Consider the following 70,158-nt stretch of genomic DNA (forward strand, 5'->3'; position numbering starts at 1 on the left):
CCTAATTTAATTTTTCAAACTCCTGAAGCATAAGTGAACAAAATCTAAGCTACGTGACTTTTTATTATAGAGGTGTGATAATCATTTCTATATAATTTTTATGATTTTATTTGTTTGATTTAAATGTTAGAGGATATGTTGCAATCACATTTTATATGAATTTACTTGAGTTTTTTTTTAAATCAAACAAATAATATCATAAAAAGTATATAAAGATGATTATTACTCCTCTAAAATAAAAAATTCACGTACCTTAGACTTTTTTCATTTATGCTTCAGTAGTTTGACGAATTAAATCAGGATAATTTTTTATTATTAAAATATATTTTCAGGAGTTTTGTTAGTTTGCACTATTTGCTAATGTAATTAAATACATGTATTAAGCATCTCATTAGAGAAAAAATATAATATAATATTAAAATTGTTAAATGATAAATTTTATATGATAATGTGTCAAATTTGCTGAGTCGTAAACAACTTTTCTTATATATTAATAGTAATAGATGTCAAAACAAACAATATATATACAAGTGTAGAGTATACGAATTATGAGGTCAATGGTGAGTTAAATCTGATTTATTACATACTGAAATATTTAGCAAATATACAATTTCAAAAAAGTATTTTACCAAAAAAAAATAGATATTTATCCAAAGATAAGGATAGGTGACGGCTCATTTATTAGGAATATGTTTTTCTAAACCATGTGTTAAAAATCCAATTCCATCTTTCTCTTTCATCCTACCAATCTTTTTGACCTTTTTGGTAAAATAGTTTCAAAATGAATTTTTACTGATTGCTCATTTTTATGGTAAAAACTTTGACCAATTTGTTTTTGTTTTCCATAAGAATTTATAAAACTTCTTACTTGGAAAAAGATTAAAAAATAGGAATATATTGACCAAGAAAGTTTTGCAATGGCATGCTGAGGCATTGTTATTATCTAAGAGACGTTTCTTCAGTCTCTTTATCATTGTCTTTCTCTTCTTCTCGTATAGCCAAAATATGTGGGAAACTGAGGGAAATGAAATTAGAAATCTCTATCGTGAGATTCTGAATGTTGGATGTTAGGAATCTTTTTTTTTTCGTACCCAATTGGTACATCACATTTGGCTAGTCAGAAGATTAATCCGTAAACCATTTTCGACCAATTCGGTATGACTGATTTGGGAAAATATTACACCTCGTGCGCGAGCTCCTTTTGCAAGGCTATCAGCCCGGATATTTAAACATATGGGGATATGGGATAGTGTGAAATCTGGAAAGTTCTCTCGGAGGATGCAAAAGGATTCCAATTCTAACATAAAGGCCGGCCAATCCGTTAGAGACTCGGTCTACTCAGTAGGTCCAAACAATCGGTTTGAAAATGTATCGATGTCTTATTTCTCTCTCTCAAGCGTGACATAGTCTAAAAAAGGCAATCCAGCTCGGCATGAAGAGCTGATAGACTTCTACCGTATCCCTGCATACCAAAAAAATCCATTTCCCTGCCCTCCTCAAAACTCCAACCGAGACCACTAACCGGTCCATGATTGATCCAAGAGGCATCAATCCGGCATATCAGGAGTTGCTGGTCCTCAGTAAAAGATCCTGAGGTTGCATAAGATTGCTGCGTCCCAGTGTCTACATCGTCGATTTCTTCGGGTTGGTTTGCGATCCTCCAACTCTCTACTTCCACTCTGGCTAAGAACAAAGTATCTTCCGGAGAAATTTCTTTCCCGTTAAAGATCTTGTCGTTCCTGGCTTTCTAAATATAACATAGGATCCAAGGATATACATCCTTTTGGGGATCTGTCATTCCTAACTCTTTTGTTTTCCAAAAGAAAAAACTCATATTTTGGTAAATAGAGGTACTCGGGAAGAGGCCCAGAAGGAACGGAAAGTCCGATAACGCCCAGACTTGTAAAACCGGGGGACATAAGAACAAGAGATGGTTTATGGACTCTTCAGGGTCCCCACACCTGGGACATCTCTCATCAGTACCCAAATGTCAGTATGTAAGATTATGGTTCGTTGCCACACATCCTGATAGGGCTTGCCACATAAAGTGTTTCATCTTTCCAGGTGTGCGTACTTTCCACATCTGGCTCTGAAGCGCCGTAATACTCGGTTCTCTCATCACTCCAGCTTGTCTAACTAACTTCGTCCTTCTAATTAAGTCATAACCTGATTATACAGATTATAAGCCCGATTTTGTATGGTTCCATGCATAGCCATCCAAAGTACGGTTCTGGCTAGGTCTCAACCTAAGAATAAGAAGAACATCCTCAGATTGGAACAATTCTCGTAAAAGAGGAACATCTCATCGTTTTGTATCCTGGCATATAAAAGAGTATACTAACAGTTTTGGGTTGCAACTCCCGACCTGTGGAGCAACTCTCGCCGGGCGAGCCCTATGGTTTGGGATCTAAGGTTCGCTCCAGACTCTAGTATTAAGACCAGACCCAATTTTCTTCCTTAACCCCACCTTCAGGAGCGGTTTTGCGGCCATAATGCTCCGCCACCCATAAGATGGTGAGTAGACCCTTCGATCCTCTAAAGGTCAGATTGTCTGTAATATCTGCCTCTTAAAACCTGAGCCAAGAGAGATGAAGGGTACTGGATAAGTCGCCATAGCTGTTTTACAAGAAAAGCAAAATTAAAATCTTGTAAATCTCAAAATCTTAGACCTCCCATGTCTTCAGGAATGCAAATCTTTTCCCATGCAATCTGTATCCCACAGCTATTTTGCTTAGAGCTCCACCAAAAATTGGCAATGGCACTCCGCATTTTGTCAGTAACTCCTTTGGGAAGTAAGAAGCATGACATGACATAGGTAGGTAGGCTTGTGCAACCGATTTTGTTTGAATTTCTTTTCCACCTTTGGAAAGAAGTCTTGCGGACCAATTAGTGACACGATTACTCAGACGGTCATGAACATAAGAAAAAACTTTCTTTTTTGATCCACAGATTTGTTCAGGGAGCCCCAGATACATACCCATGCCGCCTTCTGATGTTATTCCGATAGCGTTTTTTATACCTTGCTTTATGTTCGGGTGCAATTTATTCCCAAACAGGATGGATGATTTCCCTAGGTTGAGTTGTTGTCCCGAGGCTTCTCCATATAAATTTATGATCTTGAAGATTTCGGCTCCCTGCTGGATGTCCATTCTACATAAATAGAGGCTATCATCGGCAAACAGAAGGTGAGAGACCGACGGGCTCGCTTGAGCTATTTTCAGTCCAGTGATACGTTTTTCTTCCTCTGCTCCATTGAGTTGGGAGATAAGTGCTTCTGTACACAGAATAAAGAGAAACGGAGAGATAAGATCTCCTTGCCACAATCCTCTCAATGGTTTAATTTTTCCTTGCGTTTCTCCATTGGTAAGGACTTTGTATGAGACTGAAGAAATGCAGAACATTAATAGTCTGACCCATCTCGCTGAGTATCCTAACTTGATCATGAGTGCTTCTATGAAACTCCATTTCACCCGATCATAGGCTTTACTCATGTCCGTCTTTATAACCATGAAATTTTCTCTACAATTGGTGTTGGTACGGAGAGCATGGAAATTTTCTTATGCCAACAGAATGTTGTCTGTAATAAGATGCCCAACCATGAATGATGATTGTGTTTCTGATATCACATTAGGTAATGTTTTTTTTAGTCTTTTACACATGAGCTTTGAGATAATTTTATAGCTCACGTTAAAATTACTAATCGGACGAAATTCCGCCATCGCTCTTGGTGTTTCTTTTTTTAGGATAAGGCATATATTAGTCTGATTTAGTCTAGGATCAAAATATCCCGATACGAAAAAATCTTTCACCAGTTTAATTATGTCGTGGCATAGGTATAGCAAGAATTTTTGATAGAATTTTCTCGTCATTCCATCTGGTCCAGGAGTTTTATCCGGATTAATATCAAACAAAGCTTTTCTAATCTCTTTTTTCCATCGGTTCCATCAAAAAGAGGTGGTTCGAGCTGTCTGAGACTTTTTCAGTAATAAACCGGAGTGAAATTCTGTGTCTGTAGGCTGTAATGAGGTAAACAAATCTTGAAAATATTGGGAAGCCACCCGTTCAATATCTTTTGCGTTTTCCACCAAATTTTCATTACTATCTTTTAAGGAGACAATACGGTTCCGAGCTCTCCTTTGTTTAGTAAGGGCGTGAAAAAATTTAGTATTTTTATCGCCATTTCTCTCGACTCTTCTGTTTCAAAAAAAATTCTTCTTCACGATAGGCTGAACAGAGATTTCTTCTGATTTCTTCTATCTCTTCTGTCCTAGTTTTTTCGTCATCTTGGGCTATATCAAGTTGATTCTTTAATTCTGCTATCATTTTTTCCAAATTTTTCGGGAGAGACTTCTTTCAAAAGAAGATATTTCTACGACAGTCAGCCATTTTTTTGATGAAAATCTTGACGTGAGATTTCATGAAAAGAGCTCCAGCCAGTGATTACAGCCTCTTTGAAACCCGGTTTTTCCAACCATCTTTTATCAAACCTAAAGGTTTTTTTCTTCCTTTGGTTATCAACTCGTATCATAGCCAAAACTGGTAGGTGATCTGATCCCATAATTTCAACTCCACAGTAGTGTGGGAAAATTTAGATTGCCATTCTTTGTTACCAAGGGCTCTGTCAAGACGGCATTTAACTTTACCGGACCGTCTTCTTCCAACCCATGAGAATGAATTTTCTTTATACAGAAATTCTAACATTCCACAATTATCCAACATAGTCCGAAAAGGGATAAATGAGAATTCCGATCTCCTTCGACCTCCTCGTTTCTCATGGTTTCCTGTTATTTCGTTGAAATCTCCTATCATAAACCAAGCATCTTTCTGGATAGGCTCATCCTGGTAAGACGTTCCCAGACATGTTCTCGGTTTTTCACAACCGGATCACCATAGACGAAGGTCATAAATATTTTATGTCCGTCTAGAACAGTTTCTACATCAATCAAATGTTCATCTGAATAAGAAATAGAAACCGTAGGTTCATCCATATAAAAAAGGGCTAGACCGCCGCTTCAACCTCTCGGTTCAACGGCATAGACATGGTCATAGCCAAAATATACTTGCATATCTTGCAGAAAAAACGTTTGTTCTTAGTTTCCGATAAAAAATAAAAAACAGGGGGAAAAACTTTGATGAAGTTCTTTTAAGTGTTCTTTCGTCTGGTCGGCTCCCGCACCCTGACAATTCCATCTGAGGATGTTCATTTCGGACGGTTTACTGGATTTTTGGCTTTATCCAAACCAGATGTTGAAAAGGCTTTTGGCTTTTGGGCATTCTCCTTTTTGAGCTATGGATTCCTTGTTTTACTTGTTCCCGGCCCAGGCCCAGCAAACGAATTCAATCTCCTTCCTTTCCCTTTGACTTTTGGCGAGGTCTAACCCTTAGCGATTTTTTTCCAGGAAAACCGAAGGGCCGCCAGAGGTCGTGGAATCGGTATCTTCTTCACAGCATTCTTGCCGCATTTTTCGGTATCAGCTGATATTCCGGTCACAACATTCTCATTGATTGGCTCTCTCTCTTTAGGTTGAGATCTTCAAAATAGTTCATATAAATATAATCTTAGCAAAAGCTAGAAATTTTTTCAGCTGTGAGAGAAAGCCAAAACAAGATCTAAGCAGAAGAAGAGATACTTGGAGTAGCACAACTAGAACTTGAATATTATTTTTTTTATTATTTGATGGGAGAAATCCAACACTCTTCTTCTTTCTCAGCCAAATCTTTCACAAATTTAAAGAAAAAAAAAACTCAAAATCTTAGCACAAAGCTAGAATGTGATGAAATCTAGTTACAGAGCATATGATTAAACTTCCCAAAATGGGAGAAAGTTCCAGTTTTGATTATAAGAGAGGTTGCTTCGTGAAAAACGTGATGAAGGCTTCCGGAGCTTCAAACTGGTAGATGGAGATGGTTGTTCAACGGTGGTCAAAGTATAAGGAGATGCCGGAGGCGGTAAGCAGAGGCACTGACTTGTTTTCCTTGCTTCGTATCAGGAAGAGAGATGTGAAATCATACAAGATTTCTAAACCAGCAGAGAATTTGAACAGATCATAAACTCTTCGCGGCGGTGATTAGAGGTTGTTGGCTCGCCTTCAACAAGTCGGAACATCGGAGCAGTCGTCAGGAAACGCCACAGAGAAGAGAGAGATTCAAAATTCAAATCCATGGTGAAAAAAGAGATCTGAAATCCAGTGAAGGCTATCTCGGGAGAAGGGCTAGAGAGCTTTTCTTCTCTGAGAATAGTTTTTTCTATTATGTTAGATACAGAGTTGTAAGGAATCTGAGTATGTGAATTTTTTTGTTTGTGATGGAAATTCCTGAATTTTATGGTTAAACTGCTTGAATATGTCTGCAATCTAATACAATTCCAAGTCACGAAAGATTCGTCGTTTGTGACTTTTATCCAACCAATACAGAGGCTTCTTAATATCATTGTGGTTGCGATGTTGAGAAGTCTTTCTACCGGGTGGATCAAACTCATATAAGTGAAATTTTTGATGACTCAACATTATTAGAGCGTAAAAATATTCAGTCAGTTAAATGACAAATTGCTAGAATCTTAATCACAGACTGAAGAATTCAAGAACTCAGATTCTTTGAAACTACCATTTTGGGTCTGACATTAGAGATTCTTTCGAACGAACACTGGTCTTAACACATTTCTTGAAGGACATGAGACAATAAAACCAGAAATATATTTGATAGATTCATTAAATTTTATTTTGTAATTTTATAAATTATTATTTGTCTTTTCATGAAAAATAATTGTGTCAAAGAAAGTTTGAAAGGCACATGATAATTAAGTTAAAATTTATTAATTAGTAGTAATGATATTAGTTAGTGCTAAAAATATGGATACATGTTAATTTTTAATTTTTAATATGGAATCCCCTTCAACTATTATATATTAGACTAGAAGAGAATCTGCGCTACGCTGCGGAATTATAAACTAACAACTTTTAATTTCTTATATAATTTTATAATTTTTTTGATAATCTTAATAATCTCATCCATCCATTTTTTTCTCGAGTTTTTTCATTCAAATCATGATTTAGTGATAATTTATTAACTTTCTCAAATTACGAATTTTAGGTTTTTTTCACACATACACACACACATATATATATATATATATCACTAATTCCATCTTTTTTACTTATATTTTTAATTTTTGTATGTTTATTTGTTGTTGTATTATTTTTCTTTTCTCTCTATCATTTTTTCTATATTTTTATAATTTGTTATTTTTTCAATTGTTTATTGAATGTTACTTTTGGTACCGTAGTTTTCTTCTTGTTTTTTTTATTCTTTAGATATTTAAAACTTGCTTAGACTATTTTTTATATTTTGTCTCATATTGTTTTCTTTTGCATTGAGATTAAATTATCTTTATTAGTTCAAAAATAAAGATTAAATCACACTTAAAATCTGAAATTTTTTTTATTCATATGTTTATGATGTTTTAATCGAAATTTAAATTTGATTTAACTTATGCTTATGATGTTTTAAATTAGATTTCAATTTGATTTAAATTATGCTTATGATTTAATATTTGTAACACAGTTGAATTTAAATTAAATAGTTTATATAGGAACTAATAGTTGGGACAGATTTGAAGTTATGTTTTTAATCTTTTAGTTCAACTTCTGATTTCTTTTGTGATTTAATTTATATTTTTTTTCCTTGATGATCCTAGCTGGTAATCTTTTCAATCCATTGTTTTTTACATTTTTCCATTGAAATCTTCATCTAGCGATTATTTTTACTTTTTTCAATTTACTATTTTCATGTTTTGTTTTCATTTTTTAGTTGGTTCTATCTATGTTTGCCATGCCTCTATAATTTTATATTTATTTATTACCATATTCTTTTTGTCATTTTTTCTTTATCTTTTGATTATTTAATAAATATTCTTTTGTGTGTTTTGACTTTCTAGCTCTTATATTTTTTAAAAAAAATTTATTCTTCAGTTTTTGGAAATTTTTAATTTTATTACTTGTTATTAAATTTTTATTTCGCTGCGAGAAAATTATCTTTGTTATTTCAAAAATGATGAGTATAACACACAGTGAAAAAAAGACCAAATTAAAATCTAATATCAGTTTTTTTATTTATACATATAGGATATTTAAATTAAATTTGAGTTGAATTTTTATTACTTTATGATTTAATATTTTTAACATAATAAAAATCAGATTAAAATGGTTGATTCATTTATATTCAAAAAAAAATTTGTATATGTATTATTAAGAAGAATAAATATTAATTTCTTATTGGCTCTCAAATGTTGAGTTGTCAATCCGTGGAGGATGCCCTTCATCTTTTATATATTAGATGCTTAGATAATAAAAAAAATATAAGATAATATCTTCTATTATTATTTTACAAAGACACATTAAAAAAAAACTTTTGTGTCATGTGTAATTTACAATTGTGCCATGCTGAAGTGTCAAATTCAGAGAGATTCTCAGAATTATATTAAAAATGGTCTCTAATTGCTAGAATAATTACAATTGTGTCATTTTAGGGTTGTTTTGAAAATAATGACGTTTTTATTAAGGGAAAAACTCAGATCTTATTATTTCCATAAGCAGTGTATATATACATTACATAACTAATGCATCAGAAACCCTAATGGGCCATGAGACATTAACCTGATGGTTAATGGGCCGGTTACTAGAAGTCCATTTGTTTCTAACACTCCCCCTTGGACAAGGTAACCGTGCCTGTCACAAAACCGGGATCTCTATAATGCGCTGGGGAACGTTGCCTCATTAAAACCTTACCAGAAAAACCCAGTGGGAAAAACCATGGTGAAGGAAAAAGAGTACAACACGCATTACTCCCACTGGTTTAGGCATCACTGTAGATCTCTAAGTCTACGCATTCCTATCTGATGAATGAGCTTCCGGAGTGTAGAAGTCGGTAATGATTTAGTGAATAGATCGGCTGAATTTTCGCTTGATCGGACTTGCTAAACCTTGACCTGACCATCCTTCTGTAGCTCATGAGTGAAGAAGAATTTGGGCAGAATATGCTTCGTCCGGTCACCTTTGATGTAGCCGTCCTTGAGTTGAGCGATACAAGCTGCATTGTCTTCATACATCACCGTAGGCTCCTTATCTTCGTCCATACCACAATCTGATCGGATATGCTGAGTCATGGACCGCAACCAAACACACTCTCTACTAGCTTCGTGAATGACCAAGATTTCCGCATGGTTGGATGAGGTAGCGGCAATAGTCTGCTTCATGGATCTCCAAGATATGGCTGTTCCTCCATGCGTGAAAACATAACCGGTTTGAGACCGGGCACAGTGCGGATCTGACAAATATCCTGCATCAGCAAAACCAACTAGACCATCCTTGTTATGGTTAGAATAAAATAATCCCAAGTCCTTAGTACCTTGAAGGTATCTAAGGATGTGCTTAATACCGTTCCAGTGCCTTTGAGTTGGACACGAACTAAAGCGAGCTAAGAGGCTCACGGCAAAGCAGATGTCTGGTCTAGTGTGACTAGCCAAGTACATTAATGCTCCTATAGCACTGAGGTATGGCATTTCAGGACCGAGGATTTCTTCATCGTCCTTCTTTGGACCGAATGGATCACTATCCAATCCAAGGCTCCTCACAACCATTGGGCTGGTTAATGGGTGGGCTTGGTCCATATTGAATCTCTTGAGTACCTTTTCAGTGTATGCCAATTGATGCACAAGGATTCCGTCATTGACGTACTCAAGTTGTAATCCCAAACAGAATTTAGTTTTGCCTAGGTCTTTCATTTCAAACTCTGCTTTTAAGCATTCAACTGTTTGGGCGATTTCACCAGATGTTCCGAGGATGTTCAAGTCATCCACGTATACTGCTATGATTACAAATCCTTTGTTTTGATATTTTCTGATGAAGATGCATGGACTGATCGGATCGTTTTCGTAGCCTTCTCTGATGAGATATTCGCTTAACCGGTTATACCACATACGTCCGCTTTGTTTCAGTCCATATAAGGATTTGTTCAGCCTAATGCAGTGTTTATCACGAGATGCATGCTTATCTTTGAGCTCAATACCATCTGGTAATCTCATATAGATTTCACTGTCCAGTGGTCCATAAAGATATGCGGTTACAACATCCATTAACCGCAAATCTAAGTTTTCTCTTATGGCCAGACTTATGAGGAATCGAAATGTAGTTGCATCCACCACTGGATAATAAGTCTCCTCATAATCGATTCCGGGTCTCTGTGAGAATCCTTGTGCTACAAGGCGTGCCTTGTATCTAACGACTTCGCCGAGTTCGTTTCTTTTACGCACAAAGACCCATTTGTTTCCCACTGGTTTAACATCGAATGGTGTCCTTAAGATCGGACCAAACACATTCCGTTTCTTTAAACTATTCAACTCCACGTTTATGGCTTCTTTCCATTTCAGCCAATCTGATCTACGAGTGCACTCAATTATAGACGTGAGTTCTAGATCCTCTTGCGTGTGCGCAATCTCAAGTGCTACCTTGTATGCAAAAGTTTCATTGATGTCAACATCTTTTCTGTTCCATAGAGAACCGAATATGATATAATTGATTGAGATCTCATTATTATCAATCCCTTCAGAACCTTGAGTTTTGGCGTCCCAAACCTCTTGAGATGGTTCGATAGGGTAAGTATCAGCTGAGGCTGTATCCGTGTTCTCTTGAATCCCGGTTTCAATCATTGCACCTTTCTTTGATTTCCGGGGATTCTTATCTTTGGAACCTGGTGGTCTGCCACGTTTCTTACGTGCGTCAGACTCTGTAGCAACTTGACTTTTCCCTGAGGGGACATCTATTCGTACTGGTGCATTACAAGCTGGTATGTACAATTTGGTAACTTTGTTCGGGTCAGCAAAGGAATCTGGCAATTGATTAGCTAGCTTTTGTAAATGTATAATTCTTTGGACCTCTGAATCACATTCTAGAGTCCGAGGATCTTGCCATTGTGTGGATGTTTGATTCCATGAAAGTTCTTTTACCAGCTTGTCTGTCTCACCACCTAATCTAGGATATACCGATTCATCAAATCGGCAATCTGCATATCTGGCTTTAAACAGATCTCCTGTAGTTGGCTCGAGATATTTTATGATGGTGGGAGAATCAAAACCAACATATATTCCCATCCTCCTTTGAGATCCCATTTTAGTCCTCTGTGGTGGTGCAATGGGTACATAGACTGAACACCCAAATGTTTTAATATGGGAGACGTCTGGCTCATGACCCGTTAGCAATTGGGATGGTGAATATTTGTGCTCACTAGATGGTCGTATGCGTATTAGTTCAGCGGCATGTAAGACTGCGTGTCCCCAAGCTGAGACCGGGAGTTGTGACTTCATGAGTAATGGTCTAGCAACCCATTGAATTCGTTTAATGAAGGATTCAGCTAATCCATTTTGTGTATGGACATGTGGAACGGGATGTTCAACACTTACCCCCATGGACATACAATATTCATTAAACGCTTGGGAAGTGAATTCACCAGCATTATCAAGACGTATAGTCTTTAATGGGAAGTCTGGAAAATGGGCTCGTAATCTGATGATTTGGGCCAATAACCTAGCAAAAGCCTGGTTCCTAGAAGAGAGCAGACAGACATGCGACCAGCGGGTCGATGCGTCAATGAAGACCATGAAATATCTGAATGTCCCACAAGGTGGGTGAATTGGTCCACATATGTCTCCTTGGATTCTTTCCAGAAAGTTCAAGGTCTCTTTAGACACTTTGACTGGTGAAGGTCGGGTAATCAGTTTCCCTTGTGAGCAAGTTGTGCACTTGAGGTGCTGAGGGAAAATACCATTTGGTTTAAGGCTGTGCCCTTTAGAATTCTGGACTAATTTATGCATCATGTTCGCACCGGGATGACCCAGGCGATCATGCCAAATAGTGTAATCTAAAAACCGTGTTTTGATAGCAGCATTAGCCTCAATCATACTGACTTTAGCATGGTAAATGCCAGTAGATACGGCGGGTATAGTTTCAAAAACTTGTTTATGGCCATTTATCATTTTAGTGATAATTAAAAACTCTTTGTTCCCTTCATCCTGAGTTTCGATATGGAAACCATTCAATCTTATGTCTTTGAAACTCAATAGGTTTCTCTTAGAACTGGGTGAGTATAAGGCATCAGAGATGTCTAGATATGTGCCATTTGATAACAACACATTAGCTTGGCCATGGCCCTCTATTAGGCTCGAACTACCCGCTATAGTGCTAATGTTTGCGGTTTTGATTACTAAATTTATGAAGTAATTCTTGTCTTTTAGAATGGTGTGGCTCGATCCACTATCCACAATGATATCCATATTGTCTTGCATATCTTCAAGAATTATAATTCAATAACATGCAAAAATGAGATGTAAATAAAACATTACTCCATAAATTAAAATGTAAAAGCAAAAGGTCTTAAAAATCCAAAGTAAAGACAATAAATCCCAAAAACAAAAGATAAAGGTTTAAGGAGTAATGAAAAACAAATTCAGATTTTTGAGATCAATCAAGGAGGTCGGAGAGCTCATAATCCATGCCATCAATCTTATCATCCTTTGAGTCATCTTCATTGACTTGATGAACCAGGTTAGCCTCATGATTATCTTTCCCATACTTCTGGTAGAGCTCAGCAAGATATTTGGGAGTACGGCAGTTCTTGATCCAATGATTAGTCTAGATGAACTGCCTCTTTGGGTCGGTTTGTTGATACCACGACCCTTACCCCGACCAAAACTGAGGTTAGGTCAGTTATCTTGGTTCGGTCTACCGCGTCCTCTGCCACGCAGTCCATGTCCATTTCCACGTCCACATCCACGATCTGAGGATCTGTTACGTTGGACGAAGTTGGACTCTTTTCTGGTTCCTTCTGGCAATGGGGCTGATCCTGGAGGCCGCATGGCACTGTTCCTCAACAGAAGCTGATTGTTCTTCTCAGCAAGCAGTAAGCAAGATATCAAATTCTCATAGGTGCTATGATTCATGGCACGGTATTGTTGTTGGAGAACAACATTGGGAGTGCCAAAAGTAGAGAATGTTTTCTCTAGCATATCCTTATCAGTGACCTCCTCGCCACATAGTTTTATGAGTGCAACTATCCGAAAGAGTTCAGAATTGAATTCTTCGACGGATTTGAAATCTTCGAACCGTAGGTTCTTCCAGTCGAACTTGGCTTGGGGCAGTATGACCGTTTTCTGATGGTCATATCGCTTTTTCAGTGCCACCCAAAGTTCGAGTGGATCCTCAAGAGTGAGGTATTGTTGCTTGAGAGACTCAGCGAGGTGATGGCGGATAATAAATATCGCTGAGTACCGTTCTGTTTGAGTCGCAGTGTTGGGATCTTTGATGCATTCACCCAGACTTTTTGAGTTGAGGTAGATCTTGGTGTCAAGGGCCCATTTGAGGTAGTTATCTCCGAAGACAGTGAGTGCCTCATATTCGACCTTCTGAATGTTTGACATCTGAAACATATAATAATTTATGTTAAATAATCAATAGTATGAGACTATGATCATTGGAATAGGGGATTTAAGGTATTCTTGGGAAAACTTTCCATTTCAGGAAACTTGCTATTTTAGGAAACTTGCTATATAAGGGAACTCTAAAATCGAACCTTAGGGTTTATAACCTAGCCGGTTTACTAGGGTTTCCAAATTTAGCTCTAAAAGATAAACATTGGTTTTTTTTTTTTTTTTTTTTTTTTTTTTTAAGGGTTTAGGGTTTAGGGTTTAGGCAATCTAGAGATTGATTTTGGAAACTAATTTGAAATTAACCGATTAAGCTTAAACCGATCGGATTGATCGATTAAACAACAAAACCGGTTAAATTAGATTTAATTTTTGAAACCGGTTATTAGGGTTATTAATCGGTTAAGGGATTGAACTAAACGGATTTGCTAGGGTTTAATTTTTATTAGGAAAAACTGATCGGTTTAAACTTAAACCCTATCGATTTAGGATTAGAGTTTATCGGTTTATAAACGGTTTAGGTGGATCGATTGGTTTAGATTTTAAGGGGTCGATCGGTTTTAGGATTTAGGAGCTTTTTAGGGTTTTCAAGGATCGGATCTAAGATAAATAACCGATCGGTTTAGGATATAAACCGATCGATCTCGGTTTAACGATAGACAAACCAAAACGATTTTAGATCTAGGGTTTTGCAAAGATTTAGGTTTCGGTTTGCAAGGAATTTTAGTGTTTGGTTTAGATGATGCTAGGACCGATCGGTATAGGGTTTGAACAAAGCATTAAGGTTTAGGTTTTATATGATAAAGCCGATTAGGAAAAATAAAACCAATTAGAGTTTTGACAAGAAGAAAGAGGATCGGTTTGGTTATAGTTTTAAAACGAAAAAGACGATGAAGAATCATGAAAAGAACCGATCCATATTAGGGTTTTCAAAAAAAAAAAACCAAAACTTTGATTAGGATCTATAGTTTTAGATAATACCTTTTCGCCAAATGGATTTCTGACCGGCTTATGATCTGGGAGCTAAAGACCACAGATATCTACTGGAAACTCCTGAGAAGGATGGCCAGAAGGGAGGACGAACAGCTGCTACAATGGAGGAACCACCGCTTGGAAAGAATCACCCGCTAAGGTGGGATAGCGCCGATTGTTTTGAGTCTTCAGGGCGCGTCTGGTGTCGGATTGAGGAGCGGTTTTCACCACTAGATTCCTCTCTTCCAGGGCTTCAAAATGATATGTAGATCGCCTTCTAACTCCTTGTATTTTGAGAGATATGATCGTTTGAAGTTGAGCTTCGTGCTGATAATGTATTAAGGGAAAAACTCAGATCTTATTATTTCCATAAGCAGTGTATATATACATTACATAACTAATGCATCAGAAACCCTAATGGGCCATGAGACATTAACCTGATGGTTAATGGGCCGGTTACTAGAAGTCCATTTGTTTATAACAGTTTTTAAGTTTTTATTTGAGAAAAGGGTAGTTTTAAGTTTTAATTAATCAGGGTAGGGACATACTTTCATAATGCCAAACTTACCCTTCTCTCTGAGAGAGAGAGAGGCAGAGTAGTCTGTTCCTTAGAGAGAGACAAACGCAGAAAATACTGTGGGTCCCAGGCGTAGTCTACATTCGCGCGCGTACAGCCGGGAAGAGAGCACTTACGCGCATGATTGGGTCGTTTTTTGGGCCTGATTTCGAATTTTGGAATGAAATTCCCAAAAACCACCTTACTGGGCCTCGGTTATGGGCCGGAAACTACCCAACTCATTACACGCAAAACTACCCTTCCCATTCTCTTTTTAATTTTGGCGGAAAAAATTGTGGTTAATTAGAGATAATGGAGATAAATTGGTTAAAATAAGAAACAAAGTACCTTAACCAAATTAGAAACCCTAGTTTCCTTTTCCAGAAGATGTTGAAATTGAAGGGGAAATTATGCGATGATCAAGAGGACAACAACCACGGTTAGTTACTTAATCCTATTATTGTATACCCATAGATTTGTCATTGTTATTTTCGAATTTTTTTCGGTCTGGTGTTCGCTATTTTCCAGTAGTTTTTTAGATATGGTGTTCGCAAATTGCAGTGGATGCATTCATTCTTGTAATGGCGGGAACGTGGATAAGGTACTATACAGGAGAATGAGATTTCAAAATGGACATATCTCGTCGTGGAAGGTGCATAAATTGCAAAGATGTGTCCGGACCAGATGATTTGAGAAATCTGATTGCGCATGAGTTCGGATTAGACCCGAGAGTTGTTTCGGTGGAGATTTCCTACTGGTTTGATGATGTTCTAGCTGAGCTTAATGGTGATGGGAGTTGTCCATGTGTAATAGTTACTCCTCGAGAGTACAAATTCTTCCTTTCGCTGCATAAGTCTGACAAGTCTGTGAATTTATTTGTCACATTCAAGGAGTCAGTAAATGGTAAAATGGTGAGATTGAAACAGAAAGAAAGTCTTGAAGTTCAAATAGCGAGGGAACGGCAAAAGTCCTTAGGGCCAACAAACTTCATAGCCTCTTCTTCGGCAGAGTCTAGTCAACCCGATGATGAAGCAGATGATGAAGATATCGATGATTGTTTGCTGATAGCACATGCCGAGAAAGTAGAGGCAGAGGCCGCAATGAACACCTCCAAAGGTGTACAACTTGAAGCTGTCTCTGTTATACATCCTCCATTGGGATTAAAAATATCCCAGGAATCAGAGAAAGCAGCACTAACACCTCCGTTAATGTAAAACCTGATGTTCCAAGTCACGCTGTCTCTGTTGACCACCCTGAGTTGGAATTAAAAATGTCCCAGGAATCAGACGAGGTGAGAGATTCGGAAAAGAAGGAAGCTGATGATGTTGACGATGACGCATACGGCTCTGATGATGATTATGATCCGGATTATGATTTTGACTGGTGGAATGATTACGTACTAGCAGATGGTAAGGGTTTCCATTCTAAACCTGGATTTGATGAGGATAAGGATGACTCTGGTAGTTCAAGGGGTTGTGGAAATACTCGCGGAAGTGAGCCGAGTGATTCAAACCATATGGACAACTCCATTGTCTTAACGGAGAGTCCTATTCATTTTCCTGGAAGAAAGAGGACTGTATGTGAGAATGTTCTGGCTCCCCATGGAGATGATGATGATTTTGTGCAGACTCCGACAGGTGATGTCAGTTGGGGGCGTCAGAATGGCGGTGCAGAGCTGAAAAAAGCGATTAAACGTACAGAACTATATGGATTTCCGGATGTGGCACCAGTCTCTGATGAAATGGGAGGGGATTTCGATGAACTTGATTTGTCAAATGAAGATGGAGAGATATGGGTTGGGAAAAAGTTCAGGAACAAGGAACACTTTAAAATCACGTTGGCCATCAATGCGCTTAAGAATGTAGTGGCGTTCGAATTCAAAAATCATGCGAAGAAGTACACAGTCGCCGAATGTCCATCAAAGATATGTGATTGGAGAGTGTTGGGGTGTCAAGTTGGCGAGTCTGCATTGTATGTGGTGAGGAAGGCATGTTTGAAGCATACATGCTACCCGGATACAAGAAAGAAATTTTCTAAACATGCTACTTCTAAAGTCATGGCGGCCCTGCTGAAGTCTAAGTATGAGAATGCAATAGTTAGGCCACGTGCGAGTCAGCTACCTGCGATTTTTCTCTCCGAATATAATATTACAGCCTCGTACTGGAAATGCTGGAAAGCTAAGGAGCTGGCTATATACTCTGCTCATGGAACAGAGGAGACTTCTTTCAAATTATTACCGATTTACCTCCATGTGCTCAAGTATGCTAACCCCGGCACCATAACGCATTTGTCAACCGAGAGCGAGAGAGTGAAAAAGATGGAAAATGTATTACCAGGTTTAAGTCCGTATTTATGGCATTGGCTGCGTGTATATCTGGATGGAAACATTTGAAACAAGTAGTTGTTGTTGATGGGACTCACCTGACTGGTAAGTATAAGGGTTGTCTATTAACGGCCAGTGGACAAGATTCTAATTACCAGGTTTTTCCAATAGCGTTCGCCATTGTCGATGCAGAGTCTGACAAGACATGGAGGTGGTTCTTTGAGAAGTTGGTAGAAATTATTCCAGATTCCTCTGATCTTACTATTATCTCGGATAGGCACGGTGGAATTGCCAAAGCTAAAAAGAAATGGTATCTACAGTCACACCACGGTGCATGTCTTGTCCATATCCAGAGAAATGTTCACGGTAAATACAAAGGTTCCGGTCAGAAAGGGTTGGTCGGAAAGGCTGGAGAAGCGTTCACAGTTTCTAATTTCAAGAAACTATACGCAAGGCTGAAGGATGTTGATTATCGTTGTTGGGAGTACATGGAAAAAATCCCTCTTGCGATGTGGACTAGATCACACTTTTCTGGTCAGAGGTATAATATGACCTCCAGTAACATTGCAGAGTCTCTGAACAATGCACTATTCGCTGCAAGAGACAGTCCAATCGTTGTAATGCTAGAATTTATCAGGCGAATGTTAAGTAGGTGGCTTGAATGCAGAAGAGAGAAAATTCAAAAGATGGATGGTGACATTACATAAGAAGTTGACAAGTTAATGAACCTGCAGCAGCAAAAATCTGCTGCACTATCGGTTCAAGGCATTTCTTTGTGGGAGGTTGAAGTGAGTTCTGAGTTCGGTGTACAGAGGCTTGTTGATCTCCTAAACAAAACATGCTCATGTCTAGAGTTTCAGACATTGAAATAGCCTTGCCGACATGCAATGGCCGCGGCTAGGCTTCGGCAAGTGGAGTACAGCAGTTTGGTTGATCCAATTCTTAAGAATTCAATTTGGAGTGCAACAGTTTGTGGCAAAATCCTACCAGTGCCCGACCCTGACGACATTCGTATCCCAGCAGAGGTGCGTGACCTTAATATTATGCCACCTAAGTCAAAACGTCCATCAGGAAGGCCTACGACGAAGAGAAAACTATCAGCAGGAGAGTATCCTCAGGTTAGTGTACACTAAACAATTATTTTTTTTCCCAGTCATACTGATTACTGATTACTGATTACTGATATATGCTGTTGCAGGTTGCAAAAAAAAAGAAGCCAAACAAATGCTCGAGATGTGGAAATGCCGGCCATAACCGGGCAAAATGCAAGGAACCATTGGGTTGACCGGGTGTGGCTTTTGTGTGTCTTTTGTTGTGTGTAGGAAAGAGCGAGCCACATTGTTTTTTGTGTGTCTCTTGTTGTTTTTTTGTGCGGATCTCGCTTTGTTTTTTGGGTTTGTTTCTAGCGTACACTATGTTTCCCTATATTTAAACTTGGAAAGGGAAACTTATATTTGTTATGAAATTTATTATGAAATTTATATTTGTTATATTTGTTATGTTATATTTGTTATGAAATATGTTATATTTGTTATGAAATTTATGATGTTTACTGGACAGGGTATACACAGTTTGTGTACACCCTTGACGGTGGACACAGTTTGTGTACACTGTGATCTTGCTTTGTTTTTCGGGTTTGTTTCTAGCGTACACTATGTTTCCCTATATTTAAACTTGGAAATGCATGAACTATGTTATATTTGTTATGAAATTTATGATGTTTAATGGACAGGGTGTACACAGTTTGTGTACACCTGTGACGGTAGACACAGTTTTTGTACACTGTGATGGTGGACAACATCAATCAGTTTACATTATATGGTGTATTCGCATTATGGCTTATGTATAAGTTTACATTTATATGGTGACACATAAATTTAGGTGTATGCACGTTATGGGTTTAGTGGACAGGGTGTACACAGTTTGTGTACACCTGTGACGGTGGACACAGTTTGTGTACACTGTGATGGTGGACAACATCAATCAGTTTACATCATATGGTGTATTCGCATTATGGCTTATGTATAAGTTTACATTTATATGGTGACGCATATAAATTTAGGTGTATGCACGTTATGGGTTATGTTTAGGGTTTAGGGTTTAGGGCTTAGGGTTTACGATGTAGGGTTTAGGGTTTATCTTATTAAGGAAATCAAAATAATTATGAAAGACATGGTTCTGGATCAAAATAATTATCAAAGACATGGTTCTATAGCAGAGAAAGAAAACATTATCTAGAAAACGGACAATGATCGTGTCTTTGAATTGAAATTGTAGGACAGGACAGCACGAATAAACGGTTTTTTCAAAAATCAAGTCATGACGTTTTTGAAAATCGCAATAATGAAAACAGTGTATGAGGAATAAACACGACACAAAAAAAAATAAAATTGGAAACGACAAAGACTAATTAAGTACCTTTTTTGAAACCCGTTGCACCGTTTGACCGACTCGTTTCCCTTCTTTACTTTATAATGTTTTTCCTGTCGTCCTCTATAAAAACTGTCCCCTGCCTTCTTCAGTGAAACAAGTTTCCGGAGACAGAAAAAGTTAATTACAGCAAAAGTTAATTACACAGAAAATTAATAGCTTCTAAAAATGTACTCTGCCAAAGTGATCACATTGCAATTGAAGGAAGTGGAGAGGAAAAACAGTTCATGTTTCAGTACAGGTATTTGATGGTTCATTTGAAAAATAGGGGTTTAGTTTAGTTTTAGTATTTGAGGATCGGTCTTTTACATCGTCTACCTAATTAGTGTTTTGCCGATTTCATTAGGACCTGTGAGTGAGGACTTGTATCACTGGGAAGCTATCATAACGGGCCCTAAAGGTTCACCCTATGAGAATGGTGTTTTCAAACTAGACATTCACTTTCCGCTTGACTACCCTTTCGCGCCACCTAGGGTAAGGAATGAAGCATATCATTGCTTTTTCAAATTGCTGTATTTTTAGAGTTTTGGATTTAGTCAATAAAGATTTCAATTACTAATAACACTGATTTTTTTCAGGTGATGTTCAAAACAAAAGTGTATCACCCAAACGTTAATACTTATGGGAACATTTTTCTGAAGATGTTGAACCCAACTCACTTCAGGACCAACAACAGCATCAATGATGTATTTTTACTCATGAAAGAAATAAATCGTTATTGTGTTTTGCTTAATAATCTTAATTCCATTTAAATTAGGGCTTAACTGTGTTTACATGTATATGTAAACAGGTACTGACGGAAATACACCAAATGTTAACTGCCCCCCAAATAGGGGAAGGACACTTTTTTGTTGAAGAAATTGCTAGGATTTACGTGGAAGACAGGGCTGCTTTTGAAACCACTGCACTTGCGTGGAAGGTGGAGCACGCCGGAGGAGCATAAACTCCTAAATTGTACTATTAATTTTGTTTGTTGAATTGTGTTTTTTCTTTTGCAAAAAAATAAGACCACTATTTTGTTTGCGTGTTTTTCTTGAGAAGTTTATGACTTAATTTTAACTTTTTTACATCAATTTATGCTTTTTATGTTTAGGATTTGATAAATTGTCCAAGGATTTCATGAAACAGAAGTCATCGAATATTTATTCAAAGATTGTTCATTACATACTAAAAAGGAAATATATGTGTACACTTCATATAGTCTACACATACTCGTGTACACTTCAGAAGGTGTACACCATAAACTTATTTTTAAAGCATTTCGCAGATACGTCTAGCACACCAATATATGAAGCAACCATTGCAAAGTACTCGGATCTCAGGTTCGAAATGATCAAATGCACAATCAGGCAGCTTGATGACGTCGTCGTTTGGATATGAAAATGAGTTTGAGTACGTATCCATGTATGCAGTTCCGTAATATGAAATCTCAAGAATTAACTCCTCACCTAATTGTCGCACGCACTCTGACTGTAGACTTCCGTGATGCGTTGCCAACAGTTGCAATGTTTGGCTTGCGGAACAAGGGTCACCCAAAAAAACGCTGAACATGGCCGACGCCAGGGTCGAGAGAGCGTCGGTGGGAGCATTTGGTTCCAGCATGGTCCTACTTGCAATGAGATCTGCGCCTATGGTTGCAAGTCTCAGGGCTTCCCAGTATATTGCCTCAGAGTTTCCACTGGCCAAACATTTCAGAAAGAATGGGCGTCTTTCCTTTCCAGGGCATATGTCGCTAGGGACACAGCAAAGGGCATAAATGTTGGAAGATTTGAGGACATCGTCGGTGAAAACAAGCCGGAGGGTGCGCTTTCCAGCGCGCACAAATGGTCCAAGTCGCCAAAATGCTTCACTGCCGAGCCTCTTGAGGATTTCGATAAGAATTTCATCAGGCAAGTCTGGGAGCGACATGTTGGGTTTAGGGTTTGTTATGTTTGGTTTAGGGTTTGTTTTCGCTGGAAAGGAGGCAAGTTTTGTTAAGACAAAGCAAAATCATCATATATGGACTTCACTGGTGTGTGGTTGGGGGGTGGAGAATTTATTATACGGTTGAAAATAATATAATAGTGTTCTCTCTTTTAGTAAATATTTCACCTAACCGTTTTGTACCCCCCCATTTTTTAGAATAATGGTCAGTTCGCTTTTATTAAAATGCCTGAAACTAGTTATATTTATAATGTAGTGCGACGTGTTGGGGTCAATTTAGCAGTTATTGAAGTGGCTCTTATCTTTATACCAACCACGAATTAGGACATTTATATATCTATCCACCTTGTCTACAAATATAGCGAATCAAATTTATTTTTCACCAAAGTTAAACAACAATGCACTACTTAGACGATGATGTTTTAGGGTTAATAGTAAAGAAACTAGCTGAGGATGATTCCTATCATCTTGGCCCCTTTATTCGCGCAGGAAAACGTGGAAGAGCCATCGCGTTCACCGAAGACGTGTTACGGTCTGCAGACATCTCTCGATTGGTTGACTCACCGACTGACGTATCCCCTAACACCCCTTACCGCCCATTCTTTGAGCGTTGTCTTGGAGCCTGTAATCCACGAGCTATTTATTTTGAAGCCATTAGAGTTGCCGTGAGTGAGCAAAGATTGTATTCAGCGATTACAATGCTTAACCGACTTGTCCCATGTGATAAACATGCTACTTTCGCATGTGCCATGTTTGAAGTTTGCGTCGGTCATCCACGAAGGGCTAAAAAACTCCTCACATATGTATTCACTCTACACGTCCCTTATGTGGCTAATGAAATGAAGCTGTTAGCGCATGACGTTATACGTCACGTATGGGAGCTCGCTCGGGGGCCGTTTCAAGATCCGTGGGGTAGCCTTTGGTCCTTCCCCATCACTCTACAAGAAGAACCTATATCGGAGTGTGTAGATGACCATTACGATGGCACAAATACACCAGACTGCGAGTATTGCATTCTACAATGCACGGCTCTGCGCATAAGATATTTACTTTAGTTTAGTTATTTTAATTGCAAGTAATTGTTTAATTTTTGTAATAAATTTAAGGTAGAAAGTAAGTGAACATCACTTCACATACTTATTGTAACAAGTAGCTACTAAGAACTTAACTAGTTGTAACAATGTAATTACTAGTTTAATTCTTGTAGTTGGTAAACATCACTTCACAAACTTACTGTAATATTACTGCTGTTCAACTACACACTAAACCCTGCAACTACTAATTGTCTTACCATTAACTATTTCTCAACAACAATTATCCATCGAATTCAATATATAGTTTCATAAAATTGCGAAGAAAGTTCACCCTACACAAACCTTATAACCTTCCCAAAAAATGCCAGATTTACCAGATCATATTTTCGAAATCATTGTCAAGAAAGTTGCTGAGTCTGACTGCATCTACCTTGGACTGATTATTCTGGCAGAGACCCGTGGTAGAGACATTGTGTTTAGCGCAGAAGTACTCAGATCGGCATACCTATGGACATTGCATGACACACCATCTCGGATATACCTTGGTGGAGTATATCGGCCTTTATTCCTGCGCTGCTTAGCGTCGAGAAATCCACAGGACATATTGGTCGAAGCGATAAGGTTCGTGTCAACAGAGAAGAAGATCTATACCGCCATCAGGATGCTAAATAAGCTCGTTCCATCAGACGTCTATGGCACTTACAGCTGTGCCATTTTGCAAATGTGCGTGGGTCGCCCTAACAGAGGGAAAAAACTTCTAAAGATGGTTTTCAGGTACCACTATCCTCATGATTCTCGTGAAATTCGTGAAGTCGCCGAAGATATAGTATCCTTATTCTGGTCATTTTGCCCACGTAATAAACATACATACAAAAAAAAACCCTAGTCTCATTCATGAAGACACCTCTGCGTCGTGCGAAGTGTATCACGAGAATTTGCATTATATTGTTAAATGTGAAAAATGTTACCTTAGATGTTCGGCAGAACGCATAGCAAAAATGCTTTAGTATCGATGTGCTATGGTCGCATGTCGCTTGTTTTTAAAATTCTAATACTTCAATATATTTTCCCATTGTTGTGGTTATTTCAAAAATAAATATGAAGTTTAAATACAGCCTTATGTCTAACAGCCTTATGTCCAAAAAGGGTTTACAATCCCGTATACCAATGTTGGTGTACGTTTACGATCCTGTATACCAATGTTGGTGTACGTTTACGATCCCGTATTCATCATTCTTTAAAAATGTGTAATGTTATTTTATTTTCAACCAGTTTTATGTTTCCAATCTATATCTGATCCCGTTTACGTAAGTAGGTGTACGTCTATAGGTATACGGTATTAGGTATATGTAAGTCGGTGTACGACTACAGGTATACGTAAGTAGGTGTACGTCTACATGTCTATAGGTATACAGTAATAGGTGTACATAAATAATTACAGTGAATAGGTGTACATAATTAATTGCTGTCCTAGATGAAATGATATCCTGGCAACTTTCATTTTGATTTTGGGAAAGGCTAAATTCTCCATATATAAAAAAATTTTAAACAGCTTTATGATTAATTACTACATTTACGAACATAAGTACTATAAATATCATAAAATCAACTACTAATTCTCCGTCGATTATGTTTATACAAAAGTAAGAGTTGCAACTAAAAAACGAAAGTAAACATGCAATTTCAAAAACATCAGTTGTAGTTCGGAACACTAAGACAACATAAATAATTAAAGAGACACGAATGCAACAAAATACAAAGATTACGGCTTTTACCAATCGAGCATGAACGGCCAGCTTGGAACGACGTTCCTAATGAAGCGGAAGAACCTTTGGGTCTCTTGGGCCCAGAAACAGGTTGTGCACTTTGGCTGCTTAAAATCTTCTGCAAACCACTGGAGCCAGTAATTGATAACCCCGCACTGACAGGTGTACAGCGCAAGGAATCTCGGATGAAAGGCAGCCGCTTTCTCAGTGAAATCCACTGGAAAATCGAAATTCCATCCGTGTGGAACGTCGGCCAGCAACAACCGGCTCATCCTCCTCCGATTTTGCACCGTGAGCCTGCCCAAATACTCCTCTGCACGGACGAAGTCTTCCGGCACAGCTCTGAGCCACATCCCGTACACAAAAAGGGCTCGGTCGTAGCCTCCCTCCGCAGCAGCCCTTATCAATTCCACGCCTTCACCATCGTGGAAGAAAAAGTAGGCTTGCATCCCACTTTGGGAAATAACCCCTGGATTACCCGCGTCATAGAATCTCCTCATCATCGTTGGATAATGTGGAACCGCCGCTTGTTCATGCATAATTTCGGCGGGATCAATCGCTCGATAGAAACCCCTGCTTGTGCCGATACGGTTGAAACGAGAACAAACAGCACGGAGGCGGGCTATTTCCCTTATAGTTGGGTTTGTAGCGGCCAAAATTTGTTCCAGCAATTCATCAGGGAGTGAGAGAAGATAGGAAAAATCACCATCACCACCTCTGTTTCTCCTTGGAACCATCGTTTATTTCGATGAAAAGAGAAAAGATAAGAAAATGGATTGAGGAAGAGGAGAAAGGATTGAAAATGGAATGAAAGAGAAAGTTATGATGGTTCTAAGTAGGCATTTACGGTGAAGGGATTGAATTTAAAGAGGTAGTGCGGTTTTAATAGAGCCGAATAGCTGTCTTTGAAGAGAGACGTTGAAAAGAGACGAAAATGTGTCTTTTCGTTTACCGGCAAAATTAAATTACCACAGTAAATACAGAGAATTACCAAATCAAAACAAATTTCACCATTAAACTTTTTTGATGAATGATTTAATTTAATTTTTAATATACCACAATACATTTATGATTTCTGCGACAATACTATTACTATTTATGATATTATCAAAATTTCATTAACAACCCAGCCCTTTTTTTAATTGTTGGAAACTATATTTCTTGTCATCATTACAGAAGTTTTCTCAACATCACGTTAACCGAGATATAGAGTACAGATTGAGTCCACATAGACGAAATCATGATTTTTTAAAAAAATATGCGTTCAGAAATAGGTAAGGTGAGACTTTAAATAAATAATGTCGTTTGTATATCCATCTTCTCCGAAAATTCCCACAAAAGAGATAATGTCGTTTGTATACTCAAAATATATAATATGTGATAAATGTAACATTCAGGTGTACAAATTTAGGTGTACATATTGAGTCCAGATTGAGGTGTTCATTTTTTTTTCTTGTTATTAGGCGTACACAGAGAGGTAAACTGAGACTTTAAAGATATAAGAGAATGCTTCTCGAAAAACTGCCACTAACACCCACCGAAATTAATTAAAGTCAACACAATTAAAGTATACATAGATAGAAAGCAAAAAAAAGTACACCTACATACATACATACATAGTAGGCCTAAATAAAAGATTAAATCATAAAGTACGAAATATGGAATCTAATCGATTACATAAACTAAAAAAAAATATTCGCGGATGCTAATCAATTCGATGAATTCTGAAATAACAGCAACGCCGAGGTGTACACAACGCAGGTGTACACACCGAGGTGTACACACCGAGGTGTACACACCGAGGTGTACACACCGAAACTGGTTGACTTTCACCAATTAGTCACCATTTTTCCATTGACGGCCTAGACCACACTGCATACCAAACAAATACGAAGAACTTTTGCGTTTCCTGTGCCCAGAAACACGACGTGCACATGCTTGGCCCCTTTAACAATTCGTCATGCCAATCAAGTTGAGCGTTGGCAACACCACAGCGACAAGACCAAAGTGTGGCAAACTGAGCATTAGTCTCAAATCTCCTCTTCGAGAACTCTTCAGGCAAATTATTCACATAACCACGCTCACCTCCACCAATAATTTTCCGAATTATTCTCCTCATTGCCCCGCTGCCTAGTTTTGAAAGATACTCTAAACCCACGGGGTCTTCGACCACTACTTTCATGTACATGCCATACATGTAAATACATGTTTCGTATCCCATATCTGCAGATTCCTTGATGAGTTTTAAGCCACATTTGTCTCCACGGCAGAAGTAGTCTTGCATCCCCTTCATGAACAGCAAACCTGGATTGCGTGCGTTATACATCCTCCTCAACAAGTTGGGAAATTCCCAAAATGCGATAAAAGGCATATCGAAATCTTCGGGAATAGGTATCTCCAATTCCACGGGATCAACCGATGCTAGAAAATTTTTGGTTAAAGTGCAGGCCTGGAACCGTTTGCAAACTTGCTACAGTGTGAAAATTTGTTGGACGGAGTTATAACTGTATGCGAGAACCTTCTCCAATAGTTCGTCGGGAAGCACCATCAGAGGGGATTGACAATCACGGATATCCGCATCACATCGCCCTCTCTTTGGTGCCATAGTTAATTTGTGAGGTTGAATTGTGATGAAAACGGTTGTTTATGAAGATGGAATAACTGCGGTTTAGGATTTGTGAGGATAACAGTTGTTTATGTTGCATATATATAATAATAAAAAAATCCCACTAAATGAGCGTATACGTTAAATGCGGTTACCGTTAAGATTGTAAATGAGTTTGTAAAATTAGTGGATAAAACAAAAATTTCCTTGTTGTACACCCATTTGAAAATGGATATTGGTGTACAGATACATATTAAGCCGGGAACAAAGTATTCACACACCAATTAATAAATACTAAAATAAAGTAAATTATAAAAAAAAAATTTCTTGATGTACTCCCATTTGATGCATATTGGTGTACAACTCAACGCATATTGGTGTACGGATACGAAATTATTCCAGGAACTACGAATTGACACACCAATTAATAGATAGTAAAATAAACAAAATTATAAGCATATAAATTATGAAATAAACCCACATCCTAAACATTATCAAACTTATAATCCAACAAATAAAACTTTCATAAATTGTCAAGTTCAACATTAAACTTCACCATTCGTCCTAAGCGTTGGCAACAGCCGGATTCCCGACAAACTCTTCGTATGAGTCCATGGCGTATTTCTCCCTTAACCTGTCAACGTCATCGTCCGTTATCAAACCCATATCCTCCACTCCAAGCCCTGCAGCATGCATCTCTAAGAATTTAGCCGCACATGGCCCACAGTCACCGGATCTTTTGTTCTGATATCCCCCCAAACGACTCCATGTGTAAGGGGTGGTGCGTAGGCCTTCCGTTAATTTGCTATCCAAATAACGCTTCAATATAAAAGGCATACTTTGACACACGGGCGCCATATACTGCTCCACAGCCGCTTCATCATTATGACTGATGAATGAGTCCAAAATCTTTATGTTTCCCATTTTACAGTCAATTACAAGGCCCACCCAATGCTCAGACCCCCAGTTCATCGGGACGTATACAACGTCCACAAACCGTAGAAACATTTGCCTCTGCCGCTGATTAGCTCACTTTGCAGGTTTTCCCAATACAATGCCCTGAATGGTTTTCCTCCCAGTAGTTGCCGATGATGGATATGAACAAGGTGTCTACAAATGCTACCCTGTCTTTCAAGTATATTTCACCTCTACGTCTCCAAAGCATGGCTATTATGACTTGCATGTGCTGACGAATAACAAAACATAAATAACATATATTACAGATAATTAAAGATTGAGTAAGTACTAACTATATACTTACCATCGTGTTAACCCACTCAGTAGGCTTCGCAATTTGTAGGAAGAATTGATTGTTGACAGTATGACGAGTGACAATGCAAAAGTCGCTGTAATGAGATCAATTAATAATTGATAACAATGAAAGTTTAAGGATAAATTGCTTTCAATACGATATAACTTACATGTTTCTTTCACGCGATAATAACTCCTGGAATGCCTTGAAGTGGTCTTGTTCCACTGTTTCGAGTGGTTTGTACGCAGCTTTCGATCTGGATACAAATAGAGCTTTCACCTTTGAATCTGCGGTGTAAATATCTCGAATCTTGTCCGACCGTACGCGTGCGCGTTTTCCTCTACCTCTTCCGCCTCTTCCTGTTCCTCTACCTCTTTCTCCTCTTCCTGTTCCTCCACTTTTTCTCTTTACATCAGACGATCCCTCAACTTCTTATGGGGGTTTTGGAGTACAAGGGGTCTTTCTGCGAAGCATCACTTGCATCCTCAGGCGCAGTATGGTAATCTTTCCCCGCATTTGAGTCGTCCTCATTAGCCACAGCCTACACACCACCGTAACAATAGAGCGTATAACATATCAATCGTATACCTAGCGTATACCTAAACACTACTGTATACACATGCATATCATATGAACAACTTTAATGTCTGACCTGTGCATCCTACACATCTGTCTGCGCTTCATTTTTCTTATATGCGTAGCTCAATGGGTGAGGAGTCTGAGGTTTGTAGACTACTAAGGTGCCTGACACCAAATTTGTTCTACCACCATCCACCTGAATAAGTCATAAAAAACATAGCACAATACACACACGTTATGAAACTTAATAGAGTCAGCTGCTGACTAAACAATTAGCTCACCTCGTTGAGGCCAGAAGGTGGATCTTCATTCGGATTGACAAAGTAAGAAGGTGGACGAGTTGTTCCTGAATTGGCTTGTTCAGGTTCAGGGGTCTTCGTCGGAGCTTCTGGAGTCTTCAAGTACGCATGGTCCCTGGGAGAATAATGGTCGCCGCCGTAGTAAATAGAGGTCCCTTCTTCATCATCTCTTTCTTTCTCGTGTACACCATCTTCGGGGTGTACACCATCTTCGGGGTGTACACCATCATCATGGCGTACACTAGACTGTGCACCATCATAACCTCCTTCTTCACCTCCATCTTCGGCTTCGTCTTCATCCGGTTTTTGACCATCTTTTTTTGGATTCTGTCCTTCGTCATCCTGTTCCCCATCTTCTTTTGACTGGTGTACATCGTCATCTTCTTCGTCCTGTTGGTATACGCCCAATCTCTTGTCCAACTTTGTCTTAATCTTACGAAGGAGCAAATTATTCTGACTTACTATCCATCTTTTAAGATCTTTAATTTGTCCACTTTCAGGGGTTTCATCTTCCGATATATTAGAAGAGTTCTTGCCCCTGCCTCTCTTCCTCTGCATCTGATGTTTTTCAGTTTGATGAGTTTTCAGTTTCTTCTTCGGTCGGGTGGATGGCTCAGGTTCCTGTTCATTGGTAACCTCGTCCTCTGCATCACTAATATCCACGATAGGTGTCGGTGCCACTGCAAAATCCGAAGGTGTGATTTTGTACCCCTCGGCCATGAGTTCCTGCATGAATGCAACTTCGGCATCCTCTACCTCATCTCCCCAACGCAATTCATTCTGTTGGTCATTGTCACCATCATCCACTACCATCTGTTTGACAGACAACTAAGACAAAAAAAAAACAATTGCAAAATTACCAACCAAAATGACAGAGCACTTATCTTTTAAGACAAGTACTACAAAATAAGACTACAAATAGTACTAAATATAATACTACAAGAAATTTACCAGAGGGTCGGATTCCACGGCAAGTATGTCTCAAGATGCAATAGTGTAATAACGTTTTGACAGCCTTCGGGATCTTCAACGAATGTCTTCAAGTTATCAGGTTGAGGAATTTTGGAAACCAACATTGGTATAGATTGGAGGGCCATGAGTTGTAGTGATAGAGGGAATCCATAGCATGCACTGGTTTTCTGTTTAAGTTGACGGTGCAATCGTGTTACAGGATTCTCCCTTTTCTCGGCATCCGTGATTGCCTTTGAAGCTTGAAAACGAGATACTGTTTTGTTAAAGGATACCCTCCCCCATGGATACAGCATGAACCTATCCAAGTCAGTCAACATCTCAACGTATTTGTCGGTGAGGGCCAGATTTTTGCTATTGCAAAACAGAACACCGTCGACAAGAACGATTAGGGCCAATGGAAGCCGTTTCCATCGGGGTAGATCCAGGTTCTTTAGCATTCAAGCACATCAAACACGTTCATAGCCTTCGCTCTTCCGAACAGGTCTTTCCAGATTCCTGTCTTTCCGACATCTTCTTCTTCTTCTGTGCTATCAGGTTCGGGATTGCAATTCAATCCAGTGATTTCCTTAAACTCCCGTATCGAATATCTCAGAGGCTGTCCACCAAAGAGGAACCAAATCTCGTGTTTCTTCGTGGTCACAAGTTGTCGTGATAGAAGGGCATGGACTAGTTTGGCGCTGTTGCAACATCTTGCAACAGGTAGATGGAATAACTTCCCAAACTGGGAATGAAGTAGCTTCTCAAGATCATCAGTACCCTTTAACGCCTCGACAAGGAGGCCAATGACATTGGCCTTTGAATATATGTTCAACCGAGCACCAACGGGGTAGCAACTATCGCCGAGGACCCTTTTTGGTAGTTTTTCCGAAATATTGTTTGAAGATTCTCCATCTTCCATGCCTGTATTCGAAGGTTCTCCGTCTTCCATTCCTGTATTTGAACCAAAACAACAATTCCGAAATGCAGGAAAGATATAATAGTCTGGATAAACAGTTAAATGCAAACCAGGGGAAAAGTTTGAGGGAAAGGAGTTCGAAGGAGTTCGAAAGAGAGAACAGAGATCTGGAAAAACTACCCTATTCGTATGCTCTCCTATATAAACTTCTGTAACTGTTTCTAGATGATATAAGAGTAATCCAACCGTTTGAATTCAATATATAGACATAAGTACTAGAGTTCATAACCGCTAATAAATATATCAGGCCAGTCAGGCGCCCCGTTTCAATCTTAATTTGAGTTACAAACCGCCAGTACAGTTAAGACAAGGTCGAAGTTCATAAATGTAACTTACTTTTAGAATTCTGAGCAGGTCATTCTAGAAGAAGAGGAGCGAATTGTACTTTGGATCTACACCGCCGGCGTGGATTGAGACGACTCGCGTGAATGGGATGTTCAACCCGGTCACTCCATCGCCGTGGCATGGGCGGTATGGGCGAGTGGTCCGTCGGAGCTGTCTTCGAGTTACTACGGAGCACTCGCCTCGACACCGGAGGCACGGTGTTGTTGCGCCTTAACGATTTTTTTACTTTCCGCGCCATTACAACGGTCAATCGGATGACTAATCGGAGATGGATTGCCGGAGATGCTAGATGGACTACGTCCAGATGTGGATCCCAAATTTAATTTTTCATTTAAATATTGGGGTGTCGATAAATTATTCATTTGGTTTTACTTCGGTTTATGATATTGGACTTCGATTTATAATTTTGTGTAATCGGTTTACCAAATCGGATTTAATCAAAAAATTTTAGTTATTTTACTTCGATAATGGCAATTTGAAAATAAAAATTGCCTTAGGGCCCTTGTGGGAAGACAAACAGTAAAAACAGCCCTATCCTTCCATGGTTTTCAAAACATCCTATTCCTCTAATTTAAAACTTAAAAACTACATTCAGCAATTTTCTCGTCATTTTAAACCATAACAACCATTTACATTATCTTATTTTATATTTAAAAATATTATCCTATACTACTATGTTTATATATTTGCATAATTCACAAATTTAATATATATGCATAATGTAAAGTATAATAATATTACAACTATATTTTGAGGCATGTTATCATTGTCATAGATGCATTTTTAGTTATATAATGATATTACAAATATTTATTAATATATTATGTATGTATTTTAATAATGTATTGCGTTAAACAAATCACAAAAATATTTGACAAAAAAATCAAAGCTAATTAATCATAACTATCATATAATCTATACTTATATCTAATTAATTTTTTAAATATATTATTTTCTGAAATAAATCTATATATAAAAAAAAAGATAAATCTCACTCCGTGCAAGGCGCGGATTACTACCTAGTCCTAAAATATAATTAACATGTTGTTTATTTTACTTAATGTTGAAATTTCATTGAACACCATCTCTATACTTTCAACAGCATTTTACGTTTAAATGTTTTCAAATGTATTGTGGTACTATCTTTAATTTTATAATAACTACCAAAGATTAACTATAATTTTTTTTATAAATTTTGTACTACTAAACATGCATATTTTTATTTGAATAATCAAATCTACAAGTAACAATCTTCTATTGAGTTTACGATATGTAAGATTAATAATTTTACTATTAAATTCATGCATGTAATTTAATAAGCAATTCGCTAATATTTTTAAATATAATATTATTTTTATTTAAAAAAATCTAAGAAAAATATGAACAAAAATCTAAGATCAATTAATAAAATATTATTATTTTATATTATTAATTTATAGAAATTTATATTATTAATTTATAGAAGTGCAATAGATTGTTCGGAATTGGTGAAAATGATGTCGATACTAGAGAGATGGCTAGCGTTTGACTTATACTTGGAGAAGATTGTGAAATGGGAAGACTTTCACGTTTTTCAATTTTACACGTTTCACGTACGAAGGATACGAAAATGGACAATTTAGCACAAAATGCATAGATCTATCCTCAAGATGTAAACTCGGTATCTTCGGTTTGGACAGATTAGATTTATTATTTTACAAAGACACATTAAAAAAAAAAACCTTTGTGTCATGTGTGATTTACAATTGTGTCATGCCGAGGTGTCAAATTCAGAGAGATTCTCAGAATTATATTAAAAATGGTCTCTAATTGCTAGAATAATTACAATTGTGCCATTTTAAACCATAACAACCATTTACATTATCTTATTTTATATTTAAAAATATTATCCTATACTACTATGTTTATATATTTGCAAAATTCGCAAATTTAATATATATGCATAATGTAAAGTATAATGATATTACAAATGATAGAAGACCATCCTAGGATTGTCACACACTTGGTTCGGTGGAGGTTGATAGATCCTTGGATCCATTCCGGTTCGGTGGAAGAGATGCTAAGGCGTGAGCGAGAGCTCGAAAATCCTTAGGCCCAATTCCAAAGAAGAGGTTGGAAACGAGGGGATGGACGAAACGATCAAGGGGGTTGCGATACCGGATGTTAGGGTGTGAGACGAGTCCCGAAATTCTCTAAGCCCCAAATATGACTACAACTCTCTTTCTCACTTTGGAATCGAAGGCTGCGTCAAGCAGGATGAAACTACTTGATAAACCGAAGATCGAGCAATGGCTAACCACCAAAATATTGACAAAGTTCTTAGAGAACAAAAGAGAAAACTCAAAGAGAAAATTTTATAAAACGATAAGTCATGTGGTTCTGAATACATCGATTCCTTTATATAGAGGCTAAAAGGAAGACCATAGGTCATTACAGAAATTAAAGGACATTAAATGAAACTAAATGAGACTAGATGAGTTGAATAACGATTGGATTTCCGGATGACCCTTCGCGTCCTCTCGCTAGACCTTTGAGCTCCTTGACCGTTATACTTTGGCCGCGAATCGAACTATGGTCGTGAGATGGGCGTGCATTAACCTCGTTAAAACCCCATTCGGAAAACCCAGTGGGACAAAACCGAATGTAAGGAAAAAGAGTATTAACACAACACTCCAACCAGGTCAGTTCGGACCAGAATACATGAGCACGGTCATGACTTTGTGAACGGGTGTTAGATCGTCAGCTCGGCCTTGGGTCTTTAGCTCGGTAAGAACTTGTTGGATTTCTCCCGTGAGCTTCTTGGTACGCGACCTGGTCATCGGTCCAGTTGGCATGGCCAGGACGTCGTTCTGGTTGGCTCCTCGGTCTTGTACCCCGTCCTGAACCTCGTCTTCGTTTAGCTCGGCCACTTGGTCTTGTGTTCCGGGCTGAACCTCGACTTGTTCCTCATCCTGAGCTCCTATCGGTTCCATGATTCTATCATCCCCCCGTCTTGAAAAGGACTTGTCCTTAAGTCGGCTTCATCTGCGTGAAAAGGAATGATATCAGCAATGTTGAAACTTGAACTGACTGAGTACTTACCTCGGAGATCGATCTTGTAGGAGTTATCGTTAATCCGCTCTAGGATAGTGAATGGTCCGTCCACTCTTGGCTTTAACTTAGACTCCCTTTCTTCCGGAAACCTTTCTTTCCTTAGGTAGATCCACACTTGGTCTCCGGGCTCGAACATCTTTTTGGTTTTTCCTTTGTTGGCGTACTTCTGAAATTGCTCCGTTTTTCTTTCGATGTTTTGCCTTGCCTTTTCATGCATCTTCTTCACCAGATCGGCTTTCTTTTTCCCGTCCATGTTCTCACGCTCAGTCATTGGTAAAGGGGTTAGATCCAAAGGTGTAAGAGGATTAAAACCCTAAACTAACTGAAATGGTGAAAACAAAGTTGTAGAATGAACAGCTCGGTTATAAGCGAACTCAACATGAGGCAAACATTCCTCCCAAGTCCTAAGGTTCTTTTTAATGACCGATCTCAAAAGAGCTGAGAACTCCGAAATGTCCCATCAAGCCTCCTCCGTGTGCTTCCCTGACAATCAAGTCACGCATAGAAGTGTTAGGTATACACAGTTTATGCTCATAAAACAAGTAACCATCACTCTGGTAGTATTTGCCATAGGCAAACTTAGAACTGGCGCGGTAAACTTCTTGGAAATCCGGGTCGGTTGCATAGGCTTCCTTGATCATCTCAAATCCAAGTATCTTGGCATCAAGCGTCGAGATTAGGGCATAACGTCGGGATAGTGCGTCCGCCAAAACATTCTCCTTTCCTTGCTTGTACTGAATCACATAAGAGAAGGTCTCGATGAACTCGACCCATCTCGCATGTCGCTTGTTCAGCTTCTGTTGTCCTTTGAGATGCTTTAAGGACTGGTGATCGGTATGGATGACGAACTCTTTGGGCCACAAATAGTGTTGCCAAGTCTGGAGAGCTCGGACCAAAGCATAAAGCTCTTTGTCGTAGGTCGGGTAGTTAAGCGTTGCTCCTCCAAGTTTTTCGCTAAAATAAGCGATAGGTCGCTTCTCCTGCATGAGCACGGCTCCAATTCCCACTCCGGATGCATCACACTCGATCTCAAAGGTCTTGAGAAAATCGGGCAGAGAGAGTAAAGGTGCGTGTGTAAGCTGGTGCTTGAGGGTATTGAACGTTTCTTCCTGAGCTCGTTCCCATTTGAATCCTACGTCCTTCTTGATGACCTCGGTGAGAGGGGCTGCGATCGTGCTGAAGTCTCGGACGAACCGCCGATAGAACCCGGCCAGACCATGAAAGCTGCGAACTTCTCCAACCGTCTTGGGACTTGGCCAGTCTCGGATAGCCTTGATCTTTTCCTCGTCCACCTGTATACCCTGTGAACTGACAACAAAGCCTAGGAACACCACGTTATCCGTACAAAAAGAGCATTTCTTAAAATTTCCGAACAAACGTTCCTTCCTAAGGACTTCTAATACTTGTTTTAGGTGGTTCACATGTTCCTCTAGACTCTTACTGTAAATCAGGATGTCATCAAAATAGACTACTACAAAGACGCCTATAAACGACCTAAGCACATGGTTCATTAATCGCATAAAGGTACTAGATGCGTTAGTTAGGCCGAATGGCATGACCAACCATTCATACAAACCATCCTTGGTTTTGAACGCGGTCTTCCACTCATCTCCTTCCTTCATTCGGATCTGATGGTAACCACTCTTTAAATCTATCTTTGTGAACACACTTGACCCATATAGTTCATCTAGCATGTCATCAAGACGTGGGATTGGGTGGCGATACTTTACCGTGATGTTGTTGATAGCTCGGAAATCAACACACATTCGCCAAGTTCCATCCTTCTTAGGCACTAAGAGCACGGGCACGGCACAAGGACTTAGACTCTCGCGGATGTAGCCCTTGGCCATCAGTTCGTCGACCTGACGTTGGAGTTCCTTGGTCTCAGTCGGATTGGTGCGGTACGCAGGTCGGTTAGGTAAGGACGCTCCAGGGACGAGGTCAATCTGGTGTTCAATACCTCGGATCGGTGGTAGTCCGCCTGGATTGTCTTCGGGAAATACATCCGCATAGTCCTGCAAAACCCAAGAAATCCTGCTCGGAAGTTTCGGCTCGGAGTTTGACGTGCTAGCCAAAGCGGATTTGAACATAAGCAAGATGAAAGGTTGCCTCTCAAGCACAGCCTGTTTTATCTCTCTCGGCCTCACAAAAAGAGTCTCTCTTCTCACGGGTTGAGTGTTTAAGGCTTTTTGTGGTGGCTCACTCAGTGTTTCACTCTCATTTTTAGTGGAGGTGTTTAGGGGGTCGCTCATGGTAGCTTTGCCTTTGTTACTACTTTCCAATTGGATTTGATCCAGATATACCTCGTGTGGGGATAAAGGCGCCAGCACGACCTTCCGTCCTTGGTGTTCAAACGAATGTTTATTGGTGAACCCGTCATGGACTGCTTTCCGATCGAACTGCCACGGCCGTCCTAACAGGATGTGTCCGGCCTCCATGGGTAGAACATCGCATAACACCTCGTCTTCATATCGCCCAATCTTGAATGGGACGGTGACTTGCTTGGTAACCTTGAGTTGCTTTTGGTTGTTAAGCCATCTGAGGTTGTACGGATGCGGATGTTTGATGGTTTGCATCCCGAGCTTCTCCACCATGCTCTGGCTCGCCACATTTGTGCAACTCCCTCCATCTATGACCATGCTGCAGGTCTTCCCCATGACTATACATCTTGTGTGGAAAAGATTTTCCCTTTGATCCTCTTCTCGGACCGGCTCTTGTGACACTAGCACTCGCCGTGCTACCAGTAGCTCTCCTCCAGCCGCATACTCCTCCTCGGGCTCCTCATTATATTTTGGCTCGGATTCGTTTTCTGCCTCGGACACGACCTCTCCGGTGTCTAAAAGAATCATAGCTCTCTGGTTTGGGCATTTATTCGCATAGTGACCCTTGCCTCGGCATTTGAAGCATTCGATATCTCGAGTCCGGGCTGAGTTGACCTCGGCTTTGCCTTTGAGGTCGGTGCTTTGACCGGGCTTGGCTTCGAACTTTGGCCGTGTCGGGTAGACCACCTTGTCGTCTCGGTAGGTCGGTCGCGAGCTAGTTCCAGCAGTGAACCGATTTGTTCCCTTGCGTCTGAGTTGTTGCTCCAAGAGGATTGCCTTATGTAACATCTCGTACATGTCTTGGTATTCTTGTAGTTCTATTCGGTCTTGGAGATCTCGGTTTAGACCGCTCAAGAATCTTGCCATCGTTGCGTCCTCCGGTTCAAAGACATCAGCTTTGATCATAAGCCTCTCCATCTCCTGGTGATAGTCTTCCACAGACTTGGTTCCTTGAGTAAGACGTCTGAGTTTGGTGTGTAACTCACGTTGGTAATGCGCGGGCACGAACCGTTGCCTCATCAAGGCGGCCATTCCTAGGTTTCAACAGGTCGTTCTCCGTTTCTTCTTCTACTGATCACAATCTGATCCCACCAATCGATCGCGTATCCGTTGAACTCTGATGCAGCTAGGTTTATCTTCTTCCTCTCCGGAAGTTCTTGACATCCAAAGATGATGTCAACCTTCTTTTCCCATTCCAGGAATGCGTCCCGATCGCTCTTGCCGTAGAACGCTGGAATCCGGAGCTTCATTCCTCCGAGGTCATTGTCGTTTCGGCCTCTAGCCGGTTCGGCTTTGTAACGCTGTTGTGGCCGTCCTCCCTCATATCAGTCGTTTGGGTTTCTCGCAGGCATGGCGTGTCCTCGGTCTCGGATTCCTCCAGCTCGGCCACGGAACATTCGGTTGCCTTGCGGTCTCACTCGGCTACTACCAGAGGAATGGTTATCTTTGTAGAAAGGGTTGTCGACCTCAGGTTCCTGGTTCCGATCTCGGCGGATGTGCATAGGTTCCTCACGGTTTTGATCGTTTACTTCCGCTGGCCTCGGCTGACCTTCAAGCCGTTCCATACGTTGGCTCATGCGCTCCATCATCTCGGTGATTTGATTAAGCTTAGCCTCCATCTCCTTAGGGGTGATCCAGCGAACGTGATTACCGTCTCGGAACGTGTAGAATTCACAGTCGTCCAAAGAGAAATCGGATGACATACAAGTACCTCGCAAAAATTAAACAAACACGTTAGTAATCAAATTCCTCACAAGTGTTTCCCTCTTTGTTCACTCACTCTCTTAATGACCTCACAACACACTAGAGTTTCTCTCCGGTTCTAAGCAAACTAAATCGACAAATCGACTTAAGCCTCAATCGAATCGGTGAATCAAGCAAGTTGGACGTTTTAAGAGACAAGAGAATAGATAGAAAGAGAAGAATTCAGATCGTTTTTTTTTTTTTTTCGAATTTCCTCTTTTTTTTTTTACGATTTACACAAGAAAAGATGAGAAAAGATTGAATTCTAAAATAAAAGAAAGATAGTACCGATTCACAAGTGCGTGGCTCTGATACCACTTGATAGAAGACCGTCCTAGGATTGTCACACACTTGGTTCGGTGGAGGTTGATAGATCCTTGGATCCAGTCCGGTTCGGTGGAAGAGATGCTAAGGCGTGAGCGAGAGCTAGAAAATCCTTAGGCCCAATTCCAAAGAAGAGGTTGGAAACGAGGGGATGGACGAAACGATCAAGGGGGTTGCGATACCGGATGTTAGGGTGTGAGACGAGTCCCGAAATTCCCTAAGCCCCAAATATGACTACAACTCTCTTTCTCACTTTGGAATCGAAGGCTACGTCAAGCAGGATGAAACTACTTGATAAACCGAAGATCGATCAATGGTTAACCACCAAAATATCGACAAAGTTCTTAGAGAACAAAAGAGAAAACTCAAAGAGAAATTTTTATAAAAAGATAAGTCATGTGGTTCTGAATACATCGATGCCTTTATATAGAGGCTAAAAGGAAGACCATAGGTCATTACAGAAATTAAAGGACATTAAATGAAACTAAATGAGACTAGATGCGTTGAATAACGATTGGATTTCCGGATGACCCTTCGCGTCCTCTCGCTAGACCTTTGAGCTCCTTGACCGTTATACTTTGGCCGCGAATCAAACTATGGTCGTGAGATGGGCGTGCATTAACCTTGTTAAAACCCCATTCGGAAAACCCAGTGGGACAAAACCGAATGTAAAGAAAAAGAGTATTAACACAACACCCCCAACCAGGTCAGTTCGGACCAGAATACATGAGCACGGTCATGACTTTGTGAACGGGTGTTAGATCGTCAGCTCGGCCTTGGGTCTTTAGCTCGGTAAGAACTTGTTGGATTGCTCCCGTGAGCTTCTTGGTACGCGACCTGGTCATCGGTCCAGTTGGCATGGCCAGGACGTCGTTCTGGTTGGCTCCTCGGTCTTGTACCCCGTCCTGAACCTCGTCTTCGTTTAGCTCGGCCATTTGGTCTTGTGTTCCGGGCTGAACCTCGACTTGTTCCTCATCCTTAGCTCCTATCGGTTCCATGATTCTATCAACAAATATATTTTGAGGCATGTTATCATTGTCATATATGCATTTTTAGTTATGTAATGATATTACAAATATTTATTAATATATTATGTATGTATTTTAATAATATAATTTCTATGCGTTAAACAAATCACAAGAATATTTGACAAAAAAAATCAAAGCTAATTAATCATAACTATCATATAATTTATACTTATATCTAATTAATTTTTTAAATATAATATTTTCTGAAATAAATCTATATAAAAAAAAAGATAAATCTCACTCCGCGCGGATTACTACCTAATACTAAAATATGACTAACATGTTGTTTATTTTACTTAATGTTAAAATTTCATTGAACACCATCTCTATACTTTCAATAGCATTTTACGCTTAAATGTTTTCAAATGTATTGTAGTATTATCTTCAATTTTATAATAACTACCAAAGATTAACTATAATTTTTTATAAATTTTGTACTACTAAATATGTATATTTTTATTTGAATAATCAAATTTACAAGTAACAATCTTTTATTGTGTTTACTATATGTAAGATTAATAATTTTAATTTTAAATTTATGCATGTAATTTAATAAGCAGATTCGTTAATATTTTTAAATATAACATCATTTTTATTAAAAAAAAGAAGAATATGAACAAAAATCTAAGATCAATTAATAAAATATTATTATTTTATATTATTATTCTATAGAAATTTGTATTATTAATTTATAGAAGTGCAATATATTGTTCGGAATTGGTGAAAATGATGTCGATACTAGAGAGATGGTTAGCATTTGACTTATACTTGGAGAATATTGTGAAATGTGAGACTTTCATTTTTTTTTTTAATTTTACACGTTTCACGTATGAAGGATACAAAAATGGACAATTTAGCACAAAATATATAGATCTATTCTCAAGATGTAAACTCGGTATCTTCGGTTTGGACTACCAAACCAAGCCGTTTTAAGTATCTCAAAAACTCGAATCTGGATAAAAATCTCTAATAAAAATCAGATTTCGCTTTTGGTTTATTTCGGTTTAGTATTTTGTTTTTTTCGGCCTCGGTTTTGTAGTTTTTTTTTCTCAATTGATGAGTGTAGGGAAAGAAATTTGTGAGAAAAACACACAGAAAATTACAAAAAGTAGAAATAAAGTGGCTGTTCGATAATCCCTTATGATGCAAGAAAAGAAGCTCTTTTTAATTCGCAAACTAACTCATTAAAGGGCTTTGTTCCATTATCTCGTTTTGGGGATTTTCAATCGGATCTCTTAACATTCTCGAAAAAAAATGATCGATTTCAGTCGAGTCCAGAAGGAGCTCCAAGATTGCGAGAAAGACAAGGATGCTTCGGGTATCCGGGTCAGCCCGAAATCCGATAACCTTACCCGACTCACCGGAACCATCCCTGGTCCAATCGGTACTCCTTACGAAGGCGGCACTTTTCAGATCGATATCACGATTCCAGGTCCGAAAACGAAAATTTTCGTCTATACGCTTTTGATTAGTGATAAAAGTTTGGGGATTTCACTTGTTTTTGCTTCAATTGAGTTAGGGGGTTTCGAAATTTCGTGTGCGGAAAGTGAAATCCTTCTCGAATTTTGCTATTGTGGTGAATGGGTTTATGAGTTCATATTCTAGGGTTTATGGGTCTTATGATTCGTATTGTGTGATTTCCATCAATCAATCTTTTTATTAGTTTATCATTTCCTCAAAAATTGCAGAAGGGTATCCATTTGAGCCTCCAAAGATGCAATTTTCAACCAAAGTTTGGTAAGAAGATGACTCTGGTTCTTATATCAATCTCTCGCAAAATATGTATCTGTATGTATGTTTGATAAGTGAAGGAACTTAAACCTATAGTATTACAGTTTCTGCATCTATTATAGAGATTGTATCATTACTATGCATAACTCTTTAGTCTCAGTTTTTGCTGTCTCATATACATTATAATCTCATATTATCTGTGGCCAGAAGTTTGGTCTTTGGTAGAGTTGTTTTAAGGTTCTCTTCAACTTTCTCTTTACATACATTTTACCATTACTAATTCGGCTTGTGTTAAGGTATATCAATTCTCTATTGACTCGTAAGATATTTAGACAATGAATTATGTGGTAATAAATGCTCTATCTTCGTTGATTCGTCTTAATTAAAACCCGAAGGCACCCGAACATAAGTAGCCAAAGCGGGGCAATATGCTTGGATGTCCTGAAAGACCAGTGGAGTCCAGCTCTTACTTTGAAGACAGCTCTTGTTTCGATCCAGGCATTACTCTCTACACCAGAGCCCAAAGACCCTCAAGATGCTGTTGTAGCTGAACAGGTTCGAGTACATTACCTTAATCATCTTCGGTTCTTTCCCTTTTAATAAGTCACTTTGAACCAATTCTGATCTCTCTGATGTTTACAGTACATCAAGAACTATCAAGTGTTTGTATCAACAGCTCGTTACTGGACCGAAACATTCGCCAAGAACTCTTCGCTAGAGGAAAAAGTGAGTTGTTGATATGACTATCTATATCTAATGGTTTGAGTAAAAATGCAGTGTCTGGTTTGTGTATTAAAAGGTTTGTATCGGATTTGATTTTGTCACAGGTCAAGAGACTCGTGGAGATGGGTTTTGGAGATGCTCAGGTTAGGAGCGCAATTGAATCAAGTGGTGGAGATGAGAATCTGGCATTGGAAAAGCTCTGTTCTGGTTAGATTCTATCAAAACAGGCCTCATTGGCGCTAGATATGATATTAATTTGGGCTGTTAACTTAATGTTGTGAGATTTTGCTCTTGTCTGATGATAAAGAGTGAAACTTCTATGAAATTTTTTACTAAATGCAATCTATAAAACAGATTATATCTAGTGGATCAGTGAGCATGGAGTGTGTCAGGTTTATTCATGATGATTAATCAAATGTCTTCTGAATTCTGATTGATAGAATTGGTTGTTTTTCGTGATAGAACCGGTGTATTTCTAATAGCTAACCGGGTTTATGTTCAATTCAAATAAACCAAACTGATCTGAAACCAAACTGCAATAACCAATCTAAAATTTGAACCGTGTACCACAATTGATTAACTTTTTGTTATCTGAACTGAAACCGGACTGAATAAAGCGAAAGAAAAATACACAATTCATTCTAAACTTCTTAACTAATGTATCAGTATTTGATATAAGATTAAATTCAAAGCAAAACCATAATGTTATCAAACCATCCATTCAAGATAAACCATCCGAACCAAATTAAAGTTCATTATAAACCATAATGTTATCAAACCATCCAAATCCAACTAACATTCAGATTTAACACTTCTAGTTTTTTTGGTTAGTGAAAACTGAAACCAAGTGTGAATCAGTCGAAGGCAGAGAGAGAGGTTGAACCATTAAAGGCATTGCATTTAGTGAACAAGAAAGCCAAACGTATAATTTGGTTTGAAACTCAACTACCAATAAATTCCATTGTTGACCCATCCATTTACATCCTTCTGCCTTTTCAAATTTTCCCATTATTTTATTAATATAATTTACTCAAATTAATAAATTTATTATATTAAAACAGAATCACGTTAGTGTTTATTTTCAAATACTTCCAAAGTTTTTTTTAAAAATATTTATTTATATATATAAATTTAATTTCAAAAATTAGATATTAATTTAAATAACTAAAAAAAAATAAATATAGATTATATCTATAGTCTATACATATTAATTTAAATAGACTTCCTTAAATATAAATTAAATTTAATTTAAAATTTGAAATTTAAATAAGATTTTCAGAATAACATATTTAATTAACAAATATTTTATTATATTTTTTTAATCATATTCTATCAGATTAAAATTTCACATATTAAAAATAGATAAATATTAATATTATATAATAATTTGATGGGATAAATTAAGTTTTTTTTATAATTATAGTCTTATGCAGATTAGGTTATCAAAGCATGCAAGATATTAGGGGAAAATTATTTCAAAATTAGTAAATTTTTTACTAAATGCAATCTATAAATATTTAAAGTAATATAAATGGGCGGGTTAAATTATGGTTTCATAATCATAGTCTTTTTCGGATTAATAAAATGAACGGATTAAAAATATATTTTTATAATAACGATTACTTTTTGATTAATAAAATAATCAGGTTAAAATTATGTTTTTATGATCATGATAGTCATAATAATACTGAAAAAAATATATATATATCTAAACACAATTTTTTATATTACTTATTAAAAATTATATTTATAAAGAATACATAAATTAAATTACAAATTTTGATTAAAACAAAATTCTAAAATCTAGTACTGAATTAATTTTGAATCATTTGTATTTGAAGAACTCACCTAGTCTTGGCAAACACTCTCTTTCCTCGACAAAACGTGCATAAGCTTTCTCGTCGTCATGGCCTCATGGGTCTTTAGTTTTCTTACTTTTTATTCGTTTTGGTTTTGGTTTTTTTTTTTAACTTTTTATTTGGTTTGGCTCTTTGAGAACACTCGAATTTTAAATTAGGCTTCGGGGGAGACTAGTGTAACTCCATAGTCAAAACTCATAAAAGTTTATGACTTTTGTTTTGCATAAATCAATTTATAGTGGAGCATTCCTTGATATATAATGATTATGAAGTTGCTTTAATGTTTATTTCTCAATAAAATGATTTCGAATTTTATAATAGAATAATGATAATATTAATAATAATAATATTGTAAATAAGTGAAGTGGAGTATGCAGCAATGAGGAAAGAATCTAAGAGCGGCTTTAGGTTTAGACCAATATTTCGTCCATATTTATATTCAATTGTTGGTTGGTTCTTGCTGAAGTATATTCTATAAAAATCTTTAGGACTAAATTGAATGATTGTAAATTTGTACCAGATTCGAAACTACGATGCTCTGTCAAAGATATCTACGAACACTTGTGTAAGTGTTCGTAGATTTTTATATGAGATTTTTCTCAATTGAAACTTGTTGTTGTTCTAACTAAAGTGACATAAGATCAACTACATATTTTAATTTAGATTTTGAGAGATTTGCACAAGCTGCCATTTTATTTAAATCTTAGTTAAATTTATGTCATTCTAAAAAAAATCTGTAATTTAAAATTTTGTTGCTGAATTTACCCTGATTTTTTTTTATTTGATGCTTTAAAGTCAACGAATCATGAAACACTCGTCAATCGTTGTCAGCATTTGCAGCATCGACGAATGTTTAAGATTATCATTTCGATTTGTTGATATATTGCATCTGATACAAAAGGATTCAACTTGAATGAATACTAATCTAATCGAATCTATACTCTATAGACCAAAACAACAAACTTTTTATGGATTAACTTTCGTAATTCTTTAACCATGAAGACTTAATAAACATAGAAATTTATGTCCAAACCAATACCCTAGCGAATATTGTTGAGTTGGTTTCACTGAGTCATCGGTCTGTTTGACATCCCTAACCTCAATTCAAATAGATGGAAATATTACAACATAGACTTTTTTCGTAACAGTACTGATTTTCAAATTAATTTTATCGTTTACATGCGTCTCTGATGTCACACAAAAAATAATGACATAAAAGCATAAAAAGAATTTTGATAAAGAAAGAAACAACAAAGTCAAATCTATTTGAACAGAAAAAAAAAAGTAGAATAACTTTTTGGGGCTTTAATTTCTTACAGATGATAAAAAAGGCTTTTTTGTTTCCAACTTTATTCACCTTTAGGCAGGCCTTTCTATACAACAAATACGGAAATACCAAAATTCCATGGCAGCAAAAGTAGATTTAATCTTTAATTTATTTTTCACAACTCTCTTAAGCTATACATATAGAGAGATGTCCATTGTCAAATCTCAGATTAATCTAAAAAAAATCGTAAAATAGAACTACTCGTAAAGTATTAACAGAAAACCACCATTTTATTTCACTCTACTACGTGCCAAAGACTCGACTGAGTCCAAAACGTTGTCGTTTAGCGATTCACCATTTTCTCACTGTGTAATGTATCTTTCGAAGTGAGAAGACAAAAACACACAAAAAGCTGAAATCAATTCATCGGTTTACCGATCACGGAGATATGATAAGCTAAAGAAAAAGAAGAACTTTTTGCGATTCAAACGATTTTTTAGGCCAATGGGCTGCGTTTGCTGCAAAAATTCCGCCGGAGAGAAACGGAATCCCAATGAAACTGCTCCGGGAAACCTCCACCGCCGTGAATCTAAGGCGGAGGATTTGCCTTCTTCCTCCACCACCGTGTCTGTACCGGAGCTCGATACCGGAGAGAAGAAGAAGAATTCGGGTTTGGATTCGATTCAGATTCAAACGGCGAGAACGTGGCACACTGGCGATTTCTCGGCTGGCTCTTCTCGTCGGCCGTTTGGAATGAGCCTCCGTGCTCCGGAAGTTTGGCCACCGTGGCTAATTGCTGCTTGCGGCGAATCGATCAAAGACTTGACTCCTCGCCGAGCCACCACTTACGAGAAGCTCGAGAAGGTAACCAAAACACTAATCATCAAAGATTAGCATTAAATTAAGTAATCAAAACACTAATCATTAACAATAAATGATGAAATCTTTGAGGCAATATTAGAAAGTTTCGAGCTTTACATCCAATTAATTTCCTTTTTCTTGATTAGTTTATTTGCTTAATTATACTCTTTGTTGTTTTGTTCTTAATGAATGATGATTACACACTAATCATAAACAAGAAATGATGAAATCTTTGATGGTATAATTAGAAAGTTTCTAGCTTTACATCCAATTAATTTATTTTTTCTTGATTAGTTTATTTGCTTAATGATACATTTTTGTTTTGTTGTTAATGACAATCTTTAGAATTTTTTTTTTTTAGATTGGGCAAGGAACTTACAGCAATGTGTACAAGGCGAAAGATCTATTGACTGGAAAAATCGTAGCTTTGAAGAAAGTGAGGTTTGATAATTTGGAAGCAGAGAGTGTTAAGTTCATGGCAAGAGAGATTCTTGTGCTGCGACGGTTAAACCATCCTAATGTTATAAAGCTTGAAGGTTTAGTTGCTTCAAGGGTTTCGTGTAGCCTCTACCTTGTTTTTGAGTACATGGAGCATGATCTCTCTGGCCTTGCTGCAACTCAAGGTGTTAAATTTGATCTTCCTCAGGTGTGTGTTTTCGTTTTTTCGTTTCGTTTCTTACCACATACAATGCATTGTTTTACAGAAGATAAATGATTAATTACATGTATGAAGTTGGTGTGAAATGTTGATATGCTTCCAAGTATAAGTGGTAATTATGAATTTGATGTTTTTAGGTTTCTTTTCTGATGTCTTTTTATTTTATTTTGTCTTTAGGTCCACAGATCCTGTTTTGGTCACATATGGTCATGTTTGCGTCTTGCTTGGTTTTGTTTATATTGTGCCTTTGGTGAAGTTATAATGATTTGTCTGTGGACCCATTATGTTTCTGGTTTCTGGTTTCTGGTTTCTGGTGAATTTCAACGTCCTTTATGAATTGTCATTCATTGGATTTGGTTCTTTTATTATCTATGCATATTGATATTATTGCATAATCTTAAGTTGCAGAATTAAGAAACAGATTAGTCTGAAAAAGTTTATAAACAAAGATACCAACTTGTATATGAATATTATAAGCTTTAATGGTGGAGTTTTCTTTCTTTTTTGTTGTTGTTGTTTAGGTGAAGTGCTTTATGAAACAGCTACTATCTGGACTAGAGCATTGCCATAGCCGAGGAGTATTACATCGAGATATCAAAGGTTCTAATCTTTTGATAGATAACGATGGAACACTGAAGATTGCTGATTTTGGGTTAGCTACGTTTTATGACCCAAAGCAAAAGCAAACAATGACTAGTCGTGTTGTCACGCTCTGGTACCGACCTCCCGAGCTTCTTCTTGGAGCTACCAACTATGGAATCGGTGTTGATCTTTGGAGTGCTGGTTGTATTATGGCAGAGTTACTTGCTGGCAAGCCCGTTATGCCAGGAAGAACCGAGGTAAACAAGAACCGTGTTTAATCTTGTTCTTGTTAGTCTGCTTAGACATTCTTGTAGGGCCTTTTGTCTTAGTTTAATGCTTCTTGGTGAATTGATTTATCCTTTGGAAACCAACTACACGAATCTTGGAGTCTTGGACAATAAATGCAATGTACAACTGAATATTAATGAGGTTGTTTGTTTACCGTTTATTTCTTACCTAATTTGTTTTTTTTTGTTGGTAGGTCGAACAACTTCATAAGATATTTAAATTATGTGGCTCACCATCAGATTTGTACTGGAAGAAGTATAAATTGCCGAACGCGACTCTGTTTAAGCCGCAGCATCCGTACAAACGTTGTGTCTCTGAAGCCTTTAATGGGTTCACTCCATCCTCTGTGCATTTAGTCGAGACACTTTTGGCTATTGACCCTGATGATCGAGGAACTTCTACCTCAGCCTTGAATAGTGAAGTGAGTGATCTTCCATTATTTTAAATTACTTTGGTTGGGAAAAGAAGAAAAGCCGGTTAGTTTGTGAGTAGATGTTATGCTAGCAAAAACACTTCATGAGAAAAGCATTCTTTTATTTTGGTTTGTGTGTGCAGTTCTTTACGACTGAACCGTTGGCATGTGATCCATCAAGTTTACCAAAGTATCCGCCTTCCAAAGAACTGAATGTAAAGCTGAGGGACGAAGAGGCAAGAAGGTAACTAGTTTTTACATCTTCTTTTATCTGTTTTCTATATTCTCATGTTATTGATTAATTTGATTGTAATTGGTCTTGTCTTGTGGTTACATTTGTCATACTTCTAGGCAAAAGGGTCTTGCTGGAAAATCTAGTGGTGTTGAAGGAGCTAGAAGAATAAGGTTTCGTGGAGATCGCACTGGGCGTGCTATTCCAGCCCCAGAAGCTAATGCTGAGATTCAAGCAAACTTGGATGTGAGAAAATCTTGTTTTTTTTTATCTCATTCATCCTTATGCACACACACATAGACAAATATATATAATTAATATTTGTGTATGTAATTCTTTCTCACTGTAATGTTTTCCCTTGCTACTGTGTTTTGCAGAGATGGAGAGTTGTACCACAAACACATGGAAAGAGCAAGAGTGAGAAGTTCCCGCCTCCTCACCAGGACGGTGCAGTTGGGTACCCAGTGGAAGATCAGTCAAAGAAAAGCTCACTATTTGGTGCAAAGCCTGAGACTTCTTTTGGCTCATCAAGATCACTCAAGGTCGGGGAAGGGACATCAATGAGAAAGATTTCAAACAAAAACGGGGCTCTTGCTTCTTCTTCTAGAAAGTACATATGGGGGCTTAAACCTCCTCCAGCGCTTGGGCTATCGATGGACTTACTTTTCAAGAGCAGATCAGAAGTTTTTGGGGTCCGCAGATAATAGGATACAGGAAATGAGTTGAGAATTGTATTAGTTCATCAAAATAAAGATATTTGTTTCCAATTTTAATTTCTGAAAGGTTGGTTGAAGTTCATATTCTTTGTAGTAGAATAGAAAGAGAGATAGAGCAGAAATGGAAATGTGGTTTTTGACTCTTATGTAAAAACACAGTTCATGTAGTTCTAGAATCCTACTTTAAAAATTGTATAGTTGTTGAGATGGGTTTTTGAGGCTTCAAAGATTGGATATTCAAACATTTTGACTATTGCTTTCTTCCACTTTGTCTTCATGCATCTGCAAAAGAAAAAATCAATTTGGTTTTCTTTTAAAAACCAAACAAGAAGCCATTATTATGTCAATAAGACAAAACTCTTAATTGATTTCAAACTTTTGGAAACTCATCTTTGTCCATGATATAGTGCAAGGCTTTTCATCCACAAAATCATAATTCTTATGCAGGAAAGAACAGAAAAGAAAAAATATTATAGAATATGAGATGACTTCCTTAACAAGTAATAGAAGTGAATAACAACAAATTAGAATTTGTGGATTGGAAATGTGTTGACATTTTTCAAAATTTTATAACCTTAAAGTTTATTTATTACAACAAAACTAGTTTAATCATAGTTTAAATTATATTTTGTGAAAAATTTTCTGAAATTAAGTTTTTTTATCCATATTTCTGAATCTTTTTATGATTTTTTTTGTTTGGTTTTCAAAGACACATTTTATACACTGTAATCTCAACATAACGATTCAATTCTTAGCACTAGGACTCAGTATGAACTAATCTTTGTCCTAATTATGCTCGGAAAGAATACGGTCTATTTAAATCAATTTCGAGCATGTGAATGCTACATGGAAATAAAATACTGAGATATATATTCAAGTTTATGAACAATTAGCAAAAACTGAAGCTTTTGTGTACCTCTTAGAAGACCATGAATATAGTCTTTCACCAGTACAAAACTACAACCCTTGCTGATATTATGGGTTGAGGTTGATGGAATGTTGTGATGCACAATGTTTTCTCTCCACATTGTATCAATTAAGTTGCACATCGTGATGCTAATGCAGATGGAAGATTTTTAATGTCTACTATTCCACTGCTTCCGCGATAAAGATGAACAAAGACTTATGTGTACCTTTTGGACCATTTAATAGATGGTCACATGTCATGGTCTGCAAACATATGTGCTTTCTCTAGAGTATTTCATCATGTCTTTGTGCCATTCAGAAACAAAAAGAGAAACATGATAGGAATTTTGTTTGAATTTGAGAGAGAGGTGGGTTTCATAGATGAACATCTTCATGATTAAATATACAAGATTGTTGTTGTTGACATCCGCTTTGAGTAATAGTTAGTTGTAAGTTTTTACGTCAACCGTGCAAAAGCATAGTAACAAGTTATCATTATATGACCAAATTCACAGTGATTACCAAATCGTCGATTATGTTTTAGTTATGCATAGTGTTAACTGGGAACCAAAACTGAAAAGCTAAACGGGAAATGATTAGTTCATAAATTTATAGATTATATACAAAACAGGAATTAGGCGCACCACATTCATTATTCGGTGAGGGATTCGTTGTGCGGCCATTATTCGACAAAAGGAAGTAGGAAAACAGGTGTTATGAACTCCTTCACTAGCGTTCTCGATCAATTTATCAATTAACCCAAAAGATTAGAATCTTCAATTTGGGAAAGACAAAAAGATTTGCAAAAACGAAAACCAAATCGAGGATTAAGAAGAATAATAGCAAAAGATAAAATAAAATCACGAGGAATGGTGGTTTTGTAGCAAAAGTGAGAGAGAGATTCATTTTTCCTCCTTTTTCTTATTTTCCTTTCTTTTTTAACGATCAAAGAAGAAATTTGTTGAGTGGTGGTTTCTTGAAATGATCATCATCTTATTTGGATCTGTAACAAGCTCTCTTTGCTGCTCGAACGATATCCTCTACCTGCATACCAATCAATGTTTTCAAATACATTGAATAAAAAAAAGGAAACATTTACATTTGAACAAAAAGTTTTTACTTTTTATGCAAATAAGAGACAGACCTGAGGAAGAGCCAATCTCTCTAAGTTAGCTGCATAAGGCATTGGAACATCAGCTCCTGCGATCCTCTCGACCGGTGCATCCAAGTATGAAAAGCTCTCCTCTACAACCGAAGCACTGGTCCATAACAAAAAAAATTAATCCATAATTTTAAACTTACTATATCGAAAAACTGTTTTTGTTTGAGTCAAGAAAATGAAGTAAACCAGATCTCTGCACAGACTCCATGTTGAGGGAAACCTTCTTCAACTGTTACCAATCTACTTGTTTTTCTCACTGAAGCATTGATGGTCGCTCTGTCTAGCGGACGGATTGATCGAAGATTTATCACCTTCAGAATATTTATTAAAAACAAACTTTTAGAGTTCACGTATCAGTTTTCAAGCAGAATCAGAAGACAGAAAAATCCGAAAAATCTTCATTACCTCAGCACTTATACCCTCTTCTGCGAGCTTCTCAGCTGCCTAGAATCAGGTAACATTCAAAGTATCAGAGACAGAAGAAAGACTAGCACCGATTTCGTAAAATAGCAAAGCTTGTTATAGGCAGGAAACTAGCAAAAATAGTTTGAAATACTGAAAGGTGCTTGTGAAAGTAGCAAACCTTGAGGGCGAAACCGACCATCTTCGAGAAAGTTGTGATAGTTACATCCTTTCCTTCTCGTTCAATCTGTCAAAGGCCAATACAGCATTAAAGCATCTAACAGCTAAACAGAAGAAGCACGAAAAAAAATAAGGCGAGTGATAGTACCTTGGCTTTGCCTATGGGGAGACAGAAACTTGAATCAAGTGCTTCTTCCGAAATTGGAAATGACTCACCGTATCTGGATGATGAAATCAAAATTGTAATGTGACTGAAGGCTCTAATTAAATGAACTTCAAAACTAAAGCTCAAATTAGGTACACTACTTACAGTAACTCGTTTTCGAGGAAGACAACAGGGTCAGGGTCTCTAATGGCAGCTTTAAGAAGACCACGAGCATCTTCGGCTGAATATGGAGCGAGAACTTTCAAACCAGGAACTGAGGCGTACCATGCAGCATAGCACTACAAAATGTAGATCAGAATATCTCCAATTAGCATCCAGAGATAAAGATACATGGTCACAACTAGTAGTAAACATGGATCATTCTTGAATCCTTGTACTGATCATGTTAGTTATACAGTGAATAGTACCACTACACGAACAGTGATACCACCAAAATGCATGTATCGATCATGTTAGGGAAATTTTGATTAATGTTAAAGGCAAAGCTAATTCCTTGATCCAACTTGAATATCATAATCATTTTCACATAAGCAGAGGGTAGAGTTTAAGAGAATGCGAAACAACAAATTATTCATTTTCTTTTTGGTGAAGAAAAAAGTATGTTGTACAGAATTTGCATTAGCGTTTACCTGAGAATGCTGAGCCCCAACACCAGCAGCAGCACCATTGGGTCCTCTAAAGACGATAGGTACATTTATCTGTCCAGCAGACATGTAATTTGACTTTGCAGCAGAATTGATGATATGATCAATTGCCTGAAAGAAGTCCAATAGATGTTAGGACACACAAACAGATATAAATAGAGATTTCGTAAACTTTAATGTCATTAATGATAAGACGCCAAACGAAAATAAAGCCAATGATGTCTGGAAGCATATTTGCACCACAGTGCATGATCCCATTATGCAACAAGAGGAAGAGGAAAAATGTAGTATTAGAAAAATAGAGTAAAAACCAACACTAACCTGCATAGAGAAGTTAAACGTCATGAATTCTACAACAGGTTTTAATCCAGCATAGGCGGCACCAACTCCAATTCCAGTAAATCCAGCCTAAAAACATAATTAAAAAGATGACTGTCAGAAATCTTCCCACTCTAGAAACATAGACATAAGAATTGCATCTGAACAAAAAAGAATTAATAATAATATAAGTAATCCAAACCTCGGTAATAGGGGTATCGTAAACTCTCTCAGGACCATATTTCTCCAAAAGGCCTTTAGTGATCTATGAGTACATGACAAACCTCCAGCATCAGATCAGCGTCAATTCAAAAGAAAATTTAACTAGAAAATTCTGTTTCCATCAGGTCAAAAAATTCTAACCTTGTAGGCACCTTGATATTGGCCAACCTAAAAAGACGACAAAATATTAATTATAGATATCTGATTAGAAATGCCAGATCAAAGTATAAAACCTGTCAGCTGAAACTAACCTCTTCACCCATGACAAATACTTTAGGATCTGCAGACATTTCCTCATCAATTGCAGAATTTAGAGCATCTCTGACTGTCATCTAAACAAGGATATATGCATACAAAAATGTAAGCGATATTAAATTTATTTTGAGAAATTCCATACACAAGGAACACTATCTTTCAGAAATATTGACAAAGACTGGAGTTTACATCAGCTTTATCAGCTGCGTTTTACTAGTCAGCTCCTATATGAACTAAACAGTGGGCTCTCAAAGTGTACATCAAATTCTAATTTCAGCTAAATTTGTTTAGATTCTAAATTGTTAGTCATAATAACGATCCTAGTCTTCTAAAATCCAACATTTTCAGTGACAGAACACAGGAGAGAAAACCAAGAGTCATTAACAGCTGTTCTATGATAGCCTATCCTTCGCGTTTCTTAGATGCTCACTGTTTGCAAAGCCAGATACGTGCAGTTTCCTTCATCTATTCAACGATTTATTACTCTCTAAAACCCGATGTCTAAGAGAAAACAACAAAAAGGCAAGCGACACAATTCGCAGAAGACGACATTTATCTATCATCCAAAGGAGAAGTGAAGAGGTGATCATTCTAAATTGATCAAAACTCGATAGAAAGGTAGCTCAATTCGGTAAAAGACATTACCTCTTTAGCACCAGCAGCGTAGCTCCTTGCGGAAACCAAAGCCGATCGCGTCCTTCTCAGAGACTGTTCAACATCCATTTCGAAATCAGACAATTGCGAAAGAACGAAAAAAAAAAAAAAACCATAAATCCGATCCCAGAAACTCCACAAAAAAAAAAAAAATCGTATCCGTACTGAACAAATGAAGAGTAAAAGCCTCTTACCGACGCAGAAAAGCCTCCATCGACGGCTCTCTGTCTCAAGATTCCCCACATTTTCTCTAACTGAAGAACAAAAAATCAGTAATCATTTACGATACGGATGAACAAAATCCCTGTAGATCTAACAATCGTCAAAAATTTTCTAAAAAAGAAAAAACGAGACAAAACGAATAGAGGAATGAATCGTAATCCGGAGAAAGCAAAGGACGAGTGAACAAGGAGACGTGAAATGATTACCTGAGCTTGATACGATCTACCGCGCCTGCGAAAATAGCGATCGGAGACGGCGGATTCGATTGAGAGGAAGAGACGACTCAAAGCTTGAGCGAAAGGGCACTGTTTTTTTTTGTAACAACAACAACAACACAGCACAAGACATTTCAATTAGATGATATATAATAAGAGTAGGTCTTCTTCACCAAATTACAGGAGCCGTACGATTATTCACTACCGGTCAAGATCAATGGTTGACATTCCCTATTATACTTTTTTCTTTTTTCTCTTTTCTTTTCTCAACTTTTTTATGCCATGGTTGAAGTTTATAAAAGTCGACGACCAAATATATGCTATTAAATTACTGTTGGAATATACGAAAATGGTGAGATATATTCTTAATTTATTAATTATTAGAGTGAAAAAATATACTTAATTAGCTCGCAAAGGGCAAAAATCATTAATTTGACATGGCTTTTTTTTAAAAAAGTGAGCTAATTAGTTTAAAAATCCAACAAAAGAAAAAACAAACAAACAAAATATCTAAAATCATAATCTCTGTTTGTATCAAGCTTGTACAGAATCGCTACTGGTAGTTTCTTTTTGCTTTCTTTCAGCTTGAAGTGATCTGCAAAGTGATTCAAGCTTATCTTTCTGATTCTTTGTCTTCTCCAACAGTTTCTTCAATCTTTCACGCTGTTTCATTGTTGAAAACCATAAGAGTTAGTGTTTTTCACTGATTGATAAAATGGTGAGAAAAGACGGTTTCGGTTTTTACCTCTTCGACGAGTTCTATGAGAGAAAGATCCGATTTCTCGGTTTTGCTCTTCAAAAATGCGTTTTCTTTCCTGAGTTCTTTGATTGCTTTTGACATCTACTCAAGAAAACACCAGTATAGAGACAGGATCAGTAAGTAACTAAGCTCACAGACATGGCACTTCAGAACTTTCATAAAAAACGATGAAGACATGGAATGGCGTTTTTACCTTCTCGATTTCTTGTTTGAATGTTTCAAACACCTCGTTGCTCTTTACCAATGCGTCCTGCATATAATCGTGTTTCATTTTTTATGTTTAAGCTTCACACACCCAAATCAAGGAATCTTATTATCGGTGGTGATTATATTGAATCGAGAAGACGATAAAGGAAGCGTATAAAGGGGAAGAGAGGAGACCTGGAACTGCTGGAATTTCTCTCCATCAGATGTTAGCTGCAACCGCAAGTTTTTCTCAGTTGCTAAAAGCTGAGAAACTTGATCTGCGTAAACTTTCATCTGAGATTTTTCATGGATGAGTTTCTCCTCGTGCTGCTTGATTTTTAACTCAGAAATCTGTAGCTCGAGTGTTTTCTGCTTCAACTGTTCATTTCAAAAATGGGATGTTATCAGGTATATATACATTACAGTTACAAGCCAATAATTATAGCTAAAATGATGCTTCATGTATAGTTGGGATATAATTATACTCTTTGCTCATGTTGTTGTTCTGAAAGCATATATTGATCAGCCAGGTGCTTCAACTTCGTCCTCAACCTGGAGATTAGGAAACAAAACCACTGAAATTGATAAGGACCTCTAAATAATGCTATATCGAGCTGATGCAAGTAAAGCCGTTTTTAAAGTGATATCCATGCAAGTATATAGTTTGCAGTATGTGTGAGAGAGCATATTCATACTGATTTCTACATAAATCTGCAACAAAACTGTACATATACTAAATATTTCTACTCTTCTACAATAGAAAACGTGGTGATTTAAATTTGTTTGGCTTACATCTCATTTTCTTTTAGTTGTGAGAGGCTTTCATCCTTTTGCTCGTCCAACTTAATGCTCACATCCTATAGCCAAAGAGAGATTCGTAAGGTCAAGAGTGTAACCAACAAGAAAATAATCAAATAGTGATTTTTGTAAGTGTCTGATATTGCAAAATCCTACAAGAAAATTCATCAAACTAATTTCTGTCAGTCTATTTCAGCGTATCCATCTAGATGAAACTAATATGGACTCTTTTCTACTTTATTTAAGTGAGTTCCAATATTTTCCAAGGATTAAATAATTCTGTGAGATTTCGATACTAATATGTGTCAATCCCTGAACATATTAACGAAGAAGAAGAAGGTTATTTCCCTGACAATCCCAAGCATATAGCACAGAAGATTAAAGGAGATACTAAGGGAATAGAACAAGGTTCAAGAACGAGGAGCGTAGGATTTGCCTAAGAAAAAAAAAAGAAAGTTATAACACAATATTTCTTCCTCTTCAGAACTGCCAATACCAATGGCAAAGTGGCGCAAATTTTTAAGATTCAGCAAAGATCAAAAACCTGGGAATAATTCACAACGAAAAATGTGTTCAACGACCTTTATTGCTTCCTGGAACTTTGTCGATAAATCTGATCTTAACGTTTGTCCCTCAGTTGACACTCGCTTGCATTCTTCCTGTTATACAAAGGAACATCCAATTTACACTCAAAACAAGACGACAGATAGAGTAAGCAAGAGAAAAAAAAAAAAAAAAAAAAAACAGCATACCATCAACATTTTGTTCTGACGTTGTAACTCTCTACAAAGAGACTCAAGCTTGTCACGGACAGTAATAGCTAAAACAAAGAAAGGAGAAAAACAATTAAAAACATCGTCATTAGTGTTCAGTGATGACTGATGAGTAGAGACTATAAAGAACAATCAAAGGCAAAACTGGTTTTACTGATTTCCTATTACCAGAATCTCTTTCAGAAAGGACTTGCTGATACTTCAGCATGAATTCGAGAAACTCTTTTTCTGATTTGAACATATTCTTTGAACCTTTACGCTTTGTCTCAACTGCCTCCTGCTTTTAACATCAGCAGAAATCAGGAACAGCAACAATAAGCAAAGGAGAACACTGAACTTTATTACACTTAAAATTGTCTTGTCCCTTTTCAATCTAGCTTAAGCAACTCGCATAAAATGTGAACACAGAGAATTTTGGATACAAGGCCTGCTTATCATCTAACATCCAGAATCTTGGTTTTAGCATTAATGCAATTGGCAAATTCTACTATTGCTTGGAATCTAACAAGGAGTCACAATCGAAAAGGTATGATACAGAGAATCTTATCAAGTTGATATCAATGACATTTGGGATAGTTAATCAATTGTCCAAGCAACAATGAACACAGAAAGGATTCTAGACGCAAGGACTGCTAATTATCTGACATTAACCAAAATAAATAAATCTAACAAGAAAATGCAACCCAAAAGGCATGATATAGAGAATCCTATCAAGATATTCAAACTGATAATCAATTTTGTGCTAGATAACAAAAAATGTGGAATAGCACATCAAAATACTAACTTGTTTTCTGGGTTTGAGTGAATCCATACTCTGAGTCGAGGCCGATTCTTTGTCCTTAGACAAGATTGGATTCTGAGTTGACCCTTCTGATACTAAACCCAAAAGCAAAGAAGCAAAGTTAGGTTACAAAAGAAGGTAAAATACCCAAAAAAAGGAATTTGAGAATATGTTCGTTTCACATCTCTCACATGTTTGGCAATCAGGAGGAGGAGGAGCTTCTTTCTGCTCTAAGCTAAGCTCGCTCGAGACCTGAATTAGGTCATCTACGTCGTCCGTTTCTTCACACAACGGAACGGGAAATGTCCTGGGCTTCTCTGATTTCTCAATCGACACATCATCGGCTTGATGCTTTGTTGTGATACGATTTTCTTCCTCGGCCACCGGAGAAATGAGAGGTGGCTCCGCAGCTCCGTCGACGAATCCATCGGGCAAGGAATCGACTTCGGGGAGCAAATTCGATTGCTGTGACTCCATTTTCGACTCTGGATCTGGAAACCAAATTACGAATCAGCGAGATAGAAAACCCAGTTTTTCGCAACTGTGACGGATTTAGGCGAGTAGAAGAAGATGAAGCACAAAACCTTTTACGGGTTTTAAACTTTTTTAATGAAAAAAAAAAAAGAAACGGGAAAATAACTAAAACGTGTACTTGATAATCTAAAGTTCAATTACTACACTAGTTTGAAAAGACTTATTTTCTCATTGTAATTATTTCTTACTTATTTTATGATATATTCATAATATATATAAAAAATCTAATAATATTATATCATCCAATTTAATCATTACACAAATATTTATCTATTCTATTAAAAAAACATTTTTGTCCAAACATAATTTCCTTTATTTTAGTCTATTCAGTTTTTAGATAACTATTATTCATCTCTTCTAAAAAATCCTCTATTCTTTCTGAAATTTTTCTTTCGTGTTCTTCGTTTTCTTTTTGGCCGGTGCCGGCGTTAATCCGACGTCGGTACCGTGCTGTAAATGCTTCTCGGAAAATAAATTCCGGCAAGTCCAGATCTGTGTAAAATAGTTTTGTTTTGTTTCTAGTTTTTCTGGCGTTTGTTCGGATCTTTTGTTTCCGTTATCGGATAATAATTTCTGGCAAAAACCGGTACAAAATTCCGACATGATCGGATTTGTTTTGCCCTATCTTCTCCGATGTTTGGTTCCTCTTATAAATGAGGCGGTGCTTCAGATCCAGTGGTGGGAGTTGTGATTTCACTTCATCAAATGTTAATATCATCCTCTCTTGACTGGAAGATAGTTCTTCCCTAAATCCCTATGTTAGCCTTCAAGGTAAAGGGATGGGTTTTGAGATAAAGATGGTCGGTGGTGGAGAATAATGATGAAGTTAATTTTTCAACATCAACAATCGCTGGATTTTAATGGAGAAAGAATTTGGCAAAGGAGCAGCAGTTAAAAGGAGGATGTGAATCCGATTGGAGTTTATTCAGAAGACTTTTCGGATATCGGTTGTTAGGCGAAGCTCTGAACGGCGATGAGATCGGCGGCATCTTCTCACCGGCAGTCAACATTCAACCCAAGAGTTCCACGTGTATTCCACGTGTTGTTTAATACTCAAACCTTATCTCATAGGTTTTGGATATTATTTGGGCTTATTTTTGTATCTTTGGCTTTTGTAATTGCTGTAACTTGCCTTTGGGCTTTCGATATAATCGAATTGGACGACAACAAAAAAGATAACTATTATTCTTATTTCAGATGTTAAAAAAAAAACTATTATTCTTATTTCCAAACAAATTATTTTAATATAATTTTAATAAAAATATTTTTAATTTATATTTAAAAATAATTTCAAAACTCAAATTTTAATTTAGATTAGTTTTGATTTCAATAAATATAGCTTAAATTAGTTATTAAAAATCACAAAATTAATTGTTCTAATATATATTTTTATAAAAATAATAAATATGACATTAGTTTTAGTTTAATTTAAATATTCAAATTTAAATAATATTTTCATATTAACAGATGATAAATGATATATTATTGTAATATAAACGAGTAGATTAATATATTTTTTATAATCACGATTCAGATTAATAAAACGATCGGATTAAAATTATGTTTTTATAATTATAATTATATAAAATACTAGAAATAATATTTAAATGAAAAAATAAATCTAAACAAACGACATACACTTGAACAAATTTTAAAAACTAGATTTTACTCCGTACATTTGCACGAAAATTATTTTAATTTATCAAAAATTTTAATATAATTTGTTTTTTGTTTTTATATAAATATAATTTTCTAATAAATGATAAAAAAAATTTCTGTTATATATAAAATTGTTTGTATTGATTTATATTTTTTAGTATTATATATGATTGCGATTAGAAAAACATTATTCTAACATGTCTGTTCATATTAATCTGAAAAAAATCATGATTATATAACCGTCATTCTAACATGTATATATATATTAATTCGAAAAAGACCATGATTATTAAAAACTAATTCTAACACGTATAATATTAAAAACATATGAACATATAAATTAATATCCGGTTTATATTATTTGTAATGATATGATAATAACTTATTTTATGATTTTTAATAAATAATATAACATATATTTAAGAAAATTTATAACAAATCTAACGTAAATTTAAATTCTTGGATTTTAAAATATAAATTAACAATATATTATGTTATTAATAGTACACTAAATTTACTTGTTTGGTAACAGAATAATCTTAATTCTATTTTGATACAAAAAAGTTCTTTCCTTTTAATAGTATAAATGATTCACGTGCATGCAAGCGCACGAGATATAATATAGTTAGCTATTTAAGAAGTAAAAATATTACTAATTATATTTTATAATTAGATAATGTATAAATTTAACTAATTCAACTAGTTCCATATATAAAATAATAAACTCACTTTTCTTTTTCATTTTCGTTTATTTGTATTTTATATAAGCAAAAATGCAGTCTTTTTGTGTTTATGTTTAATTTTCATTTATGCAGACTTTTTGTGTTTTACTTTTTACTTCGTGTATTTTGTAGATTAAAATGCTTGTGGAATTGTATTTTAAAAATATCATTCTGTTATTCTCTAGCTTACCAATCAAAGCCATAAAACATAGGTGATTGTTTACGGGATATTTGGTCCTCTGCAGGAGCAAGTCTTTTGTAAAACTAAGAAACACGTGAAGGCCCGGAAAATACAATGGGGTGTGTTTTTCAAAGGCTCTCCGACGCTCAAGTTAGAAAACAATTAATTAGAAAGACCATTGAGTGGCAAATCAGAGAGTTGAAAGAGATCACAAAACGTGAGAAGTAAAGTGGACCGAGCGTGCCTGAGAAATGCGGAAACGACTCGGGCCTTTAGTGGTGATGTGCTTTTTAAGTGAAAAGAGAAGAGAAGAAGAGTTTGTTGGTAGAAAAACTCCATGGTTTAGGAACCGTCGTGGAGAGAAAATGAAGAGATTACTAGAATAGTGAATGGAAAAGTATAAGGTGCTAGTGCCTAAGACTCACAAGTATCTAAAGAGATATTATGAACTTTAAGATGGCTAAAAAAGTGACTCTCTTCCTCGTTGGAAGAGACAAAGTATTTATAGGATTTTAGTTGACTTGGGTTAGTATACCGGGTTAGTCTGTGGATCATGATTCGGGTGGGTCGGTCCACGACCCGACTTGACTGGATTCGAATCTTGTGCTTGCGTCATACTTTTGACGGTCTCACCAACTTTTCTTGACATGTTCTGCCTACTACGAGACTGCTTCTTGCCGTGTCCCTTTCGCCCTCAGTGTACGGGTTGGATCGGCGGTTCAGGCGCGGTATAGCTCTTGCTGAACCTCTGCTTTTTTCTCTGATTTCTGCGAATAATCACTTTCGCCTGACATGTGTAACAAAGATGCATTAATGTCAATCATATGGGTTTGTAAGGGTGTGGGCAATCAAGTTAGACTAAGACATTTTCTTATTTTCGAATGGAGGGAAATTTGAATAGTGTTTCCCGCTTATAGGTTTATTCATACTTGGACCTGTGCGGATCACTTTTTCTTATATCCCGATCCTTCTGGATTATCAAGTTTAGGTTTAGGACATAGAGAAGGTGACATCTCTTTCTCCTGACCACTCAGTTTCCGAATTTCTTGTCCTTGACAGCGTGGCTTGTGCTGTCAGATACGAGAAATCCGAGAACAGGTGGCTTATTGTACTGAATCTCCTGAATCTTAATGGATTCATAGTCCAATAATATATGCTTAGTTCGTATTGGGACGTAAGCCCAGTATGAATCCTAATTTGGCTCAGGGGGCGTACTTGCAAAAAAGTCATGACCACCATGTGCAAACAGGCAATTCGTCTACGTAGGAATGATTAAATTTATCCCCACATGCAAGCACACGATTTTGCCCTTTTGCAATGAATGCAACATGAATTCACCGACAGTCCCCATCTAAATGATCTCATTATAGTTGAATTTTTATCTAATGCAAAAAACTAGCAACAAAAGTGTGTTTAAGAATTCAAAGTTTATGCCAGCTTACACCAAGATACAAGAGGAGAATTAGACTCAAAAGTGATGAGGTATCTCAAAAGATGAGAAGGATGATCTATGGCCCGATTTAGCCCATAATCCCTCCTATGGCCCGAACCAACCTTTGCTAAGACTTTATGACATGCTTTTATCAGGAATCGAATAAGGAACACCAATACATGCGCTTAACCACTAACCCACTTCATTCGTTCGTTTGATAGTGTCACTCGACTGTTGGAGAAACAACTACGCCAATTACTGTCTAAAGGGATAATGTAAACATTTTTTTGGTTGGATAGTATATAATTTTCACATTTAACCAAAAAAAGAAAAGATAAAACACAGCTACAATTAAACAACATTTTTTTTTATTGCACAAGTTCAAATACTTACATCTTTTGCACGTGAAAAGAAAAAGAGTAAAATTCGTCACACACTATACATTAACTTATCCTGAGAGAAAGCAAAGGTGAAGAAGAGGTTGTACAAAACAATAGTCTCTCGAAACAAATCAAAGTTCTAAAAAGCTTATTAGTGGTTTGCGTACGTACACCACTCATCATCGTCCTTACTTTCAACAAATCAATTCAAAGATGGCAAATTAATATTATTTGATCGATCACTGGCTCGATTTCTCTTGCACCAGACGAGAATGAGTGTTGTTGCCCATGCATCCTCCACCCGCATAGCACGGTGCAGTCACATTTGCTAAATACTTCCTGGGCAATGCTATTCCGAATCTTTTCACTTTTCTTCCTCTTTTCACTTTTTTGACGACGATGCTTTCATCCTATAAAATTGTGTTATATTTTAATCAAATTACAAATTTATCATTTACTAGAGAGCCTCATAGATCAAAAAGATGAATGTCATTCACTTTTTTGTATTCGTACGTTGCTTAAATTATAAATAATAATAATTTCACCTCTTTTGGCTCTATGATGACGCTTTCGGTTTCCATAGACTTTCTCGTGTCTTCAACATCTTTTTCTGCAAAAGAGAATGATTGTTTCAATGAAGCTTATTATGCATCGAAAACCATAGAGCAAATTAAACATAAGACAAAAGCTACGTAATATCTATATAGTTTCCATAAAAGGCATTCAAAATAAAAATATACTTATAGCAATCATACATACGTGTGACGTGCAAGTGCATGCATTTTTATTTGGTACGTTTACTTCTACATATATATATATATATATATATATATGTAAAACTAGTATAAAGAACATATAACTTACCATCATCATCATCAGAAGAAGAAGTAACATCGACGCAATAAACCCTAAAGCTTGGAGATCCACAACATATCATCCTCTCGTCTAAGTTGCTCATCGTCGCTTCACCATCATCTTCTTCCTTCTTAACATTGATGACTTTATCATGATCACCATCATTGATGACTTTATCATGATCACCATCATGATTAATACCATCATCTTCTTCCTTCTTAACATTGATGACCTTATCAACACCATCATCATGATTTTCCTCATCTTGTTTCTTCACAACCTCTTCCTCCTCTTTCACCTCTTCAACATCATGATTTCTCGACGAAATCTTCTCATAAATAACCTCTTTCTTCTCTTCGACGTGATGATCAGGCGCCGGAGCCACCTTAGCCGACAACTTCAAGCTGTCGTCGGCTTCCTCCGTCTCTTCTCCGTCATCGGAGGAGCCATGCCGGAGAAGCTCCTTCTTAGACAGCGTCTGGTTCCCTTTCAAGACGCTTGCGTGGCTCCGTTTCTTCATCTCCTCTAGCCTCCGCCGGAGAAGTGGACGTATTCCCGCCGGAAGTGGCACAACGCCGCCCTCTTCCGCCCTTGCCGCCGCCCCACATCCTAACCTCGAACCACCGCAACCCATATCAATAAAACTAATAAATAGATGGTGGTATGGCCGCCACCAAAGATATCATACGGCGGCGGGTGGGTGGCGGGAGAAGGATCTAAAAACGTTATAAGAAAGGAAAGAAGAGAGCCAGTGAAATGGGAGGATGCTCAATGGAAGATAAATATTTAGGAATCGGAGAAGAAGGAGGGAGAGAATGTGAGATTATTAAAGGGTTGAGATTGTGTGATGGGATGATTGGTTAGTTGCAATTTATTTGCTAAATTTGGTAATTAGTGATTTATTTAGACAAATGCATGAGTTGGTTCTTATCTAAGTGACATCTTCATTCTTGTTGTCTTCTTTTGAATATTGACTTATTGTTATAGTCCCTCCTGAATTTCCAGATAAGTTTGATCTCTAATTTACTGTATTGGTAAACGCATTAGCCTTGAACGTATCTTAATCTTTTGTTTTAGACGAATCTTCTTCTCTATTTAATACTAAATAAATCAAAAAACAAGAAATCTATTTTTTTTTTTTTTTGGGTGTAACCAGCTGGTTAAGGGTTTTCTATTGATGTGCATACAAAGACTTACCCAACTAAAGAAACAGGCTATCTCGGACACTCAAAACCATTGGAAATCCCTCAGAAAATGATTTTACCAAAGGATTTTCGACGGCGTCGGATCCATACGTACTTACAAAAGAATATGAATATGAATATAAAACCATAACCCTACTAATATTTACATTACTAAACACAATTTTGAGTAATGTTCCCAACAATTAAAATATAATATGTTATTATAAAATTTATTAGTTTTAAAAGTAATTATATAGTATTTATTTATATTTTTATTAATTATAATTCAGATATTAAGCATAAGAATATAGTTTTATATTTTTATAATTATTTTTGATGTTTATTTTGGTAATTTTATGTTTGACCGCTAAAACAATCGCTGGTTTTTGCCAGTCAAAAATATCCTGCAAACAGATTCGCCTTAAAAAATTTAACCAGTCATACAAACCACTTAATAACGCTTAAAACCACAATCGCCCGCTTCCGCAAACTTCCACACTAGCAACCGCAACGACTGCGTTTAAACCGGTCAGACCTAAGTTAAATTTAACACAAGTTAAACCAACAATGAGGGCTAGTTGAGATTATTCTAGTTACATTGGTTCAGTCGATACAATTATGTTGATATTATCGAGTTTCTCGAACTGTGATACTGCAGAAAAGAATAAAACAAGGAATGATTCAAATTGAGAAAGATGAAATGATTTTTACCATCCAGATATGTATCATTAAAAAATTTATAAAAACATACATCGTTGGTCGCATGAGCTAACTATATATATACTGATATACAGTATGGATTTTAGAACAAATAAAATAGAAAATATATCAAATCAAGTCAATAATCCCCATGAGCTAACCATGTATAGATTTTAAGGGACCCTGGATTCAGGAATCTGGAGTTCAAAATAAAAAGTTAAAAACCAATGATAAAGGATAATAGATAATTAATAAATAGACGACAGAATGAAAGCAACTTGTGGCATCTTCATCTCCACATTCTCTATTACATTCCAAAGGGCTAGGAAGAAAATTAAGGACAAATTAAGCAACCTCGTTTTCATTTAGATGTTCCCTAATATTCTACCAATACTAAGTTACTACTTACTAACTAAATTCAAATGATTCTCCACATTTAAACCATTTGTGTACAAAATATATATGGCATTGTCACCGGCTTTGAACAACTTCTTCGCCATCTGACTCGTCTGACGCATGCTCATCCTCCTCGATCTCCTCCTCATTATCTTCCTTCACGACTATCTTCACCGCCCTCCATTTCCCTACCTCACCCTGAAACCCCAAAACATTAACCAAAATTAATTATCAAAACATTGTCTTTATAATTGTTCAAAACAATTACGAAGGAGCGAGATGAAACATACACTGCCCCCAAAATTTAAAGAGTTCATATTTACGAATAATTGGCCTCCAAATCATAAAACAATTTTTTTTATAAGTTTTCTATTAAATAGTTTTTGGCCCCATAGAAACATAATAACATGAATGTGTCCATATATATATATATATATATATTTTTTATTTAAAGAATGTGTCCATAATTAACTTAGGGACCAATGGCTTACCCGAGGCAGCCTTGTAGCTCTAGAGGAAAGAAGCCGGAACTCATACATGATCCATGGAGTGATTGTTCCTCTTGGTCTTTTGCCAATATAGAAAGCAAATGTCTTTCTCCTTCCTTCTAAATGGTTACAATCGTGATCACCAGACTCCATTAGTTCCTCTTCTTCACACTCTTCCCAATAACCCGACAAAGTCTCTCTTCCCTTTCTCTCTCGCTCTTCCTTCTTCACAAAGTAATACACTTCCTTGTTCTTCTCTCCTACAAAACAATGTATACGTACGTAACATCTGTTAAATCACAACATTTTTAATTTGACATGGTATAGTAATTAGAGAAATATCAGTTTGGAGTATAAACCTAGCAAGTCCCAAGGATCAACATTGCAAGAACGGAGCTCAGGGAGGTCGAAGTCCATCGGACGGTGGAGGACTTTCTTGGCGAGATACTCGAACACAAGATCTTCGTCATCGGGATCAAACCGAAACCCAGGAGGGAGTCTCATACTTCTTCCGTTCATGGCAAATCTCTGCGTAGAAATGTCCATCAGTATAACTTCTTTTATCGATATGCTTGGTGTTTGGTTTAGGTTCTTTATATACTTGTATGAGTGTCACCTTTAGTTCGGCAAAAGAGGATTCTACTTTTCCTTTAACTACTTTTCATGTACTATTAATTTGAAGAGATAAATTGATAAATTTATTGTTACTTAACTGCCAATTCAATGTTGGAGTTCAATTAGTTTTATTTATTTTTAAATAAAAAATGCTAGATCGCCGGTGAATTGTTGTGCATGTACCCATGCAGTCAACGTTAATAAGATTTTGAATATAACTTTTCTTTCTCTATAAGAAAGTAACTTACTCTTCTTTTTTTGGGTAAAGGTTATTGAGTTTTTCTCCCAAAATGAAATAATAAAGTTATATGGTCTAATAGCTCCAACACACTTACCGTACGTGGTACTGTCACAATAGAGACTGTATCTTATGCGACATAATATAGTATAAATTTAACCTAGAAACTTTGAGCGCTCAATCTGTAGAAAAAAAAACAACTTAGATAAAAAAAAAACGTAGATGTTTTGGATCAGGTATATATCATAAATGCAAGAAATCATGGGATCAGATTTTTATACCCTAGCATGTGAAATTATACTAATGTAATGTATGTCTTAAATATGAATGTACCAAAAAAAAGTGTAACTAAAATTTTTTTCACGTGCAACCTAAAATTTTATAGATTTAATGTCCTTTTTATATGAATACGTTGAAAAAGAAAACAAATATAGCTAGGAATATATATATATATATATTATGTTATATCTTTTTATCAAAATAAAGTATATATATATATATTATGTTATATATTTTTATCAAAATAAGGTAAATCAAGAATAGATAGATATATATCTCACAAATGTAAGAGCGTCTATATATCATCGTGGGATCAGACATTTATTTGTCTATAAAATTTCTCATATGAAATAATATTGTCGGGATAACATACAAGTTTAACTCAAAAAAAAAAAATTACATACAATTTCAAAAATAAGAAATTTGAGTAAAATATGCATAAGCAATGATTAAGAAATTAGAATAATTAAATAAAGTGTGTTCAGAAAACAAAAGTGAAATTGAAAGAGAGTCCAAGTCGATCCCAACTTAAAAGATTTTGAGAGGCTGACTTAACGAGTAAGTTATGAAGATGTTGGACTGACTCAATTTTCTACTCTAACTTCTTTATTTTCAACTATTTTTCTTAAATTATTGTAATATGTTTTATCTTTGGAGTGGTGGTTTTGCCTTTTCTTCTTCTTTTTTTTTCCTTCGAGCAATAAAGATCACAAAGTCCGCCAAACCAAAGTTGTTCTATTTTTTTGCCTTCAACTTTCCAGCATCAGACTTTGAATTGTACAAATAGCATTTATGTTTACTCCTTTTCGTAGAATGTAATCTTTTTATACTCTAGAAATAAAGTTACACTAATATTTTGTTATTAAAAACAAGAAAAGAAAATGAATAAAGATGATTGTTTAAACATTAAGGAAGATAATGTAAAAAAAAAACGTAAAAGAGAATGCAGTCATTTTTATCGGTCGCATGAGACTACTTATGTTGTTTAATCTGGATTTGAAATTTGAACATCTTATACTTACACTAATGCTAAACTGTAAAAGGGGAAAACAATGAGTTCAATAACCAAACAGGAGCAACATTGTACATAGAAAAAGATAAATCATCTTCGTATAGATCTCTTTGGTAAGACATAAGCAGTACTTAACATGATTCAGTAAACGATTCGGAACTTTCCACATCCAATGGCGAATATCAATCAATTGGTTTCTTAATCTAGCGCTATCTTCCCTCCGATTTGATCATATTTTTATTCTGAAAAAAAAATTAATATAAATATTCATAATTGTGTGACTAAAGAATATACATTCTTTTAACTTCAGCAAAGTTAATTTACCAAATTTGAGCGAAGTTTATAATTAAGTGGGTTGTATAGTGATATCGTTTTGGTACTACACGGATTTAAATCCGAAAGTATGCGTGTGCAAGTTGAACAAAGAAAACTAAAAGAATTGTGGTTGCATTTGAAAGAAATCCATTTAATTACAACTATATTTACTGTATATATATTTTTAATAAGGATCATTTAGAAGAACAAAAACTAGGCAAAACTTTTATTTGCTGTATTTTAATTAAAGAAATAGAAAAGATTATAGTTTTTCAAAATTAGAATCAGACGTTGTACTCCCCCCACGCAGCAATTTGGATTTGGTACTTTTCTTCACCTCGAAGATGTTGCCTTTCAATTTTCTTTATTTGTTTCTTCTCAGTTTTCGTTCCACTTTTATATTGTAATGATTTTAGCGACATTGCTTAAGCGATCACATTCATGGATGAAAAAGCTTCATTTCTTTATAACGTAATGTTGTGAATTGATGGATGATAATGATATAATTCCACTACTGTCTTTCGATAAAAATGTTTCTCACAAGTGTTGAAAGAAACTAATCCACAATCTGATGATTAAATTGAAGATTATATTGGCAGGTGAAACATTGGTAGACGAAGTGTTAGACGCTAAATCTCCGATTAAACGTTTTAGACATAAAAGTTGAAAACTTTTGCAGAAAAAAAGATAGAAAATAGAATACCATAGGTGAAAAAACTCTGAGCTCATAATCTTTTTTTTTATAAAAAAGTAACTACTGTTATATTTGTATAACTGTAACATTTGTATAATGAATTCATAATATTGAGCTTTTAAGTAATTACTAGATTTTTCACCTACGCTACGTGTGTATATGATTTTAATTACTATTTTAATAAAAATATGTAATTAATTATATTTACTAAGATATTATTTTATATATATATATTAACAAAAGTAATAATATGAATAAAAATAATCTCAGTTTTAATCTTAAAAATTATATCTAATTTGTAAGGTTTTATAGTTTTATTTAACATATATATATATATATATATGTTTTCTTTGGAAAACCAATACATAATTTAGTATAATTGATATAAACTAATTTCTAACCAAATTAATGTTAATGGCATATGATGTAATTAATCTAGTAAGTTGAACTTACTTTTAAAAAATCTTTAAAATATTCTCTAGGATTGACAACTCAGCATGACATTCATGTA

At 36.6% G+C, this 70,158-nt stretch overlaps 8 protein-coding genes across 9 annotated transcripts; 3 read left to right on the forward strand and 5 right to left on the reverse strand.

Moving 5' to 3' along the window:
• Nucleotides 1-12,751: 12,751 nt before the first annotated feature.
• LOC112086554 lies at nt 12,752-13,465 on the reverse strand. The gene has a single exon (XM_024155523.1). The coding sequence runs from the start codon at nt 13,463-13,465 to the stop codon at nt 12,752-12,754; it is 714 nt and encodes a 237-aa protein (XP_024011291.1).
• A 6,455-nt stretch (nt 13,466-19,920) lies between these two features.
• Nucleotides 19,921-20,695, forward strand: LOC18018051 (ubiquitin-conjugating enzyme E2-17 kDa). The gene is made up of 4 exons (XM_024155524.1): nt 19,921-19,993; nt 20,099-20,226; nt 20,331-20,438; nt 20,543-20,695. Exons 1-4 carry the CDS (start codon nt 19,921-19,923, stop codon nt 20,693-20,695), a joined length of 462 nt encoding a protein of 153 aa, XP_024011292.1.
• A 20,383-nt stretch (nt 20,696-41,078) lies between these two features.
• Nucleotides 41,079-42,861, forward strand: LOC18018053 (ubiquitin-conjugating enzyme E2 27). Its single transcript, XM_006401990.2, has 5 exons — nt 41,079-41,423; nt 41,680-41,728; nt 42,118-42,277; nt 42,365-42,448; nt 42,550-42,861. Exons 1-5 carry the CDS (start codon nt 41,246-41,248, stop codon nt 42,655-42,657), a joined length of 579 nt encoding a protein of 192 aa, XP_006402053.1. The 5' UTR covers nt 41,079-41,245; the 3' UTR covers nt 42,658-42,861.
• A 3,123-nt stretch (nt 42,862-45,984) lies between these two features.
• LOC18018054 (probable serine/threonine-protein kinase At1g54610) lies at nt 45,985-49,535 on the forward strand. Its single transcript, XM_006401991.2, has 7 exons — nt 45,985-46,435; nt 46,794-47,078; nt 47,612-47,929; nt 48,154-48,381; nt 48,516-48,616; nt 48,724-48,850; nt 48,982-49,535. The coding sequence occupies exons 1-7, from the start codon at nt 46,076-46,078 to the stop codon at nt 49,306-49,308; spliced, it is 1,746 nt and encodes a 581-aa protein (XP_006402054.1). The 5' UTR covers nt 45,985-46,075; the 3' UTR covers nt 49,309-49,535.
• A 1,273-nt stretch (nt 49,536-50,808) lies between these two features.
• Nucleotides 50,809-54,785, reverse strand: LOC18018055 (pyruvate dehydrogenase E1 component subunit beta-1, mitochondrial). The gene is made up of 15 exons (XM_006401992.2): nt 54,658-54,785; nt 54,424-54,483; nt 54,221-54,283; nt 53,572-53,652; nt 53,462-53,488; nt 53,301-53,363; nt 53,102-53,188; nt 52,766-52,891; nt 52,281-52,414; nt 52,119-52,191; nt 51,972-52,037; nt 51,794-51,832; nt 51,575-51,699; nt 51,371-51,485; nt 50,809-51,270 (listed from the first exon to the last, which is right to left on the reverse strand). Exons 2-15 carry the CDS (start codon nt 54,472-54,474, stop codon nt 51,220-51,222), a joined length of 1,101 nt encoding a protein of 366 aa, XP_006402055.1. The 5' UTR covers nt 54,475-54,483; nt 54,658-54,785; the 3' UTR covers nt 50,809-51,219.
• A 267-nt stretch (nt 54,786-55,052) lies between these two features.
• On the reverse strand, nt 55,053-58,541 carry LOC18018056 (alpha-taxilin). Of its 2 annotated transcripts, none has more exons than XM_024156927.1 (11): nt 58,156-58,541; nt 57,968-58,059; nt 57,352-57,460; nt 57,163-57,230; nt 56,992-57,069; nt 56,405-56,469; nt 56,098-56,164; nt 55,808-55,990; nt 55,620-55,676; nt 55,412-55,507; nt 55,053-55,329 (listed from the first exon to the last, which is right to left on the reverse strand). In XM_024156927.1, exons 1-11 carry the CDS (start codon nt 58,439-58,441, stop codon nt 55,201-55,203), a joined length of 1,230 nt encoding a protein of 409 aa, XP_024012695.1. In that variant the 5' UTR covers nt 58,442-58,541; the 3' UTR covers nt 55,053-55,200. The 2 variants fall into 2 exon arrangements, with proteins under 2 accessions (XP_024012695.1, XP_006402056.1); XM_006401993.2 differs by having other exon boundaries at nt 57,352-57,463.
• A 4,360-nt stretch (nt 58,542-62,901) lies between these two features.
• LOC18017999 lies at nt 62,902-64,484 on the reverse strand. The gene is made up of 3 exons (XM_006401994.2): nt 63,737-64,484; nt 63,418-63,482; nt 62,902-63,282 (listed from the first exon to the last, which is right to left on the reverse strand). The coding sequence occupies exons 1-3, from the start codon at nt 64,359-64,361 to the stop codon at nt 63,112-63,114; spliced, it is 861 nt and encodes a 286-aa protein (XP_006402057.1). The 5' UTR covers nt 64,362-64,484; the 3' UTR covers nt 62,902-63,111.
• Nucleotides 64,485-65,898: 1,414 nt separating this feature from the next.
• On the reverse strand, nt 65,899-67,056 carry LOC18018000 (NAC domain-containing protein 41). Its single transcript, XM_006401995.2, has 3 exons — nt 66,854-67,056; nt 66,498-66,754; nt 65,899-66,204 (listed from the first exon to the last, which is right to left on the reverse strand). Exons 1-3 carry the CDS (start codon nt 67,038-67,040, stop codon nt 66,082-66,084), a joined length of 567 nt encoding a protein of 188 aa, XP_006402058.1. The 5' UTR covers nt 67,041-67,056; the 3' UTR covers nt 65,899-66,081.
• Between the last annotated feature and the right edge of the window lie 3,102 nt (nt 67,057-70,158).

The sequence above is a fragment of the Eutrema salsugineum genome, unplaced genomic scaffold (genome assembly GCF_000478725.1).
Source record: "Eutrema salsugineum unplaced genomic scaffold, Eutsalg1_0 scaffold_2, whole genome shotgun sequence".
Taxonomy (NCBI): Eukaryota; Viridiplantae; Streptophyta; class Magnoliopsida; order Brassicales; family Brassicaceae; genus Eutrema; species Eutrema salsugineum.

Excerpts from the sequence above, each read along its gene's own strand:
- LOC112086554 (XM_024155523.1), bottom strand. The coding sequence starts at position 13,465 with ATGTCAAACATTCAGAAGGTCGAATATGAGGCACTCACTGTCTTCGGA.
- LOC18018051 (XM_024155524.1), top strand. The coding sequence starts at position 19,921 with ATGTACTCTGCCAAAGTGATCACATTGCAATTGAAGGAAGTGGAGAGG. Across the intron at positions 20,227-20,330 it reads ACCCTTTCGCGCCACCTAGG|GTGATGTTCAAAACAAAAGT; the intron begins GTAAGGAATGAA and ends GATTTTTTTCAG. Across the intron at positions 20,439-20,542 it reads CCAACAACAGCATCAATGAT|GTACTGACGGAAATACACCA; the intron begins GTATTTTTACTC and ends ATATGTAAACAG.
- LOC18018053 (XM_006401990.2), top strand. The coding sequence starts at position 41,246 with ATGATCGATTTCAGTCGAGTCCAGAAGGAGCTCCAAGATTGCGAGAAA. Across the intron at positions 41,424-41,679 it reads GATCGATATCACGATTCCAG|AAGGGTATCCATTTGAGCCT; the intron begins GTCCGAAAACGA and ends CAAAAATTGCAG. Across the intron at positions 42,449-42,549 it reads ACTCTTCGCTAGAGGAAAAA|GTCAAGAGACTCGTGGAGAT; the intron begins GTGAGTTGTTGA and ends ATTTTGTCACAG.
- LOC18018054 (XM_006401991.2), top strand. The coding sequence starts at position 46,076 with ATGGGCTGCGTTTGCTGCAAAAATTCCGCCGGAGAGAAACGGAATCCC. Across the intron at positions 47,930-48,153 it reads TTATGCCAGGAAGAACCGAG|GTCGAACAACTTCATAAGAT; the intron begins GTAAACAAGAAC and ends TTTTGTTGGTAG. Across the intron at positions 48,851-48,981 it reads AGATTCAAGCAAACTTGGAT|AGATGGAGAGTTGTACCACA; the intron begins GTGAGAAAATCT and ends TGTGTTTTGCAG.
- LOC18018055 (XM_006401992.2), bottom strand. The coding sequence starts at position 54,474 with ATGTGGGGAATCTTGAGACAGAGAGCCGTCGATGGAGGCTTTTCTGCG. Across the intron at positions 53,653-54,220 it reads ACGCTGCTGGTGCTAAAGAG|ATGACAGTCAGAGATGCTCT; the intron begins GTAATGTCTTTT and ends ATCCTTGTTTAG. Across the intron at positions 52,192-52,280 it reads TTCCTCGAAAACGAGTTACT|ATACGGTGAGTCATTTCCAA; the intron begins GTAAGTAGTGTA and ends TTCATCATCCAG.
- LOC18018056 (XM_006401993.2), bottom strand. The coding sequence starts at position 58,441 with ATGGAGTCACAGCAATCGAATTTGCTCCCCGAAGTCGATTCCTTGCCC. Across the intron at positions 57,070-57,162 it reads GTCAGAACAAAATGTTGATG|GAAGAATGCAAGCGAGTGTC; the intron begins GTATGCTGTTTT and ends TTTGTATAACAG. Across the intron at positions 55,677-55,807 it reads AGAAATTCCAGCAGTTCCAG|GACGCATTGGTAAAGAGCAA; the intron begins GTCTCCTCTCTT and ends GATTATATGCAG.
- LOC18017999 (XM_006401994.2), bottom strand. The coding sequence starts at position 64,361 with ATGGGTTGCGGTGGTTCGAGGTTAGGATGTGGGGCGGCGGCAAGGGCG. Across the intron at positions 63,483-63,736 it reads TTCTTCTGATGATGATGATG|AAAAAGATGTTGAAGACACG; the intron begins GTAAGTTATATG and ends TCTCTTTTGCAG. Across the intron at positions 63,283-63,417 it reads TCATCATAGAGCCAAAAGAG|GATGAAAGCATCGTCGTCAA; the intron begins GTGAAATTATTA and ends ACAATTTTATAG.
- LOC18018000 (XM_006401995.2), bottom strand. The coding sequence starts at position 67,040 with ATGGACATTTCTACGCAGAGATTTGCCATGAACGGAAGAAGTATGAGA. Across the intron at positions 66,755-66,853 it reads TGATCCTTGGGACTTGCTAG|GAGAGAAGAACAAGGAAGTG; the intron begins GTTTATACTCCA and ends ATTGTTTTGTAG. Across the intron at positions 66,205-66,497 it reads GAGCTACAAGGCTGCCTCGG|GGTGAGGTAGGGAAATGGAG; the intron begins GTAAGCCATTGG and ends TTGGGGTTTCAG.